General features: G+C 38.0%; 2 protein-coding genes and 1 long non-coding RNA gene across 3 annotated transcripts; 1 reads left to right on the plus strand and 2 right to left on the minus strand.

Moving 5' to 3' along the window:
• The first annotated feature begins 34,286 nt into the window (after positions 1-34,286).
• LOC140820636 (uncharacterized) lies at positions 34,287-36,707 on the plus strand. Its single transcript, XM_073180937.1, has 2 exons — positions 34,287-34,717; positions 35,884-36,707. The coding sequence occupies exons 1-2, from the start codon at positions 34,336-34,338 to the stop codon at positions 36,510-36,512; spliced, it is 1,011 nt and encodes a 336-aa protein (XP_073037038.1). The 5' UTR covers positions 34,287-34,335; the 3' UTR covers positions 36,513-36,707.
• Positions 34,690-36,349, minus strand: LOC140820637 (uncharacterized). The gene is made up of 3 exons (XR_012115548.1): positions 36,212-36,349; positions 35,135-36,077; positions 34,690-34,765 (listed from the first exon to the last, which is right to left on the minus strand). It is a non-coding gene; the product is annotated as an uncharacterized lncRNA (long non-coding RNA).
• On the minus strand, positions 36,347-53,889 carry LOC140820614 (uncharacterized). Its single transcript, XM_073180920.1, has 7 exons — positions 53,872-53,889; positions 53,231-53,318; positions 53,040-53,155; positions 38,062-38,162; positions 37,826-37,885; positions 37,543-37,695; positions 36,347-36,483 (listed from the first exon to the last, which is right to left on the minus strand). Exons 1-6 carry the CDS (start codon positions 53,887-53,889, stop codon positions 37,662-37,664), a joined length of 417 nt encoding a protein of 138 aa, XP_073037021.1. The 3' UTR covers positions 36,347-36,483; positions 37,543-37,661.
• Positions 53,890-61,676: the final 7,787 nt, after the last annotated feature.

The following is a 61,676-nucleotide window of genomic DNA, read 5'->3' on the forward strand; positions in this document are numbered from 1 at the left end:
GTGGTACCCGGCGGCGAGGGACATCAGCGACAGCATTACCCGTCCACTGAGCCCGGGCCTCAGCTCATCATATCTCATATCATCGTATACATATACATCGTCAGTCACAACCAAATCACATCTTTCAAAAATAGCATCATAATCATCACTTAATAAAAACATGCATATACGTAACTTTTTCCTTTAAACCAAGCATGCACCGTATTTATCATAATTGCATAAAAATCATAAACGTGATGCATAAACATTTAAATCATGATAAAATGTGCTCAGGGCGCTGCCAGGACCAAAATCTCACCCTGAGTGCAAAATGACCATTTTGCCCCTGTAAACCCGAAAATTATCGTTTTCACCCTGGACCTCTAAAATTGACCCGAAGCTTACCAAACTCATTAAAATGTCCCAAAACAATGTTATAAGCATTTCTTAGACGTAAACTCGAGCTTATTTCAAAACTTAATCGATTCGTTTTAAAACTTGGACGGGGTCCCGGTTTTAACCCGAATCGACCCAAAACTTAACCAAAATTTCCCCAACTTTTTACCATCCTTAGTGAACATCTAAAAGGCTCTAAAATCACTAATCCAGCCCCCTTAGACCTTCGAACAAGACCCTGAACAGCTGCTGGAATTTCCAGCATTTAACAAGCTTGACCTTAAAGGGACCCATGCTCCATAATTCAATCCTAGCTTGCATCTAACGTGACCGACCACCCATCAGCTTCTCCTAACCCACCTTGACATCTTCCTGGACCCATACAACTCTAATTAACAGCTGCAAAACTTTCTGCTGAAGCATCCAAAAAGAGTCAAAACTCTCGGCCATCCTTATCCCATAATCACATGACAACACATTGCCTCCAACTCATAACCTTTCGGTCCTCTCTAATTCCAACACCTATCTAACCTTTAAGACATACCATTAGGAACCTAATGACCCCTTCTAAACTAAGCCAAACGCAAACAAAAGCTGCTGCACGAAACCATGGCATAAAATGGCCGAGCCTAACCCATTTTCTCTCGGCTAAGATCTATCTCCCATGACCGAACTCCTCTCTCAACCAAAAACCCATGGCTCACGTCCAACCTCTTACCAGACTTTACAAGGACTGAGACATAGCTTGGTTCCAGCCCATGCACGACCGAACCCTTCCTAACACCGATCGAACCATTTCTTCCCCATAACACTCACAATCCCCGATTGGCCCTCAAGAATTCACACCTTGATCGATCTAGCTTAGTATCCAGCTTATACACCTCTTCTTCCTCGATGATTACAGACCAACAGCGTCCCCAAACCAGCAGCCCTTTCGCACAGATTCAGAAAAATCTTGAGCAACAATTATAGGATGCAAGAAAGCACATGAAAACCAAATAACTTTTATGAAAAAGCTTAGATATAAAAGTTTCATGCATGAGCACAATCATCAGCGTATAAAACATGTATGATGCAGAAAAAATGATAAAAAGCGTGCCTTTGATGATTCCTACGCAAGAACGATGAAGAACGGACGTCGGGAGAGCGCCGGAGAATTTCTTTGCAAGGAAAAGCCATGGCCGAAACTTTGCTTGAGTTGCTGCTGGAAAAACCGAGAGAATGGAGAGGGGAGAGGAGGTTTGTGAGTGGAGGAAAGTGGAAAATACAAATGTGCCTCGATGATCTTCTATGCGAGAAGATGGAAGAAAGGGAAAATGGAGAAGATCCGGATGAATCTCTCATGAAAAACAAGCAACAACCGATACTTAAAGCTGGGTAAGGCTCTGGAAAATAATCAAACCAAGAGGAATGATGATGAAAGGGATAGGTGTCGGTTGATGGTGGTTTAAATGGTGTAGGTAGCAAATAGTAAAATCATTAAATAGTTAATAATCAAAATAATGAGCCTTAATTATTAATTAACAAGTTTAAAAGTTTTTTGAGTACAATAAATTTAAAATTAGGCCTATTAAATCCAAACATACTTCCGAAAAATATTTCGTATTCGAAAGTTTTTGAAAATATTAGCCGAACTCTCAAAAAGATTCGCTAAAATTTGCATACCGTTAAAAAACTAAAATCATGCGGGTAAAAATTTCCAATAAATCTCAATTCTTGAAAAATATCTTTAAAACATCTTATATTAATTAATAAAAATTTAATCGTGTAATTAAAATAATTTTCTTGAAAATTCTCCGATCTCGTTCCGCGTTCGAGCGCAAAATGAAACTTAAAAATCATAGTGCATGAACTTTTAAAATTTCATGAAATAAATCCTATCATGCATAAATTATGCATAAAATGCATAAAAATAATTAAACACATATTAACGAAATAAAAATGCATTTAAAATTTTAAAACAAGTTAATAAAATACCAAAGAAATTTAATAACTTGCATGCATGTGGTTTACGTGACCCTTCAAATTTTCGGGACGTTACAATGAGTTAGCGTCCGGGTCCCCACAACAGGTGGTATCAGAGCTGTAGGTCCCTTAGAGTGAAATAGAAGCGAGTGAGCGGGGTACATTGAGTTTTCTTTCTTGCTTCTATGATACTAGAATGAGATTTATTGTAATGTTGATTTGCATACGTTATATGCTAGTATGACAGCATGTTTTACTGCATTAGAAAATACATGTTTACTGATTATCTGATTTGATTGGAAATGTGTATTATTTGAAAATGAATCAGAACCGATTCTTGATCATAGGTATGATGATCAGAGGAGGACTGAGACATATTTGCTAGATTTGATTACTAACTATTTTGATAATCAGATATGCCCCCTCGAAGATTCCTAGAATAGGGTAGTACTTAAAATAATCTGATGGATGTTACAGCGACACCCATGGAAACACTGTTAAAGAGATATCAGTCATTTAAACCACCGACTTTGAGAGTCACTGAGAATTCTATTGACTGCGAGAGTTGGCTTGAATATATTGAGATTTTGTTTGATTCACTTGATTATACATATGAGCGTAGAGTCAGACTGTAGTGACCCGTTCCAGAATCACCTACTAATCAAAAACTAAGCATGCAATTAACCTAATTAACAATAATCAGAGATAACAGCGGAAAAGTCAACAACAATACCGATAAACTAAACCAACCAGCTACTCAACGTCCTCCTCCTGCTCCTCTTGAGCTGTCCAACCTGAGGCCTGCCCCGTGGGAATGGGGTGTCCAAGAATAAACAAAACCGAGGACGTGAGCGATAAGAACGCCCAGTACAAAAGTATGAGTATACAGACCTATATGAAATGCACATGCTATGATCATGATACCGGGGTAGTCAAGAAACAGGAGTCACAAAAGGATCTCAACAATGCTCAGTCTAGAGGCGCCAAGTGGATAGTGCCGCGCGGTCCAACCTCTGGGTCACTGCATCCACTACAAGACAGACGTGGACCTAAAATGTCCCGGACCACCGAAGCCCTCCCGACCCGTCGGCCACTGTGTACTCTCGGTGTCCATGCGTCCACAAGACAGGGCTGAGCGGCCCCAAGATATAGCTTATCTCGAAAGAGATACAGCTCAACAGTAAAGGCTATCTCGAAGAAGATACGGCTCAACATGAAATGCAACGTGCAGTAATAAACGTGACATAATAGCATGCATCATATGACATATATCAATGCAGCAAATAATCATGCAACACATATAAGAATGTATACTCAACCAGGATATCTCGGATAGTACTTTCGTACCTCTATCACAGCAAGCCTAGCCTTACGCAACACCGCTAATCAGGTCTAGAACAAGCCTACGCATCAAAAGCATACTCAATCAATACTACCATGCTCGACTAGCAAAACCAGTACTCCCTAGTACTACCAAAGGTTTAGGGTTTACCTTCGTCCGTCGACAGCCCTTTGATGTCGATTGCCTCGTAACTCAGGCGCCGCTACGCTACTACTCCTGGCAGCTCTTGGCTATCGCTCGACCAACAACTAACCCTAGAAACCTTCCAAACTCTCCAAAATGAGAGAAAACTCAAGAAATTGGCAAGTCAAAAATGAGAAATCCGAGCACTATTTATAGGCCATGTTCGGATCCTAACAACACTTCGGAACGTCCGAACGCTACGTGTCCATTGGCTCTTGACAGCTCATGATCGGATCCTCCGATTATACACTTCGGACCGTCCGAACATGCACGTGTCCAGCTGCTCTTGACACCTCATGATCGGATCCACCGAACCTACACTTCGGAACGTCCGAACTCCCACGTGTCGATCAACTCTTGACACCTAATGATCGGATCCACCGAACTCACTTCGGACCTTCCGAACTCTTCGGTGCTTCCGAACCATCTTCGGTCCGTCCGATCATGACTCGGTCAAAATTACACATTAAACCTTCTTAATCACCAATACTCCGTTAATTACCCAATTTGGAATTCGGGCTACTACATTCTCCCCCCCTTAAAACGATTTCGTCCTCGAAATCAGGCTTAGAGGATGAACAAAACGAAACAACTCTCCATGCGCTCTAACCAATCTTCCGCATCATCGGGAGTCTCACCGCCAACTAAAGGCTTAGGCCCCATCTGCATGAAACGATGCATATCGAAACGCCTAGGACCATCCCGACGATGACGATGCTCACGATGACGTCTATGATCGTCCTGGTCACCCCATCGACCTACACTCCCCTGACTACTCCCGTCACCAAAGTGGTCAGTCATTGCTACAACATAGAATGGGGAAACTAGTAAATTGGTCAACGGAAATCCCAAAACAGAAATCTATATCCCAAAATCGTATGCATGCTCTGATACCATAAATGTAGTGACCCGTTCCAGAATCACCTACTAATCAAAAACTAAGCATGCAATTAACCTAATTAACAATAATCAGAGATAACAGCGGAAAAGTCAACAACAATACCGATAAACTAAACCAACCAGCTACTCAACGTCCTCCTCCTGCTCCTCTTGAGCTGTCCAACCTGAGGCCTGCCCCGTGGGAATGGGGTGTCCAAGAATAAACAAAACCGAGGACGTGAGCGATAAGAATGCCCAGTACAAAAGTATGAGTATACAGACCTATATGAAATGCACATGCTATGATCATGATACCGGGGTAGTCAAGAAACAGGAGTCACAAAAGGATCTCAACAATGCTCAGTCTAGAGGCGCCAAGTGGATAGTGCCGCGCGGTCCAACCTCTGGGTCACTGCATCCACTACAAGACAGACGTGGACCTAAAATGTCCCGGACCACCGAAGCCCTCCCGACCCGTCGGCCACTGTGTACTCTCGGTGTCCATGCGTCCACAAGACAGGGCTGAGCGGCCCCAAGATATAGCTTATCTCGAAAGAGATACAGCTCAACAGTAAAGGCTATCTCGAAGAAGATACGGCTCAACATGAAATGCAACGTGCAGTAATAAACGTGACATAATAGCATGCATCATATGACATATATCAATGCAGCAAATAATCATGCAACACATATAAGAATGTATACTCAACCAGGATATCTCGGATAGTACTTTCGTACCTCTATCACAGCAAGCCTAGCCTTACGCAACACCGCTAATCAGGTCTAGAACAAGCCTACGCATCAAAAGCATACTCAATCAATACTACCATGCTCGACTAGCAAAACCAGTACTCCCTAGTACTACCAAAGGTTTAGGGTTTACCTTCGTCCGTCGACAGCCCTTTGATGTCGATTGCCTCGTAACTCAGGCGCCGCTACGCTACTACTCCTGGCAGCTCTTGGCTATCGCTCGACCAACAACTAACCCTAGAAACCTTCCAAACTCTCCAAAATGAGAGAAAACTCAAGAAATTGGCAAGTCAAAAATGAGAAATCCGAGCACTATTTATAGGCCATGTTCGGATCCTCCGAACAACACTTCGGAACGTCCGAACGCTACGTGTCCATTGGCTCTTGACAGCTCATGATCGGATCCTCCGATTATACACTTCGGACCGTCCGAACATGCACGTGTCCAGCTGCTCTTGACACCTCATGATCGGATCCACCGAACCTACACTTCGGAACGTCCGAACTCCCACGTGTCGATCAACTCTTGACACCTAATGATCGGATCCACCGAACTCACTTCGGACCTTCCGAACTCTTCGGTGCTTCCGAACCATCTTCGGTCCGTCCGATCATGACTCGGTCAAAATTACACATTAAACCTTCTTAATCACCAATACTCCGTTAATTACCCAATTTGGAATTCGGGCTACTACACAGACTGATTGGGCACCAGTTACATGATGTTGCGAAGAGTTGGTGGCTCACAACCAAGAGAGCTTTGGAGCATCGAGGTACGGTTATCACTTGGAACATCTTTAAAGCCAAATTCTATCAACGATTCTTCCCAGTATCGTACAGAAAGGACAAGGGTGCAGAGTTTGCCAATCTGAAACAGGATCATCTGAATATTGAAGAATATGTGGCTAAATTCTCTACCTTGTTACGTTTTGCTCCTCATGTTGCTGATAATGATGAAGTCGTGGCTGATTAGTTCATCAATGGACTGAATCCTGATATTTTTACATTCGTAAACACAGGGCGACCAAATAATTCTGCTGATGTCTTGAACAGCGCAAAGGGAGCTGAAGCGGGCTTGATCAAACAGCGAGGGACTTTGTCTGTTACTCCACCACAGAAACAACAACAACCTTCAACCCAGATCTACCAACCACCTTACAGATTTGATAGTGGCAGTAGTAGCAGTGGGAAGAAAGATAATCTGTAAGCTCGAGGGAAACAATTTAAGAAGTCTGGAAGTATTTCATCTAACTCCAGTGGCTCACGACAGACCGGTTCGGGCCAAAATTATATAGAAGTCTATTGTAGAACATGTGGAGGAAGACATCCAATAGAGCAATGCCAAGGAGTGTTTGGTAGTTGCAACATCTGTCGACAGCCGGGACATTTTGCCAAAGTTTGTCCACAGCGAGGTTCACAACAATCCCAGGGAGCAGGATCATCTGGATCAGTGGCTCAAGCTGATGGACGATCATCTTCTGTTCACTCTTTCCAGCCAGCACCTGCCCAGTCACAGCCGATTCCAGGAGGAAGCCAGACTGTTAGTCAGCCTCCGAGACAGCAGGCCAGAGTGTTTGCATGACTGAAGAACAGGCCCAGGAAGCACCTGATGATGTAGTTGCAGGTAACTGTTCTCTTTGTGGTTATCCTGCTTATGTGTTGACAGATACGAGTGCATCCCATACTTTTATCTCTGAGCGATTTACATTGATGCATGCTTTGCCTTTTGAGTCTTTATCTGCTGTATTGTCTCTCTTCACCTTGGGGGAAAGGTCTTATATCAGCGAATTGTGTTAGACATTGTATGCTGCAGTATAATGGTAATGAGATAGAGTTAGATTGTATTGTACTCGGTTTGTCTGATTTTGACTGCATTATCGGTATTGATATGCTGACCAAGTACAGAGCTACCGTAGATTGTTTCCATAAAATTGTAAGATTCAAACCTAAAATGGTTTATGAATGGAAATTTTACGATAAGGGTTCCAGAGCTCGAATTTCTTTGATATCTGATTTGTCTATGACTCGATTATTATAGAAAGGAGCAGAGGGAATCCTTGTATATTCAGTAGATGTACTGAAGTCGAGCCATTTATTGGCATATTTGCCAGTTTTATGTGAGTTTGCTGATGTCTTTCCAGATGAGATTTCAGGTTAGCCTCCAGTCCGAGAAATAGACTTCAGCATTGAATTGATACCAGGTACAGTACCTATTTCTAAAACTCCATAAAGAATGGCACCAGTTGAATTGAAAGAATTAAAAGATCAGCTAGAGGATTTACTAGCCAAGGGTTACATCAGACTGAGTGTTTCTCCTTGGGGTGCCCCAGTACTATTTGTGTAATGCCCGGTTACTCGTACAAAGGATTAGTAATACGTTTATGTCGTTTACTATGTAGTTATTTAGATGATTAGATTTCATGTGATGATTGAGGTATTAATATTGAGATTGAACATGACTTTTATATTGTTCATGGTGTATTGAGAATGAATATGAGTTAAAATAGTGGTAGTAAGAGGTGTAGGTAGAAGTGGTGTAATGAAAGTTGGTATAGGACGGCAGGAAATGAGACGAAATTGCGGTAGTTGTTACGGGTTTTAGCATAATGATTTGAATATTGATCCAAATTGTGTGAGGCCTTAACCATTAGAAAGCTAAGATATAATGATACAACTTTCACGTTTTGGGTTTTGTCCAAATCATTGTGGAAGACGAGCTAAAAGTGCCCCGAAGTGTGTCGTGTATACCATCATTTCCTCACTGACACATGTTAGGAGAGTGGGCATAACTTTTTACCCAGACCTCCAAATGACCTGAAATTAGCTGGAGATTCAAGCCAAGAAATAGGGCTACAACTTTGTAGTTTACCATTTTTTCAGATTATGAACGGAAGAGCCATTTCGGGAACGATCTTTGAGGTGACAGTGCGCAGAGTGGCGCTCGAGCGGTAATAAATGACCGCCCGAGCGCCACTAGTTCTGGAAATCTGGTCTCGGACAGAATGTTCCGCGCTCGAGCGGTAATTTATGACCGCCCGAGCGCCGCATTTTATATAAGATGATAAGTTTCGAAGTTCTGAACATTTCCATCAGCTTCCTGCATCTCTTCTTCAGCAAAAAACGAAAGAAATCAAGAAAACTTCCTCCCAAAGCTCCCTTCTTCCTTTCCTTCATCATTTTGAAGATAGATCTTAGTTCTCCATCACAAGAACATCATAGAGGTGTAAGTTTTCTTCTCTTTTAGTTGTTCTACATGTAGAGGAATGATTTTCATTTAGTTTATACAATAGTGACTGAATTATTGATGTATTTGACAGTATAAGAGCGAGAAACACCATCTCAAACCAGTGTTCATAAGTTTGGACTTTAAGTTGGCATGTTCTTGAAGTAATACATGAGTAATATTATGATTTCAAATACTTCCCATTGATTATTGCTATATGTACATTGTTAGTATCTTATTGATGAAAACATAGCATCATATTCCATTGTTATGTATTAAATATGTAAGAAACTCATGAATATTGATAATGGGTGCTATGTTATGAACATGAACATGAACATAAAAGGAAAAGGACTGATTTTTACATGATATAGAGCTTGTTGACATCATGGGTGGTTTTAAGTCCACCAAAGCTATTGGCCAATATATGATCATGGGGCGTGGGGTTGCCAAAGGTTGCTCCCTGACGTCCAACACAATAGTAGCTATATAATAAAGCAAGCACAGTAGTACAGGTCAACTAATGAGGCTCAAGTACAAAAATGAACTTGAATATATGCTATGATATGACATGGTTTAAAGTTTCATTGTTGTCACAACTTGATATGTATGTTCCTTCGACGCATATTGATACGTACAAGTGCCAACTTATTGAGTTTTATAAACTCACGTAGCTCATGTATTACAGGATCAGGTAGTGAAGATGCGTAGGATGCCGGTTCGCCAATGGATGCTTGCTACATGGCTCACCTCGACAAGAACCGGGACTTATTATTGTATAGCTTCCGCATATGTATTATAATGAGTGAAATGTTATGGTTTGAAACAAGTATCATATTATGTTTATAATGATACATAATATGCATGTATGTGAGAATATGGACAATATGGTGCATAGTTTTATATGAAAATATGGTTGATATTGTTGTATATATGGTATTGCTTGAGGTTTGGTTTAAACAAAATGTAGGGACATCATGCCAAAAATTTTATAAACCATCAAAGTGATGCCTCTTGTTTGATTTGCTTCATAATATAGTTACATCATTCAAACCTTATTTTAATTATGGTAAATATGCTAAGTATAGAGTAAGGGTGTGACATTTTTATGGTATCAGAGCCCACGGTTCTTCGACAGGGAAGACACTGAACTTCATCCACATGGAGAACTCGGCAAGTAAGTATATTTGTATTCCATAGTTTATGCTAAGTTATGTGTCTCTGTGATCTATATGTAGGATCAAACATGATGCCACCTAAACGTAAAGTACATGAAGGAGAGTCATCTAAGGGCCAGGCCCCAGCAGTCGAAGGTGAGGGCAGTGCGCCACGACCGATAGATGACTTCGCTCAATTACTCCAACAACAAGCAAAAGTCCATGGTGAACAAATACAGCAGCTACTGGAGATTCAACGGACTACTCATGAACAGGAACAAGCACAAGCCATAGTACACACACATGTGCCTGTTCAGACAGACGTATATGATCGTTTTCGACGTTTGAATCCCCCTGAATTCATGGGAAGTACCGATCCGGCAGTAGCAGAAGAATGGATTAAATCATTGGAGTCCATCTTCTCCTGCCTTCATATGGATGATGCTAACCAAGTAACTTATGCTATCTTTCTCTTAACAAAACATGCAAGAATATGGTGGGAAAGTGCAAGAGTTGCATTACCAGTTGGACCATTGACATGGGGAACTTTCAAAACCGTGTTTTACAACAAGTATTTCAGTAAAGATGTACGAGCCAAGAAAGCCAGCGATTTCCTTAATCTGAATCAAGGAACCATGTCAATGAGGGAATACGTACAACAATTCGAGGCCGGAGTCCAATATGTACCATATATTGCACAGGATGACACAAGTAAGGGCGAACACTTCATGAGGGGACTTCGCTCTGAAATTAAAAGAGATGTACGAATGTCGAAAGTTGTACGAATGGGAAGATAGTGGAAAGAGCACTTATGGCTGAATATGACGAACAAGACATTGAGAGAGATAGGCAACAGCGAAGGCAGCAGTACTTTCAAAAGAGCCAAGGAACAGGACAAGGAAAAAACACCGATAGCAAGGGTACTCGACCAGAGGAACCCCGTGGCAAGGGTACCCCTCCACGTAAAGAACAGGACAAGCCGCCTTGTCCTAAATGTGGCAAACTCCATGGTGGGGAGTGTATGCAGGGTTCTAATGTCTGTTATCTTTGCAAGAAGCCAGGACATCTCGCCAAGAATTGTCCAGGAAGTTCTGAGAAAGTACAGGGACGCCTTTTCTCCATGACCAAAGAAGAAGTGGATGCGGATACATCGATGATCACCGGTATGTTTTTGATTTCTGGTATTACTGTTATTGTTTTACTAGATTCAGGAGCCACACATTCTTTTATTTTGGAATCGTTTGTAAGGAGACTGAGCATTACAGCAAGTACAACAGAGACACAACTCGCTATAGCCTTATCTTCAGGGCAAGAATTACAGACAGATCAGATTGTGCGAGGATGTCCAATATATGTCCAAGGTCATCAGATGTATGTTGAATTGATTGTTTTGAAAATGACCGATTTAATGTGATATTGGGAATGGATTGGTTCTCGAAGTATAGAGTTACTATAGACTGTGGTCTAAAGATGATCAAGTTTGCACCAGTAGGAGCTGAACCATTCACAGTAGCAAGTGCAGGTATATCCTTACCTCTTCGGATAATCTCTTGTATGAAGGCTTGTAAATTATTACAGAAGGGGTGTCAAGGATATTTAGCATCTGTTTTAGTTATTGATCCACCAGTTCGTGAACTAAAAGATACAGATGTTGTGTGTGAGTTTTCAGAAGTATTTCCTGATGATGTAACATGCTTACCCCCAGATAGAGAGATCGAATTGGTAATTGATGTTGTGGCAGGAACTCATCCGATCTCAAAAGCTCCTTATCGATTAGCTCCTACAGAAATGAAAGAATTGAAAGAACAGTTACAGGAGTTGCTTGATAAAGGGTTTATTAGACCGAGCTTTTCACCGTGGGGTGCACCTGTTTTGTTTGTGAAAAAGAAAGACGGTACTCTTCGTTTGTGTATTGATTATCGGGAGTTGAACAAAGTGACAATTAAAAACAAATATCCACTCTCCAGAATTGATGATTTGTTTGATCAATTACAAAGAGCTGCTATCTTTTTGAAGATTGATTTACGATCAGGCTATCATCAATTAAAAGTTAAATCAGATGATATCTCAAAGACTGCCTTCCGAACCAGGTACGGGCATTATCAATTTCTTGTAATGCCATTTGGACTAACAAATGGACCAGCAGCTTTTATGGATTTAATGAATAGAATTTTCAAGACATTTCTAGACAAGTTCGTGATTGTGTTTATAGATGATATTATCATCTACTCAAGAACTATAGAGGAGCATCGAGAACATTTGCAATTAGTTTTGCAGACTTTGAAAGATAAACATTTATATGCCAAATGGAAGAAATGTGAATTTTGGCTTGCACAAGTAGCATTCTTGGGTCATATCATTTCAAAAGAAGGCATATCAGTGGATCCAAGTAAGATTGAAGCTGTTAATAACTGGCTACGACCTACCACTATTAACGAGGTACGTAGTTTTCTTGGGCTAGCTGGTTATTACCGTCGGTTTATAGCGGGATTTTCTAAGATAGCATTACCTTTGACTGCATTAACACGAAAGAATGTGAAATTTGTATGGAATGAAGCATGTGATCGCAGTTTCCTAGAATTAAAAACAAAATTGACATCAGCACCGGTCCTTGTGATTCCAGAAGGATCAGGAGATTTTGTGGTATACAGTGATGCTTCGAAACAAGGTTTAGGAGCTGTTTTGATGCAGCACCGGAAGGTGATTGCTTATGCCTCAATACGGTTGAAGGAATATGAAAAGAATTATCCCACACATGCTTTAGAACTGGCACCAGTGGTATTTGCATTGAAAATATGGCGCCATTATCTGTATGGTGAACGGTGTGAAATTTACACGGACCACAAGAGTCTGAAATATTTATTCACGCAAAAGAAACTGAATATGAGACAACGACGTTGGTTGGAATTGGTGAAGGATTACAATTGTGTTATTAAATATCATCCAGGTAAAGCCAATGTTGTTGCAGATGCGTTAAGTCGAAAGTCCAGTTCTATTGTTGCGATTCAAGTACAAGAACAACTTCTATGGGATTTGCAGAACTTGAAGCTTGATGTTATTCCAAAGGGAGCTGCAATTCAGTTATCATCTCTTATGGTTCGACCAACGCTTGCAGACAGAATCAAGGGTGAACAAAATACAGATACTAAATTACAACAACTGAGACAGCGAGATGAAGAAAAAGGAAATTTGAACTTTGAATTGAATGGGGAAGGAATATGGACATATCAAGGGAGATTGTGTGTGCCAAAGCAAGGAACGATCAGAACCGACATTCTTATTGATGCTCATGCTACTCCCTATTCGATCCATCCAGGAGGCACAAAAATGTACAAGGATTTGAAACCATTATTTTGGTGGCCAGGTATGAAAAGGGACATTGCTCAATTTGTTGCACAATGTCTAACTTGTCAACAGGTCAAGACTGAACATCAAAGACCAGCAGGACTTCTGAAACCACTACCCATTCCTGAGTGGAAAAGGGAACACATCACGATAGATTTCATCCTTGGTTTGCCAAGAACACAAAGAGGATTCAATGCTATATGGGTTATTGTGGATCGACTTACAAAATCAGCTCACTTTCTTCCGGTGAAGACCACATACATGATGAATCAATATGCTGAAGAATACATCAAAGAGATAGTGAGGCTTCATGGCATCCCAGTGTCCATTGTATCAGATAGAGATCCCAAATTTACATCTGCATTTTAGAAAAGCTTGCATCATGCTATGGGAACTCGATTTTCATTCAGTACAGCATTCCACCCTCAAACTGATGGACAATTAGAACGAGTGAATCAGATCTTAGAACATATGTTTAGGGCATGTACTATTGACTTCCCAGGTAGTTGGGACAGTAAACTACCGCTGGCTGAGTTTACATATAACAATAGCTATCAGTCAAGCATTGGAATGGCACCATATGCTGCATTATATGGTAGAAAATGTCGATCTCCAGTACATTGGGATGAAATAGGAGAAAGGAAATTATTAGGACCTGAATTGGTACAACAGACAGCTGAATTGGTAACCAAGATCAGAGAAAGAATGCACACTGCCCAGAGTCGACAGAAAAGCTATGCTGATGTGCGACGTCGTCGATTGGAATTTCAGGTTGGTGACCATGTATTTGTAAATGTATCACCATTGAAGGGCATTTGCGTTTTGGTAAGAAGGGAAAATTGAGTCCAAGATATATCGGTCCATTTGAAATCTTGGAAAGAATAGGAGACAGAGCCTACCGAGTTGCTTTACCTCCGAACTTGTCAAATGTTCACAATGTTTTTCACGTTTCCTTGCTACGAAAGTATTTGGCCAATCCTTCTCACGTTCTTCATTACGAACCTTTGGAGATTGCATCGAATCTCTCATATGAAGAACGACCGGTCCAAATCCTCGATAGGAAATCCAAAGTGTTACGAGGCAAGGAAATACCTTTGGTGAAACTACTATGGGGCAACCATGCAATTGAAGAAGCAACTTGGGAGCGAGAAGACGAGATCCAACAGAGATATCCTGAACTATATGGTACGTCAAATTTCGAGGACGAAATTCTTTGAAGGAGGGGAGAATTGTAATGCCCGGTTACTCGTACAAATGATTAGTAATACGTTTATGTCGTTTACTATGTAGTTATTTAGATGATTGGATTTCATGTGATGATTGAGGTATCAATATTGAGATTGAACATGACTTTTATATTGTTCATGGTGTATTGAGAATGAATATGTGTTAAAATAGTGGTTGTAAGAGGTGTAGGTAGAAGTGGTGAAATGAAAGTTGGTATAGGACGGCAGGAAATGAGACGAAATTGTGGTAGTTGTTATGGGTTTTAGCATAATGATTTGAATATTGATCCAAATTGTGTGAGGCCTTAACCATTAGAAAGCTAAGATATAATGCTACAACTTTCACGTTTCGGATTTTGTCCAAATCATTGTGGAAGACGAGCCAAAAGTGCACCGAAGTGTGTCGTGTATACCGTCATTTCCTCACTGACACATGTTAGGAGAATGGGCATACCTTTTTACCCAGAGCTCCAAATGACCTGAAACCAGTTGGAGATTCAAGCCAGGAAATAGGGCTACAACTTTGTAGTTTACCATTTTTTCAGATTATGAACGGAAGAGCCATTTCGGGAACGATCTTTGATGTGACAGTGCGCAGAGTGGTGCCCGAGCGGTAATAAATGACCGCCCGAGCGCCACTAGTTCTGGAAATCTGGTCTTGGACAGAATGTTCCGTGCTCAAGTGGTAATTTATGACCGCCCAAGCGCCGCCTTTTATATAAGATGATAAGTTTCGAAGTTCTGAACATTTCCATCAGCTTCCTTCATCTCTTCTTCAGCAAAACACGAAAGAAATCAAGAAAACTTCCTCCCAAAGCTCCCTTCTTCCTTTCCTTCATCATTTTGAAGATAGATCTTAGTTCTCCATCACAAGAACATCATAGAGGTGTAAGTTTTCTTATCTTTTAGTTGTTCTACATGTAGAGGAACGATTTTCATTTAGTTTATACAATAGTGACTGAATTATTGATGTATTTGACAGTATAGGAACGAGAAACACCATCTCAAACCAGTGTTCTTAAGTTTGGACTGTAAGTTGGCATGTTCTTGAAGTAATACATGAGTAATATTATGATTTCAATTACTTCCCATTGATTATTGCTATATGTACATTGTTAGTATCTTATTGATGAAAACATAGGACCATATTCCATTGTTATGTATTAAATATGTAAGAAACTCATGAATATTGATGCTGGGTGCTATGTTATGAACATGAACATGAACATGAAAATAAAAGGACTGAATTTTACATGATATAGAGCTTGTTGACATCATGGGTGGTTTTAAGTCCACCAAAGCTATTGGCCAATATATGATCATGGGGCGTGGGGTTGCCAAAGGTTGCTCCCTGACGTCCAACACAGTAGTAGCTATATAATAAAGCAAGCACAGTAGTACAGGTCAACTAATGAGGCTCAAGTACAAAAATGAACATGAATATATGCTATGATATGACATGGTTTAAAGTTTCATTGTTGTCACGACTTGATATGTATGTTCCTTCGACTCATATTGATACGTACAAGTGCCAACTTATTGAGTTTTATAAACTCACGTAGCTCATGTATTACAAAATCAGGTAGTGAAGATGCGTAGGATGCCGGTTCGCCAATGGATGCTTGTGACGTGCCTCACCTCGACAAGAACCGGGACTTATTATTGTATAGCTTCCGCATATGTATTATAATAAGTGAAATGTTAGGGTTTGAAACAAGTATCATATTATGTTTTTAATGATACATAATATGCATGTATATGAGAATATGGAAAATATGTTGCATAGTTTTATATGAAAATATAGTTGATATTGTTGTATATATGGTATTGCTTGAGGTTTGGTTTAAACAAAATGTAGGGACATCATGCCAAAAATTTTATAAACCATCAAAGTGATGCCTCTTTTTTGATTTGCTTCATCATATGGTTATATCATTCAAACCTTATTTTAATTATGGTAAATATGCTAAGTATAGAGTAAGGGTGTAACAATTTGTCAGAAAGAAAGATGGTTCAATGAGACTCTGCATTGATTATCGGCAATTGAACAAAGCTACTATAAAGAATAAATGCCCTTTGCCTCGAATTGATGATCTATTTGATTAGTTGCAGGGTTCTTCTGTTTATTCCAAGATCGATCTGAGATCTGGATATCATCAATTGAGAGTCAGAGATTCTGATATACTGAAGACAGTTTTCAGAACCAGGTATGGCCACTATGTGTTTATAGTCATGCCGTTTGGTTTAACGAATGCTCCAGCTGTATTTATGGGTTTGAGGAACCGTATATTTCAGAAATATCTTGATGACTTTGTGATTATTTTTATTGATGAAATTCTGATTTATTCAAAGAATACGATTGATCAGGCTGAGCATTTGAGAATTGTATTGAATACGCTGAGAGCTGAGAAATTATATACAAAGCTATCAAAATGTGAATTTTGGTTAAAACAAGTGTATTTTTGGGACACATTATATTCTTGAAATGGTATTTCTGTTGATCCTAGCAAAGTTGAGGCTGTGATCAATTGGCCTAGACCTCAGTGCCAGAGATACGCAGTTTTATGGGTTTAGCGGGCTATTATCGTCGATTCATCAAAGATTTCTCTAGTATTACTAAGCCAATTACTCAGTTAACCCAGAAAAACACCTCTTTTTTTGGTCAAAGGCGTGTGAATCCAGTTTTCTAGAATTGAAAAAGAGATTAACAGGTGCTGCAGTGTTGACCATTCCGTCAGGTACTGGTGATTTTGTTGTTTATTGTGATGCTTCTCACAGGGAACTAAGTTGTTTTTTGATGCAGCGATGACATGTTATTGCTTATGCCTCAAGACAATTAAAATCACACGAGACTCGCTACCCGATTCATGATCTTGATTTGGCTGCCATTGTATTTGCATTAAAATCTGGCGAGAGACTATCTATATGGTGAGAAGTTTGAAATTTATTCTGATTACAAGAGTTTGAAATATCTATTTTCACAGTGTGAACTGAATATGAGATAACGTAGATGACTTGATTTGCGGAAAGATTTTGATTGTGAAATCAAATATTATCCGGGGAAGTCAAATGCAGCAGCTGATGCGGTGAGTCGAAAGGTATGTTCTTTATCCTTAGCGACGATTGGTATCTCGAATTTGATTGAAGATTGCTGTCTTTCTGGATTAGTATTTGACACAGATTGTAAACCTCTGAGACTTTATGCTATTCAAGTTGAACCAGAGCTGATTTTCAAAATCAAAGAAAATCATAAAGTCAATCAGAATATTCAGAATTCGATTGCGATGGCCAGATCAGGACATCAATCCGAATATCTGGTTCACGATAATGTATTATATGTGAATAATCGTCTTGTTGTTCCAGATGTTTCAGAATTGAGACAACATATTTTGACAGAAGCACATGGTAGTCGTTTTAGTATTCATCCTGGTCGCAGAAAGATGTACAATGATCTGAAGAAACAGTTTTGGTGGAAACAGATGAAATCAGATATTGCAGATTTTGTGTCCAAATTTTTGAATTGCAAACAGGTGAAAGCAGAAAGGAAGAAACCAGGAAGTCTACTGCATAGCTTAGCTATCCCAGAATGGAAATTGGATCACATTTCCATGTATTTTGTTACGAAGCTACCACGATCCTCCCGAGGTTGTGATGCAATTTGGGTCGTTATTTACAGATTGACCAAATCACCGTGTTTTATTCTGTACCGAATGACATATAGACACGATCAGATGGTAGAGATATATGTCAGAGAAGTGGTTAGATTGCATGGAGTGCCAAAGTCCATTGCATCAGATCGTGATCCTAGATTTACTTCACACTTTTGGCATAGTTTGCAACAAACTCTAGGTAAAAAATTACATATGAATATTGCATATCATCCTCAGACTGATGGGCAATCAGAACGGACTATCCAGACATTAGAGGATATGCTTAGAACTGTAGTGCTAGATTTTAGCACTAGCTGGAAAGATTATTTACCACTTTGTGAATTCTCATACAACAACATCTATCAGACAAGATAGAGATGACTCCGTTTGAAGCTTTGTATGGCAAGAAGTGCAGATATCCTCTTTATTGGGATGATATCTCTGAGGTACCTGAAATTGGGCTTGGTATGATACGAGATATAACAGTAAAGATGATTCAGCAGAGAATGAAGACAGCTCAGGATAGACAGGCCAAATATGTGAATATTCGACGTCGAACTTTAGAATTTGAGGCAGGAGACAGAGTCTTTCTGAAGATTTCTCCTTTTAGAGGCATTTTCAGATTTGGCAAGCGAGGAAAATTATCTCCACGTTATATCGGTCCGTATGAGATTCTGGAGAAGATAGGTGATCGTGCCTATCGACCTGCTCTTCTTCTGTCTCTCTCTGGAATACATGATGTCTTTCATGTGTCTATGCTACGGAAATATCTTCCTGATACTTCTCATGTTCTTCAGCCTGATGAGGCCGAACTCGATGAAACTCTGAGTTATTTTGAAAAGCCACTTCAGATTCTTGATCGTAAGGAAAACAGCTCAGAACGAAGACTAGTCCGCTTTTGAAAGTTCAATGGATTCGTCATGGGATTGAAGAATCTACTTGGGAGACTGAATCAAATATGAGACTGAAATTTCCAGTGTTTTTTCACTGATATGCGTTTCTTCTTTAGTTTCTGTTATATTTCTTATCTTGTATGATTTGATTGCATGTGATTTGGAGGACGAAATCATGTCTTAGAGAGGGAGAATTGTAAAGCCTGAGATTTTATCATTGTAACCCGAGATTAATTAATTGATGAATTGCTGTGATTATGGAAGGAAAAGCTCGAAGGAAATAGGAAAAAGCTTATGATTATGTGTGAGGCCAGAAGAACTCGCGCATATGCGTAGTGATGAGGCGCACATATGCGCGAGTAGCCAATGCCGAGGCAGAAGACCTCGCGCATATGCGTGAGACAGGGCGCGCATATGCGCGAGCAGGAGGATTTTCAACGCGCTGAGACAGTAGGTCTCGCGCATATGCGCCAGTGTTGGACGCGCATATGCACAAGAAGTGTAGAATGAAAAAAAATAAAGAAAGGACACATGTCTTGCCATGCAATTAAAGATAAGCTTCTTCATTTCACTCAGCATTTTAGCCAAGAGAAACCGAGGAAGCCCCATGGAAAATTCTCAAGTTCTTCCTTGAATCTTAGAATTGTGATTTTGCAATATCCAGCTGTCAGATTTTCAATCCGAGTTTAGTTCCGTACTCCTCTCGTCAAGAGCTTCAAAGGGATGTAAGTTTTATTACTTTCCTACATGGTTTGAAAGTTAAGTGTTAGAGGAATCATGATATGATTGATATTATGTGTTCTTGAGATAATGATAATCATATAATTGAAACCAGATCGAAGAAGGACACAGTATGTAATTGTTATGATTTTCCAGCTTATGTTTAATTGAGACTATGCAGATTTGAAAATTTTAGCTTGTATTTGTTATTGGTTATGATTTTTGATTGGTATTTATTGATATTGAGTTACCGGGCTATCTCGAGGTTGCGCCGTTATGTCGTCGAAAGTTAATTAGATTAAGTATTGTTCAATCAAATTGTACTTTGGGTTGTATGTGATATGGTACTTTTCGAATTTCATTCCAGATTGGTATTGAAGGCTTCGAACTCGAGAATTCAACTTCATAACCGGTAGAAGAACGAGCTAAAGCCAAACCCCGAGAAAAGAAAGGTATTTAAACCGGGATAGATAACTCGAGTAAGATATAACTTGAGTTTCCCAAAACCAAATACTTACTTGTTATTGTTTTGACATACTTGAACTCCTTAAAAGTATGTGCTTGTTCTATTGATTTATAGAAAAGCATAGAATAGAAGATAGATATCGTGAAAAAGTCTTTGGCAGAGGTGCCAAGTCACTGCCAAGTCACTGGACGTTTTGTTTATATCGATGCGCTTAGGAGAAGATCGACTCCTATTGTAGATACTCGATATAGTGCGCCAAAGTCTGGGAATAAGAACGTACCACCATCTAGCAAGGAAGAGTAGGTGGGAGACTTGTTACGATCTTATTCAAAACAGGATCCCTAGACAAGAATCGAGTCAAAGATTAAGAGTTAAAGGGTTTGATTTACAGTCTTGTATCGATTTATGTTTCTCAGATTATGATGCATGCTATTTGATAAATGTTTTATGCTTTTGTATATGCCTATATGAAATGCATGTATACGTTGTTTATACTGGGAATATATTTCTCACCGGAATTATCCGGCTGTTGTTGTGTTTGTATGTGTGCATGACAACAGGTGGACATGATCAGGGTCGAGAAGAGGATGAAAGATCGAGATTAAAGTGGTGATATAGGCTTAGATATAGAACTGGTTGTTCAACACTGTTATGTGATTGATTAATACTAGTTTGTTATGATTTTATTTTGAACAAATTTGTACCTTGGATCATGTTGTAGATATTGAACTTGATCTTGTAAATTAAATAAAATATGGTATAACTTGTTGTAGTATTTTGTACACTTAATTATGAGATGTTCAACTTTAAAAAAAAAATTCTGCCTAACATATGTAATTGATCCATTTAATCCTAAAGATGATTTAAGAAGATGAGTTAGCGTCCGGGTCCCCACATTTTACTTTATCTTCCTCGAAGATAACATCTCTGCTGATGACAAGCTTGTGAACAGTAGGATCCCACAAGTGAAACCCCTTTACTACATCAGCATAACCCAAGAAGGTACATTTCTGGATTTCGAATCCAACTTCGATCATTCTTGCTCATTTTATAGAACGTACACAGGACTTCCAAATGTATGCATATGAGAATAATCTGTCGGCTTCCCAGTCTATATCTCTATCGGAGTCCTCAACATAGCTCTTATTCTGTCCAACAAGGTCTTGTTCATTCGCTCTGCCACTCCATTCTGTTGAGGTGTGTAAGCCGTCGTAAACTGTCTTTTGATGCCCTCATGTTGACAATATGCATCAAATTTGTCACTGGTATATTCTCCTCGATTGTCAGTCCTCAGACACTTGATTTTCTTTTCAGAATCAAGTTCAACCCTCACTTCGAAATATTTGAAAATATGGAAAACATCTGATTTCTTTTTTATTGGATGCACCCAACATCTCCTAGAGAAATCATCAATGAATAAGACAAAGTATCTCGCTCCTCCTAGTAATACAACCGGTGCTTGCCAAACATCCGAATGAATCAGCTCCAATATGCTTTTACTTTTGGCAGTAAAAGTGCCAAACTTTAATCTGTGTTGTTTACTGGTAACACAATGCTCACAAAAGGTTAGTGACACTTTTGTAAGTCCTGGCAACAGGTTCTGTTCTGAGAGAATTTTCAGCCCTCATTCTGACATATGCCCGAGCTTTCTATGCCATAACACTGTTAATTCTTCTCCTGAACCAATTGATGCAACAGTTAGTTATGTCTCTTTGTGTGTTTCTCCCAAAAGTACATATAGATTTGCCACAACTTTTTCTGCCTTCATAACGACAAGCGCACCCCTCACAATTTTCATGATCCCGTTCTCGATACGAGTTTTGCACCTGATGTTATCCAATTGCCCCAAGGACAAAAGATTCTTCGTCAGTTCTTTCACATGTTGTACCTCCTGTATGGTGCGAACGGTGCCATCAAACATCTTAATTTTGATAGTACCGACCCCAGCAATTTCCAAGGAATGATTATTTCCCATGAATACAGATCCTCCTCATACTGGTTCATAATGGTCAAACTATTCTCTCCGAGATGTCATGTGCCACCTCGCTCCTAAATCCATAATCCATGTGTCACAAAATTTTTGTCTGCCTTTTGCAACTGTTGTTGTTTCGCTGAATAATATTTAACCACTGCCTGAAGTACTGGCCACATTTTCTTGAGAACTTTTCTCGATACTCGTACACTCTTTCTTGAAGTGCCCTTTACCCCCACATTTAAAGCAATAAATATTTTTCTTCTTACTTCTGGACTTTGATCTACCTCGTCTTTGGCTTCCACTGGAGTCACGATCCATAAATCTTCCTCTTATCATCGGTAACGCCTATGCCTGCTTTGATTTTACCAACCTATCTTCCTTATTCTTGCGCCGGCTTTCTTCTTCGAGAACCGCAGTTAAGACATCATCGAATCTTAGAAAGCCCATAAGAATATTGTTGGTAATGTTGATTATAATTTGATCATATGAATATGCTAGACTTTGAAGTAGAAGCTCCGCCCGTTCATTTTCTCCTATTTTATGCCCCATGAAAGTGAGTTGGGCTAATAGGGTATTTAGTGTGTTGATATAGTTGGTCATCGATGAGGATTCCGCCATCCGAAGAGTATAAAGCCTTCTCTTTAGGAAAATCATGTTGTGTAGCCACTTGACTTCGTACATCTTTGTCAGAGTATCCTAGATAACTTTGGTTGTTTTTATCTCAGAGATACTTGACAATACTTCGTCTACTATAGCCAAGTGTAAATTGGCAACAGCATTATCATTCATCTCATTCCATTTTCCAACATCCGTAATTTCCACTGGTCTATCTCCAATAGCTGCCAAAAAATTATCTTATCTTAAAACTGCTTGTATCTTTATTTTCCACAGCATTAAATTGCTTCCGTTGAACTTTGTTATCTCGTACCTTCCCGCCATTATATCTACAACAATTTTAGTAGGCTGGACAAAATAATCTCGCCTTAAATAAAAAATCCCAAAAAAATATTTTCTGATGTGAAAGATCAATCTAGGCTGCAACCACAGAGCATACTCAGAATTTTAAGAAATTTTCAACCAGGCTCTGATACCACATATTGGTCCCACGTGCTGAATTTGAGATAATAAAACCCGAAAATAAAGAATAAACTGGACACCGAATTTTATATGGAAAACCCCTAAAAATTATTAGGGTAAAAATCACGGGCAAGATGAAAAGAATTCCGCTATAATATTTTGTGGTGTACAACTCACTCACTTTGTTTCCAAAGAGAATACAGGACAACAAAACACCTCATAAATATTATAGAACTAAGAACTCAAATGCTTATAAGATGAGAGAAAACTCGAAGAAGGGATAATTTCCAGAATGAAGGGGTAGCTCTATTTATCGAGCTTCCTGTCAGTGTGAAAATGCGTATAAAATGCGTTCCGTCTGAATGCATCCTACCGCATATAAAACGCGTTACTTTCTGTCTGAATAAAAAATGCCAACATTTGTTGACTCATCCATTTAATGCTCATTTAGCATATTGCCGACATTGTTGTCTTTGTGTGTGAATAATGACAAGTACTCCATGTTATCAGGAGACCGATATAATACTTTTGTAGGGAGTCACATCTGAGTTGAAGTTGAATAGTATGTCTCAGTGTATATATGTATCTATATACCGAGATATGTCATGAGTATATGAGTTTTTGTATGTAGTCGATTTCAATCATGTGTGTGCTTGTTTAGTACCAACGACTAGAAGTTAAGGGTCTCACAAATATCTAGGAGATCATGAAGCGAAGTTATTAGACGCTCTTACAATAATCCAATGGGTGCAATCAGACTTCAGTTCTGACGTTCTTGATTAAAGGGTTAATGAAAAAAATGAGATTAATTAGGGTAAGTCTGAATAAAAAAAAATGTTGTTCATCAATAATTTGTACTAAATTATGACATATTGGTATTGTCAACCTCATTTCACTAAAAAAAATGCATTAAATGACCTCTTTATGCTTATCTAGACATTTTAGGAAATATTTCTGTCAATCAGGAGTTGATAGGATACTGTGTTTCATACTTTTTCTAATAGTCTTTGAACAACTTGATTTGTCGTACCCATCTTGATTTGTTAATGTCTGAACGGTTAGAGTTGAACAATCATACTTCAAGCATTTCTTCGATAGAGCGGTCTGGTTAGAAACAGATACAAGTGATTATCTTCTGATGATGTCTATAGCTTGAGCTTTTGATAGAATATGAAATACTTGACTTGTCCAACTACTAGAGTCATGTAATTAAATCAAAATAACTATTGAGCTATTGAGCTAGGAACGACTCGATATTGTTTTTACCAATGCTAAAACTTACGGTATTCTAAAGTTAAGATGGTTGTAGAAAATTTCGATACACTCGCCTACAATTTCTTCTATGCTCTGATGTTCCATTTTCTCTTCCAAATTGGATTGGGATTCCTCAAGAATCAAAGGCGAATCAAGCCAAAATAACAACTATTCTGACTTGTACCAAATTAAGATTTGAATTTCATGCGCGGAATAGACTGAGTAATTTGGTTGTGTTGGGTCGATTTATCTCATGTATATGTATATGTGATATCATCTCACAAGAAATATATCCTATTTGTATATAGATATTCAATTTTGGATAGTAAATTTAAAAATTCAAAATCCGTATGGTAGAATTTAAATATTCAAAGGAACTCTTCGTATTTTTTTATTATCTATACTACATTGGAAAAATTATTATTATGTAAATATATATATATATATATATATATATATATATATATATATATATATATATATATAGTTAAAAAGAAATATATATATATATATATATATATAGTTAAAAAGAAAGAAATATATATATATATATATATATAGTTAAAAAGAAATATATATATATATATATATATATATATATATATATATATATATATATAGTTAAAAAGAAATAAAATAAAATAATACGCCCTTAAAATAAAGGATGAGTTTAAAAATAATAGATCTTTCGGGAGTTAAAAAGTTTTTTTTATAGGATGAAGTTAGAGTATTTTAAGAAACCCATAGTTATTTTCTCACATACTAAAAAATTAGCTCTTTGTTCCAAATAAGAATTTTTTTAAGATAATTTTTTGCTAAAATAAAAACTTACGTAAATTTGAAATTAAATGTTGTGGGGACCCGGACGCTAATCAAGTTCTTAATCATAATTGGGACTAATTAATCAATTATAAAACAGGGTCTAATTTTTTTTTAAAATGCGGAACGTAGTGAAATCAAAATAATATACATATCAGTATAAAATACAATACAAGTCCTGTACTGCATGCATTCAAAATAAACTAAGGTTCAACATCTAAATATCCAGTGTCAAAACCCTATATACATCCAAGTCCGAAGTCTCCACTCTATCACGATCTCTCCTCATCTCCTGGACCCTGATCCTGTCCCACTTGTTGTCATGTACACATACAGACAAGACAACAGCCGGATAATTCCGGTGAGAATATAATCCCAGTATAAATCAAAGAAACATGCAATCATATAAACAAATATAAAGCATGTAATCAGGTAACAAAGATATGTATCAATATCTGAAACATAATCAATATCAAACTGTCGACAATGCTCGTGACTCCACGACTCAGACTAGACTCAATCCTAGCCTAGGGATCCCGGTTTCCAGACATTGGCATTCCATATCGACCAACAGTAATAGAAAAGACTCCAGTTCTATCCACGTCGATATAGTATCGATCACCAGTAATAGAGAAGCTCTGTTTCTATCCACATCAGTATAGTATCGATCACCAGTAATAGAAGAAACTCCGATTCTATCCACATCGATTTAACATCGATCAACAGTAATAGAAGAAGTTATAATTCTATCCACATCGATACAATACTGATCACCAGTAATAGAATGAGCTATAATCCTATCCACATCGATAGCCAATTATCCAGTAGCAGACTATGGCACTTCCGCCAATACAATATCTAATGACATCGTGCAATGTGCCCGTGGTGATCCCACCACTATCAGGCACTTCTGTCATAAGACTACTCGTCTAATACCTGCTATCTATAATTAAGAAAACAAGTATATCAATCAAATCAATGCAATATCTATGCAATAAAGTAAAGTATGTGATTTAGGGAAACTCAAGTCTAAACCGACTCAAGTCGATCTCCCAATACCACATTGACTTATACATTTCTTTCGTCGGTTTCTGGCTCAATCGAAGTCCTGAATTCACAGTCTGTCTGGCAACGACAATATCAACAATCTCATGTCAATATACCTTTCAAATCAATAACAATCTGATCAATCTTGATTTAATTCAAAATCAACGACATAACGGTACAATTTCAGTATCCCCGTCAATACAATATCCTCATATCACAGTTACAATCCATAACCCATATCCAATACAATCCGTAATCCAATCACAATTCAAATCTGTCTGGTATAAATCAATATACCCTAAAAATTCATAACAATTCCATAATCAGTCTGTTTCTTAATCTGACTTCGATTCTATGATGTCTAATATGTCAAGAACAACATATATGAGTTCCATTCAATTCTGACAATATCATAATTCTAAAACATGTCAAAACGTAGTAAAACTTACGTCCAGTTGTAGCCTACGTTGCTAGGAACTCAATACCGAAGTCGGATTTGAAATCAGACGGACGGATTTCTCGCAGAAGGCGTAAGGATTTCCAGCACAATTCCTCGGACCCTTTTCTCGATTTTGGCTGAATAATTCTGAAGGATTTCGTTTATATATATCCATGCATGAATTCGACGAGGTGGCACAATTTTAGCAAAACATGCTGCACCGCGGGTGCGGTAACCGCTAGACCGCGGGTGCGCTCCTGCACCGCGGGTGCGGTCCTGTTTCTCACCGCGGGTGCGGTCTCAGTTTTTCCAAAAATTGCTACCCTACTGGAATTGCACCGCGGGTGCGGTGTTGCTTCGGCAACACCTGCTGAAATTCAAAATAAATAGCCGCACATTCTCTTAAATCGTGTCTCAGTTGGCCCTTTCGTAATCACGTTAAATTATAAGTCAATAATCTTTGATTAACCGTGATTAATTCTCGGGCATTACAAATGTAAATTTGAAATTAAAAGTGTAGCATTTACTTCTTCTTTTTTTTTTTGAAAAAATGACGGCACTTTTAATTTTAAATATCTGATATTAAAATTCTGGATTTTAACAAAACAAATTATAAAAAATTTGAAAGAAACAATGGTTTGGTGGATGGTTATAACATTTATAACAAGAAAATGTAAATTCTTCTTATCATGATGTATTTTTTTGTGGATGATTATAAGAAATGACATGGTTAAAACTAAGAGATATTAATAAAATAGGAAAGAAAATAAAAAGGAAATAATGAAATGAGTCGTAAAAAAAACATATGATAATTCAAGATTAAGGAAAAATACGAAAAAAAGAGTGTGGGAAATGAAGAAAGATAAACAAAAAGTTCAAGTACGGATTTTTTTTAAGAAAAAGACAAGTGTCAATTTATGGAATGGGAAGTACAGCTTTAAGACGAGCTGTGTAAGGTTCAAGAAATTTAATTCATCTAACATAAATACATGTAATTTAGGGTTTTATTTAAGTTATGTGTTTAATTATTTTTATTGCATTTTATGCATAATTATTGTATAATATGATTTAATTCATGATATTTTAAAAGTTCATGCCTTAAGATTTTTAAGTTTCATTTCGCGCTCGAATGAGGAACGGAGACCAGAGCATTTTCAGAAAAATTATTTTTATTGCATGATTAATTTTTATTAATTAAAATAAGGTGTTTTAAATGTATTTTTCAAGAAATGGGCTTTGCTGGGTATTTTTACCCGCCGGAGCATATTTTTATTCAGTACGCAAATTTTAACGAAACAAAGGACTTTTTGAGAGCTCAAACAATATTTTCAAAAACTTACCAAAACGAACATTTTTCGGGAGTGTGTTTGGACTTGATGGACCTATTTTATTACTTATTGGACTTGAAAGCCTTTTAATTCTTTTAAAAGCCCCATTAAGACCCATTTGCACCTTAATTAGAACTTAAATATTATACTAATCTATCCTTAACCCTAATCCTCACTCAACAGCCGACACCTCTCCCTCAGCAACACCTCCCTTCGTGAATTGAAGCTGAAAGTCTCGGCCATAGCCATTTCTTCTCTTGAGCATCATACACGCTGTTAATATGTGTAAAGTTTGTGTAAAAACATGTAAAGCTTTTGATCTATGCATATGTGTTCCTCCGTGAAGGTTTCTGATAGACTCAGGTGCCACCCATTCTTTCTTACCACAGACGTTTGCTAGTCACTTGGATATCAATTCAATTGGTCTCGACGTGAATTACTCAGTCCCATCAGGGGAAGAATTATCAGCTACTAGTGTAGTCAGGGACATCGATCTGGAATTGCACGGCCACCTAGTGTATGCCGACTTGATTGTCTTACCAATTCCAGAGTTCGACATTATCTTTGGGATGGACTGGTTGACGAGGAACATAGTGTTGATCGATTTCCAGAAGAGATCAGTGCTAGTAAGACCTTTGGGTATGAAGCAATTTCTTTTCGAGCCAGCTAGATGGAGGAGTTTTCCTCGCATGATTTCTTGCATGCAGGCGCGGAGACTTATTTCTAGGTGGTGTCAGGCTTTCTTGGTCAGCATCATTTCAACAACTGATGTACCCACTCCATCACTATCAGAGGTGCCAGTAGTCAGAGACTTCCCAGACGTATTTCCTGACGACGTCACAGGTCTTCCACCAGAGAGAGAAGTGGAGTTTGCAATCGATCTTATGCCAGGAACTGTGCCAGTCTCTAAGGCACCATACAGGTTAGCTCCAACTGAAATGTTAGAGCTCAAACAGCAGATTCAGGAGCTTCTAGACAAGGAATTCATTCGTCCTAGTTTCTCATCGTGGGGAGCACCAGTGCTTTTTGTGAAAAAAAAAGATGGGGGGAGTATGAGACTTTGCATCGATTACCGAGAATTGAACAAGGTAACGATTAAGAATAAATACCCACTTCCTAGGATCGAGGACTTGTTTGATCAATTGCAGGGAGCTACAGTGTTCTCTAAAATAGATATTCGATCAGGGTATCACCAGCTAAAGGTGAAGGATGCAGATGTCCACTAGACAGCTTTCAGGACCCGGTATGGCCATTACGAGTTCTTAGTGATTCCATTTGGACTGACGAATGCTCCAGCAATTTTCATGGACCTCATGAACCGAGTATTTCAGCCGTACTTAGATCAGTTCGTCATAGTATTTATTGAAGACATTCTCATTTACTCGAAGAGTCAGGAGGAGCACAGGCAGCACTTGAAGACAGTTTTGCAGAGTTTGCAGAGTCGCAAGCTATTTGCGAAATTCAGTAAGTGTGAATTTTGGTTGGAGAAAGTAGCGTTTTTGGGACGTATAATATCTAGCAGTGGAATTGAATTGGATCCATCCAAGGTGGCATCGGTTAGAGATTGGGTTGAACCGAAGAATGCCTCTGAGATCCGCAGTTTTCTGGGTTTAGCCGGTTACTACCGTAAGTTTATTCAAGGGTTTTTGTCCATAACAGTGACACTCACTTCAGTGACCAAGAAGAATGCTAAGTTCGTGTGGATGGCGAGTGTCAGAAGAGCTTCGATACTTTGAAGCAAGCTCTTATTTCAGCACCAGTGTTAGCCATGCCAACAGGACAAGGAGAATTTGTGCTATACACCGATGCATCTAAGCTCGGGTTAGGCGCAGTTCTGATGCAGCAGAGTCGGGTTATAGCCTATGCCTCCAGGAAGTTGAAGGTGCACGAGAAGAATTACCCGACGCATGACTTAGAATTAGCCGCCGTTGTCTTTGCATTGAAAATTTGGAGACATTACTTGTACGACGAGAAATATCAGATATTTACCGATCACAAGAGTCTCAAGTATTTCTTCACGCAGAAGGAACTAAACATGAGACAGAGACGGTGGTTAGAGTTGTGAAAGACTACGACTGTGAGATTAGCTACCATCTGGGAAAGGCTAATGTCGTCACAGACGCCTTGAGCAGGAAAGTGGCAGTTGTAGCACAGTTGTCAGCACAGAGACCTCTTCAGTCTGAGATTCAGAAGTTTGATTTAGAAGTTTATCGCAAGGGCAGACCTCCAAGGCTGTCTAATCTGACACTCCAATCTTCCTTGCTAGACCGTATTCGTACGGGCCAGCCTTCAGACGAGCAGTTGCAGAAGTGGAGGCTGAAGGATGAAGCCAAGGGCAGGGTACTCTACACAGTGTCAGATGATATTGTGAGATACAGAGGTAGAATGTGGGTGCCTAGTGTTGATTCGATCAGAGAAGATATTCTGACAGAGGCACACGTATCTCCGTATTCTATTCACCCAGAAGGTACCAAGATGTACAAGGACCTAAAGATTTTGTATTGGTGGCCAGGGATGAAGAGAGACATCCGCAGATTTGTGTCTGAATGCCTCACTTGTCAGCAGGTGAAGGTAGAGCATCAGAGGCCAGCCGGATTGGTTAAGCCACTCCCCATCCCAGAGTGGAAATGGGAGAATGTTACAAAGGACTTTGTGGTTGATTTGCCAAGGTCAGTCAGGGGATCCAATTCTATTTGGGTTATAGTGGATCGACTCACGAAGTCGGCACACTTCTTGCCAGTGAAGACGACTTTCTCCGCGACGCGGTATGCGGAGCTCTATATCGAGGAGATAGTTCGGTTGCATGGAATCCCTGTATCTATTGTGTCCGACAGGGACCCGAGGTTTACATCGTCCTTTTGGAAGAGCTTACATGCATCCATGGGGACGAAATTTCTTTTCAGTACAGCTTTTCACCCGCAGACAGATGGCCAGTCTATGCGAGTGATTCAGATTTTGGAGGATTTATTGCGTGCCTATATGATCGTTTCCAGGGGACATGTGAATCAAATTTACCTCTAGTGGAGTTTACCTACAACAACAGTTTCCAAGCATCTATAGGTATGGCTCCCTGCGAGGCGTTGTATGGAAGGAAGTGCAGATCACCAGTTCATTGGGATGAGGTTGGTGAAAGAGCAGAACTTGGCCCAGAGATAGTTCAGCAGACTGCAGATGTGGTGGTCAAGATTCGAGACAGAATGAAGACTGCGCAGAGTCGCCAAAAGAGCTATAGCGATAAGAGAAGGAGAGATATCGAGTTTGCCGTATGCGACCACGTTTTTGTCAAGATAGCACCCATGAAGGGTGTTATGAGATTTGGGAAGAGAGGCAAGCTGAGTCCGAGGTTTATTGGACCGTTTGAGATTCTTGACAGAGTTGGGACACTAGCCTATCGTGTTGCCCTTCCACCGAATCTGGCCGGCGTACACAATGTGTTCCACGTCTCGATGCTGAGAAAGTATCTAGCTAATCCTTCACATGTTCTGAGCTACGAGCCGTTGCAGTGGGGACTTTTGTTTGAGTTGAATATCTGTTATAGCGGCCTAGGATGAGTCTCGATAGATTGGTTCATGATTCATATAATTTAGTAGGAGTTTTAAGCTTCGTGTCGCGGAGTCCAGAAGACTCGGCGCCCGAGCGGTAATATTTTACCGCTCGAGCGCCACTCTTTACGTACGAGTATTTTCCCCAAAAGGCTCGCCGCTCGAGCGGTAATTTATTACCGCCCGAGCGTGGACCCTGGCGCGAGAGCGGTAAGGTTTTACCGCCCGAGCGCGGCCCCATCTGTAAAAATATTTTGTTCTTTTTTCTTTTCAAGTTCTATAGTGAGTTCATGTATTGTATTTATTTTGGGAAATGTTCACACATCATTTTAGAGATTGTTCGGGGTGCGATGTCATGGGTTAGTACGACGATTTAACGAGGTCAAGTCCCGAGTGATCTAAAATGTCATAAGCTATCTATTTAATTCGGTGGTGAGCAAGAATACCTACGTCTAAGTATGCAAGTTAAGTGTTGAAATTCATGTTAGTATGTGCAGCAGTGGCCCCAAGCGAGATCCAACGAATCCCTCAACGCCAAGTAAGTATGTTTCACGTGCAAAAAAAATATTTTTGAGGTATGCTAAATGTCTTGTGACCAAATTATGTTTAGGATTGGAAAGCGTTAAATTATGAACGGGGACCAATCCGCCCGTTAAATTATGAACGGGTTTAGATCGAGATTGGAAAGCGTTAAATTATGAACGGGGATCAATCAGGCCGTTAAATTATGAACGAGAATCTCATGAATGTGGCAGTGGATTCGTCCCTATCAGCCCAGTACTGTGGTTTAGTCTTATCAGGCGAATTATGTTATGGGTCACTCGCTTTGAAACATGCCTCTACACAAAGAAAATTATGAAGTTATGTATGTTTAAGTATGTTCAAGTATGCAAGCATGTTTATAAAAGTTTCACGTTATGGCACGTCTAAGATATGTACGTATGTTCAAGTTTAAGTATGTACGCTCCATTTTGAAATTGCATGTGATTTTATTATGTAGTACTTGTTACTACAAGTTTATACGTGTTGAGTCTTTAGACTCACTAGACTTGATCGATGCAGGTGAGGATGGTTATGAGGAGACTGACGGTGGGGACTCAGGAACAGACTTTGGCTGAGCGGGAGGCTAACCCGAGGACCGTCATGTTTTACGTTTTATGCAAACATTTAATACTTTTGACAAACTTTAACTTTCAAATATTTTGTTGCAACAACTCGTGAGACATACAGATTACTTCTTTTAGCGAATCTTAAACGTTCATGTTTATTTAAGAAAATTTTTAAATTTTCCGCAAATTTTGATTAGTAAAAGTACGGTACGTTACAGTTTTGAATTATGAGAATTAGTCGTGGCTATCGAAATATATGTAAATTCTTAAGACGTATATGTAAATGCTGATGATGAGGCTCAGGCACAGTGGATGTGTTATATTGTCCCTGATGTCCGACCGGGTACCGCAGTTCTATGCATGATGGATCCATCGTAAATGAAGAATGATGTAAAATAGTCAGCACTAATGAACTGAAGTCACTAAATGAACGATGAATGATAAATGATGAATGTTGAACGATGAATGATGATGAGCTGTTTTGACATGTAACGATTTCATACGGCACGTTTATATTACACTTCTAAATTTCACGAAAGGTATCATGAATATGGTATTTTTCTCTATTGTGTGCTATATATATATACTTGTTATTTTTGGTACAGGCATGTTGAATCTTTAGACTCACTAGGTGTGTGTGATGCAGATGAACATGATATCGAGAGGAATGGAGGTACCGAATTCTGAGTAGGCAGACCTGGTGGGGCGACACGACCCGAGGACCGCATGTTTTCTGCACATTTATGATTTTATGATGTTGAAAGGATATGAGTATTTTTATACGCTGATTTATTTTACTGTTGGATGTTAGGATTTTTACTTGTTTATGTCCGTTATATTTTTATTGGAAAATGCTAATGATATTTTTAAGAAGGACCGCATGCATACACAAATATCCAAATTCTTATTTTCAAAATGCGAGCTCTTTTCTTTAAAAATAAATATATATATATATATATATATATATATATTTTTTTTTTATATATATATATATTTCCGCATTTTTAAATAAGTACACATTACAAACATAGACTTCTCCGGTGGATTCTCTCTTTTTCCCCTCAACCTACAACAGGGATTTAGCAACATTTCAGCAGTTATCACTCCCCAACGCCAGGTTGTTATTGTAGTAAATTTGGCAAGAAAATGGGGACAGCGGGAGTAGCTAGTATATGATAAATATATGAAATGGTAAGAAAGGGAGCAATTGGCTCTATGCAACACCTTAGCTAGAAGGATGCAAGTGGGAACCACCACAGACAGGACATGTTCTGCAACTTGCCAAAAGAGAGGTACGAAAGGGAAAAAGGGCCTTTAAAGCAACAAAGATATGAATTGGAAGCAACTCGTGGTTCTTTCTTCACCTTCTCTTGCCCTTCAAAAACAAGTTCGGATATCACACTCGAGCACCTTTCTGAGACGTTGGTTTTGTGTGTGGCTCTCTTTTCTTATCCCTCTACCTACAATGTCCTCCCTTCTTCATTATATAAATTTTGCGGGTATATCTCTTTCTTTCTTCCCTTTCATCTATTCATTTGAATGAAAGATAACACTAGTCACATAATAATAGTATGACGAGTCAAGGAAATGGATTACCGGAAGACAATTCTTGGCCAGAGCTTGAGTTACCTGAATTGCTAAGTATTGGCACCGTTAAAACTCTTCATGCAGCTATTGAAACTGATTGGGACTCCCTTCGTCGATCAGGATGCCAGACGGCAGCCGGAAGAGCGTCTTGGAAACACATGATACATGATCCGGTAGCAGAGCTGCTAGCCGGCGAGACGTACCTGAGAAGCATTTATGAAAAGATTAAGAAAGACAGGCTTAATAATGCCAGGGAGATTTCGGGGGTGATTCTTGCTGTTCGAACCCTCTGGATTGATTCGAAACTCGAGGCGGCACTCGATTCCTTACATTGTGCCGGAGCTCAGGTGGTGCTGCTGGGTGCAGGTAATGTGTCCACGCTTCTTGAATTTTATCCTACAGATAGTTTTGGTTCTGCATTTTACTAAAATGAAATGACATTGAGATGATTGTCTATTATATTATAGAAAATTGAACTGGGATTACCATTGCTAAACTATTAATATTTCACATAAAAATCAGCTTCTGTTTCCCATATTTGATGGCGTATCAGTGTTTCCCATGTATGAATATTGTTAATGGGAAAAGGAAAAATTGACAATTGAGAATGAAACAACTGGACAATTCAGAATAAATATAATTTCGGAGTTGCTTTTCAAAATTGACAATTGACAAATTAACTATACAAAATTCGCATTATGATAATTCACCCCTGCACACCATAGGAACAGGAAAATTAGTTAACACCGTAAAGTAAGTCTTAAGCCAAAATGCTATACTTACAAATGTCAGCTGTGTTCGTCAATTTCACCGGTGATCCATAAAATAACATCTTCCCATTGTAAAATATGTACCTGGATTCCAACTGCAACAGTCCTAATCCCACCTTCTTACGGGCATTATTTAATGTGACCAAGAAATATATGGCAAAGTCAAAAACAAAAATGGGTTTCAATAAATTTCAGCATCAACATAAAGACCAATATTCATTAAATTTTAGAAATTTTGAGCCGCTGGAAAAAAGCAACCATTTTAGTGGTAACATTTTGGTTTTACTTATACGGAAAATATTGGTTAATTTGTCTAACACAAAGTACATTTTTTTAATGATCACCCATATATGATATTGAAGCCCAAAAGTTTTAAATGCTCATAATCTTGCCGAAAATAAAGAGCACAAAAGTAGAGTCCATCTCAAACTTCGTTGCAGTTCAGTGAAAACCAGAAACTCTCCTCATCTCCTGTTTTCCCTGTATCAGAGAAACAATTAAAACTATTAGAACATGCATAAATCTTTGAAATGTAGTTAGATTTGACCCCCTAATCTGTTTGCAAACTGCCAGTCAAATGATGAAGCGAAGTCCAAATGTAGTGAATGTATAAACTTCATCCTTCCTAGAGACACTATCATTACACAATAATTCAAGACTTAATTATAATGAGTAAAGTTAATAAAAATGGAAGAAACACAAGAAACAAATATCAAAATTTTCAATAAATAAGATGAAAGAAGTTCTTTCTTACCTGCACAGGAATGGATGCAAGGGCATATCGCCTCAGCTGCTTGAAAGAAAGCAGTATGTTCGAGGTTGATTTTCCAGAAGTTTTGAAAGCAAAAACTGATATTCTTGAGGCAGCTGTGAATGCAATGGATGAGAAACAACAACCCATTTTGAAAGCCAAATCATTGAGTAGAGTGGCAGCTGACTTGACTGAAGATGACTGGCTTCAAAAGCTTCAAATATCAGGATTCGAGCCGAAGAAGAGTACAGTATGGATTTTGGAGGGTATCTTGTACTATCTATCACATTGTCAGGCTATGAAAGTACTTAAAATCATTGCCGAAAAGTGCCAGCTTACCCATACAGTTCTCTTAGCAGACTTCATGAACAAACAGGCAACAACACTATCTAGCTCCACTTTTCATTTCTACTGTGATTGGCCTGATGAATTACTCCCATCTCTAGGGTTTTCCGATGTTACTCTTTCTCAGATTGGTGACCCAGATGCTAATTTCGGATTATTGGAAGATCCACTAAATTTGTTCAATAAGTTACGCAGCTTTCCTAGATCTATTCAAAATCACCCAGATGACGGTGCACCATGTGGCCGCTTGTATTTGTTGCAGGCCTCTGGTTCACCCAATCAAACAATTTCATGAGGCGAAGTTTCAGTAGAATACTTGATATACATATTAAACTTGCACTTCCACATTATAGAGGTAGGTGATAAATCGTATGAGTGTCATTTACATGTTATCATAGACTTGATCATATTAAATGAGAGCAAATCATCCAGTTTGCAACTCTAAAAGACTATGAAGCATTAATAAAGAACAAAAATGGTTCACTTTATAGTTACAAATGTCCTTTAACTTTAAGCAGTCATAATTGAACTGGTAGATTTCAACGAGAATGGGAGGAGCAGAACTTTTTTTGAGGCATAATTCTGCAACAATTCTAGTGTCTGGCAATCTTCAACTTGATTTAAAGGCATTAGCATAAAATGTGCGCCTATGTTACATGGTACTACCATGAAGAACTATAAGAAAACTAGCATGCTCTTTGTATTTCCAAAAAGATTCGACCAATGCAATTATAATGGATGATTGGATGATTTCCATATGTATGTTACCAACGCAAGAAGATAGAATAGTTCCATCCATTGCAAATACACATAAACCATTAAACTCTTCCATTTGCAATCCACAAATGCAAAACGATATTTACAAATTACAGAGAGTTCTTGACAAATGGAATGTGCTTCACAGCCTATTGTCTTTTCATTTTGTTATTTCATATCAATCAAAAAATGTCGAAGGAAGTTGATGTGGATGGTGGCTACTTATAAAAAAAGGTGCACTCTCTCCGATCTGGTGCACCTAAATATCTGGACTCCCACTGTAACATACATTTGTCAAGTTTTAGAAGATTGGCCAAAAATGAGAGGCTAAATGACCTGTCACCTAGAAACTTGGAACCACGTACATCAATTTTTTTTATATATAAATCAAAATTTTCAAGCTTCAATCGGACAACTTTGATATCATGTGATAGTGATGTATGCCAAAAAAACAAACAAAAAGCCTACAAACACGCAAACATGACATTGCATTACCGAGTGAACTATGCAAGGTCTCCATAGAAGCCGTTATAAACAGCGCCTAAAATTGGTGATAAACAATAATGCACCTGTTTCACAATTCATTTGAGTTCATGTCCAAGAAGTGGTGGTTTAGGCCTTGCCAAAACTTAGTGCGATCAAAATTCAAGACAATTCTTGATACCCTGCTCAAAGTTGTTCAGAGAAGTTATTGCATCCTTAAGTCCAACACAACTCTTTGCCTGCTTGACAGTAAAATATGATACATAACATGTTATGATTCCGAATCAATAAATTTTCAAAAGTTTCTCAAATTTGAAGATTGATTTAGAAGAGCGTGATGTATGTTAATAAAACACTTGCCGTACATACCTGATAGAAGTTAGAGCAACATCCCCTTCTCTAGTCATGCCACTAAGAGATGTAAACGATCTGCATAAGAGAGGAAAAATTTATTGAATGAATCTGCCGAAATAAATTTTAAAATCTCTCAGGTCATTATCTCTCAGTTCCAGTCTTTTGATGTGTGTGCAGTTAAATGATTCCGAGATAATGGAGATATAAAAGAAACAACAGGCTAAGGATCAATCAACCAAATGAAAACATACTGTATAAGATCACTTAGTTTGGTGCCGGCTTCCAACTTGATTGGATCTCTATCATCAAGTAAAGAAGATGCATTTTTCAGAATGAACTGGAATGTGCACACCTAAAACAAGAGTATGGAGATTGCATTTAATTTTCCTTTAAAAATGAAAAATATAAAATATCATCTATTAAATTGTTGGGACACCGTTTTGTCGCACGCAAAACGCAACGGAATTTTAAAATTTTAGTTTCAACGCTCGAAATTTTCCTTGGGCGTCGTATGCATTTAAACGTCCTTAGGGTGTTTAGTATTGTTACCTTCGCGTAAATTATATTGGACATAGATAACCCTTCTTGTATCTCTCTTCGAACGGTTCTCTCGTCTTTGATCGTCAAATCAAGCCAACTATCAGAGACTATGTTCCTTGTTTGCTGCAATAGAAACCACAAACAATTTCTTCGTTGAGAATAAGACACACAAATTTCATAAATACGGAGTCTATACGGCGACATAACGAAGAAATCTCGGCTGAATTTTTTTTCTTCAAAACTTGGGATGTCAGAAACTTGTTGGGAAGGGAAGAAGGAATTATGTGTTGTGTTTTTAATGTTGCGTGTTATCCACCTTTGATAACCTATTTATTAAAATATACAAGTTGTAAACCACTAGAATTCTTAATCCTAGTTTCACCAGGACTCTTAATTTCATTAATTAAAATTCTCATATCATTATTATATCATTTTTATCAATTTTTAACCATATATGATATATTTATAATATATATATCATACACTTCTTTAATTCACCATATAAAGTATATACAAATATTAATATATTTCAACATGCACTTTTATTACATGCATAGACATATTGATTAAATTAAATAACAATTATTTATTTTATTAATTAACTCATTAGTTAATTAATTCTAGAATCTTTTAGAATATTTCTTGAGAATTTTGTAAATGTTAGTAATAATTGCTACTAGTACTATTATTTAATTAGTAATTTCAAGGATATACCAAGGATACAAATTTTGTTGATGTAATGAAAATTAAAGATATCAAAATTTTCAATGTCCATGTAAGGTCCGAGAATTTGATTACCGTAATCTAAAATGATTTGGTGATAATTGATATGATAATAGACAGAACGGATCAGACCGAGAAAGCCGGAAAGAAGTTGGAAATATGTGCGAGGAAAAGACCTCGCGCATATCCGTGACCCCGCCGGGGCGCATATGCGCGAGGCAGGCAGATGCCTCGCGCATATGCGCGACATGGTTCCGCGCATGTGCGTGAGGGTGGCAGAAACTTGTGAAGAATGGAAAAAGGGTCTCGCGCATATGCGCCGCCGGCGCATATGCGCGAGTCACCGTGAAGATACGCACCGAGGCTTTGTGTCTCGCGTATATGCGCCGATGGTAGCCGCGCATATGTGCGAGACGTGCAGTATGCACAACGAGCCACTTGCTTCACATGCATGTATAGGTATATATATATATATATATATATATATACAAACGTAGTTTCAGTAGTTTGAAGAAAGAGAGAAACGAGAAAAGGCAGAGGAAAGTTTGCCAGAAATCCTTACACCTTTTATTTTAGAAATTTGAAGTTTGTGAAAAATCCGCCCGTTCGATTTTGAATCAGACTTTAGTACGGTGTTCCTATCGACGCAGGCTACAACTGGACGTAAGTTTTACTACGTTTTGATATGTCTTGAAATTATGGTATTGCCAGAATCAGATAGAATTCATATATGTTGTTCTTGCAATATCAGACATTGTATAATCGAAACTAGATTGAAGAACAGACTGTGTATGTAATTGTTATGAATTTCAAAACCGATATGATCGAGATTATACAGATTTGAGATTACTGTCTGTTATTGTTGAGATTATGACTCGTACCCATATTGATTACGAGTTCGGTTATTATATCTGTGATATTGAGTTTGACGGGGTTACTGAGACTGTACTGTTGTACCGTCGAAACATCAATGGGTTGATATCGATCAGATTCAGTAGTGACTTCGATTATATCGTGATATCGTCGATATGGATTAGATTGTATCTTGATTCGATATTATCAGATTATGTCTTGATTTGCGTATTGATCATAACAGGCTTTGAATTGAGCTGTATATTGACACGGTCTATTCGATATTGTCATTTCAGATTTGATATGGACAGACTTGACTTCGATACTTCGACTTCGTCAGATCGAGAAGAGAAAGGTATAAATTTATGTTGATGCGGGATTGCACAACTCGAGTCCGATTGACTTGAGTTTCCCAAAATCACATACTTTACTTTATTGCATTAAATGAGATTGGTATCTTTGATTTATTGATTTATGTATTGAGTCATAAGCGGATACGCATAAATGTAAATGAATGATCTTGTGACAGTAGTGCCGGATAGTGATGGAATCGTCACTGGCACATTGCACATTCACAGGATAGGATATTGGTGAAAATGCCAAAGTCTGTGACGGATAGGTCAAGACACCGGATGTTTGGCTATATCGGAGTGGATAGAATTGGAGTTTTTCTATTACTGGTGTCCGATATGGAAAGAGCCAAAGTCCGTGAATAAGAACATACCACCACCCCGATCGGGAGTGTAGGTGGGTGTATGTTCTTATTCCGATCGGGATCCCTAGATTAGGACGAGTTGAGTCAGAGTCCAAGAATCACGGAGTGTGATTCAGAGTCTATGTTGATTCATGTGTCTTATTTGATACATGTTATATTTAGAATTTGTATGGATTCATGTTTATGACTTTGATACATATTATGATTATCTGTTCATGCTTTTATACTTGTTTATATGAAATGCATGTATACATGATTTATACTGGGAATGTAATTCTCACCGGAGTTATCCGACTATTGTCTTGTTTGTATGTGTGCATTACAACAGGTGGGACAGGATCAGGGTCAAGGAATGGATAGAGATCGTGATTAGAGTAGAGATTACAGACTTTGATTAAAGATAGGGTATAAACACTTGATATTTAGTTGTTTAACCTTAGTCTGAATAAATGTATGTTGTACAGGACTTGTACTTTATTTTATACTGATATGTATTTTAGAATGAATGTCATTACGCTCCGCATTAGTTACTGTATTTAAAAAAAATTTAGACCCTGTTTATTGTAATTGATTAAATTAGTCCCAATGACGATTAAGAAGTGAATTAGCGTCCGGGTCCCAACAGTCCATGTTTGGCAGTTGTAAGTTTTGTGAACTCTTTCACCAAAACAGGCAATCCCACTTTCCTTGCTCAACTAAAAATTAAGTCACCTTCAATTTCTTTCATCTTATGGAATCAACTTATAAACTCTTTAATAGGCTTTCTATTTGATCTCCATCAAACTTTAGTTGTCAACTTCATCTCCTTGAATTTCTCAACAAGAACACATAATCCGATACTTGTGCGACCTTCAATGGTTCAGGGATACAACTAGTTGTGTGTTCACATCTCTATGAGATTAGAATAACATTTATTTTTATTCGAGCTTAGTCTAATTAGCTCCATTCTCTTCATCAACACCTTGATCAAGAATCTCAAAGCTCGTTTCTAATTGCACCAATGAGATCATTAAAAGAGCGTCTAGTAGCATCGCCATGATCCCTAGATATCACTGATAATGTCTACAAGAACTTTAAGTTATGATTAGCGTCAGTACGGTCCATTCAACTCATATATCCCGATCGAATCTGCAACCATTGGTATATCGAGAGTTGCATATGAATTCGATAACGATGTAATGTATCTTTGAGTAATAATAGTGACATAGTATGTGTAACTAGGAAAACATCTTTCCCAAAAACACATTTCTTGCTTCGGCCAGAGACAACTTACGCTATTAACTCATCATATCACATATAATATCTAATTGTAAGCAAACGGTGAATCTCCGAGTACATGCAATTGATCCTATGTATTTCAAAACTACACTCATCATCGTCACTCGATGACCCTCATCTCGGTAAACGAGTCAAAGTACAGTGCTAGTATGCAAAGCCTCTATATTTTCCCATGTCAAAGGACTAATGATATACAACCATAACCGCCGACTATTCCACTCGATAAGTGATAACCACTTGGACAGTCCGAAGAGGGGTTGTTCAGTAAATCATAAAATAATCACTCATCTGTATGAACGGACATATTCATGTCCATACCAATGAAACATGATGTTGACATCACAGATACTAGTCTCAAACTCAAACGACCTTGATCTTTATTTTAGGCGGCTGATTCGACTAGGAACCTATTTACAATTATATGGTACACTTCCTAATGAGTTTTATGGTCTTAAGTTGAGAGACAGACCTCATGGTACCTATTATGTATTCAAAGACTTTATCTATGCTGATTGGATGGGAGTACAAATAAAGTAAATGTTATAATTAGATAAAACAGTAAAATATTATTAAAATAAATATTGTTTTTACATCAGAGTCAATAAATCTCAAGCCACAAGTTGTCTTGTTGAGCACCTACTCTAACAATCTCTCACTTACCCTGATATTTCTCAAACAATGGTCCTAGTAGGGGCTTCGTCAATGGATCAACAGTGTTATCTGCAGAGGCGACTATCTCTACTTAAATGTCTCATCTTCCCACAATCTCTCGGATTATGTGGAACTTCCTCCATATATGTTTGGATAACCAATGAGACATCTGTTCCAATGATTGGGCAACTGCACCGGTGTTATCGCAGTAGACCAAGACTTGATAACCATTTAAGGAATGACACCAAACTCTTGAACGAAAATCATCATCCAAACCCATTTATTTGCTACAGCCGATGCAGCTATGTATTCGGTCTCAGTGGTTGAATTCGTTGTGATGTCTTGCTTGGAACTCTTTCCAAAGACAGTACCACCATTGAGCTTGAATACAAATCCAGAGGTTGATTTCGAATCATTAATATCTGATTGGAAGCCAGAATCATTATGGCCTTCCAATTTTAATTCTCCACTCTTGTAGACCAAGAACAAATTCTTATTTCTTCTCAAGTACTTAAGAATGTCCTTCACGGCCTTTCAATGCAATGGACCAGGATTCGATTAATTTCTGCTTGCAACACTTAATGCAAATGCAATATAAAGTCGAGTAGATATCATTTCGTATATTATACTGCCTATAGTAGACGCATATAGAATGTGGCTCATGGTTTCTATCTCTTCATCAGTCTTAGGGCACATAGACTTGGATAGAATCACACCATAAACATTGGGAAATATCCACTCTTCGAATTTTGCATAGAGAATCTCCTCAGTATGTTATCGATATATGTGGATTGAGTGAGCCTTAGCACCCTCTTTAATCTATCCCTATAGATCTGTATTCTCAATACATAAGATGTTTCGGTCATACCGTTCATAGAGAATTTACAAGCTAACCATACTTTAGTTGACTTCAACATCCCTACATCATTCTCAATCAGTAGTATGTCATCAACATAAAGTACTAAGAATGTCATCGCACTCCCGTTAACTTTCTTTTATACACAAGGTTCCTCAATTTTTGGCAAAATCAAACTCTTTGATAGTGTTGTCAAATCTGAGGTTACAGCTCCTCGATGAATGTTTGAGTCCATAGATGGATATATGAAGTTTGCAAACTTTATGCTTACTTCCTACTGATTTGAATCTTTCAGACTCAGACATGTAAATCTCTTCTTGAATGTTGTCATTAAGGAACAATGTCTTCACATACATTTGTCATATTTCATAGTGATAACATGCTTTTATGGCTAGCAATATCCTAATGGACTTGAACATCGCGACTAGAGAAAAGGTTTCCTCATAGTCAACACCTTCCATTTGAGTATGTCATTTTGCTACCAATCTTGCTTTGAAGGTCACTACCTCTCATCCGCCCCAAGTTTTTTTTGTAAATTCATTTGCATCCTATGAGAACAATTCCCTCAGGTGGATATATTAAGTTTCGTACTTGGTTCGAATACACGGAGTCCATCTCGGACTGCATGGCTTCAAGCCATTTAGATGAATCGACATCAAACAATGCTTCTTTGAAGTTTCATGGATCACATCCAGGAACAGGCTCATCTTGGTCTTCTACAAGAAACAGCTCATCCTCTTAGGTGACCTCGGGACCCACTCGGATCTCCTAGGAGCTTGTATTTGTTCAAATGGTTATTGGGATGTGAGTTCTACAGTCTCTGAAGTGGGTGGATCTCGAATTTCTTTGAGTTTTACCATCTTGCCTTTTATATTCAATAGAAACTCTCTCGTTAAGAAGGTGTCATTCCTTGAAACAAACACATTTGTTTCATTACGCTCATAGAAGTAATATTCAACTGAATTCTTTAGATATCCCACAAAGTATTACAAATTGGCTCTACTATTCAATTTGTCTCTCACTGCCTACTTCACGTAAGCAAGACATCCTCATATTCCCCATATTTTTAAGAAAGAATATTTGGATGGCTTTCCCATCCATATCTCATATAGAGTTTTATCCACTGTTTTTGTATGAACTTGTTTCAACAACTTTGCCGTTGTTTCAAGCGCAAATCCCCAAAAGAATGACGAAAATTCAGTGAATCCCATCTGTAACGTACCGTACTTTTTATTACTTGAAATTTGCGGAAAAATTAAAAAAATTCTTTAATAAAAGGCGAACCTTCAGAATTGGATAAAATAGACTGTTCACCTCCAAATATTGTTGCAACAAAATGTCTTAAATGAAGTTACTAAAAGCACTTGTTAAAACTCATAATCGATAACATGAAATCAGAGTATTTTAAAACATTCATAAAACTTAAAACATGGCGGTCCTCGGGTCTAGCCTCCTGCTCAGTCCAAGCCAGGTCCTTGGTCCCCACCTCTCGTCTCCTCAAATGCATCCTCACCTGCATCGATCAAGCCTATTGAGTCTAAAGACTCAACACGTATAAACTGGAAGTAACGAATAATACGTAATAAAGCCACATGCAACTTCAAAATAGCGTATACATACTTGAAACTTGAACTTGCCATAAATTAAAACATACATACGTAACATAGACGTGCCAAAGCTTGAAAAATTTTCTCAACATACTTGCATACTTGTACGTACTTGAACATACATAAACTTCGTAATTTTTGCGTAGAGACATATTTCAAAGCAAGTGACCCATACATAAATCGCCTGATCAAACTAAACCACAGTACTGGGTTGACAGGGAAGAATCCACTGCCACATACATGAGATCTCCGTTCATGCTTTAACGGGTGGATTGGTCTCCGTTCATGCTTTAACGCTTTCCAATCCTGATCTAAACTCGTTCATGATTTAACGGGGTGGATTTGTCCCTGGTCATGCTTTACCACTTTCCAATCCCATACATAAATTTGATCACAAGACATTTAGTATACCTCAAAAACTTAAAAGTATTTTCTTTCGCACGTCAACATACTTACTTGGCGTTGAGGGATTCGTTGCATCTCGATTGGGGCCACTGCTGCACATTCTATTATGAGTTTAAACACTTATCTTGCATAACTTATACGTAGGTAACTCGTGCTCGGCATCGAAGTAAATAAATATTTTATGACATTCTAGATCACTCGTGACTTGGCCTCGTTTAATTATCGTACTAAACCATAGCATAGAACCCAAAAATAAATCATATGTTCTATATTCATAACCACAAAACGAATCCTATATTTTATATTCAAATATTAAATTTATTTTTTATTTTAAAGATCCCCGTGTAGGGATCCGTGTACGGGTCTGGTAGGCACTGAATTTTGTATTTTTGAAGGAAAAAGGACACGAACTCCGTGCCGGGGTCCGGTACACTCTGTATTTGGAAATTCACAAAAATTCACTAAATTAATCATTCACCCTTTAAATCCAAGCCTAAGGACCATGAACTAACACCCCGAGACTCATCCTATGATGTTATTACATTGATTCAAACCCTTACAAACACCCCAAACGTCCCCAAGCATCGACAAGCAACTAAAATAAAACAATAACCCGTAATTCGACATCGTTTAGCTTCCTACGACTTCTATTACGTCTCAAGCCAATCCCGACCCAAACGAACAACCAAATAACACCTAAATACCTCCCATAACATATCTAAATACAGCAACGATCACTCGTCGATTCCCAACGAAACCTGGAACAATAAAACTTTAAGAACACGTCAATGTCATAATTTTTCAGAAACGCAGTTTGAGCAGTCCCACGAAAACAATCATAACTCACTCAATTGTTATCCAAATAATTCGAATTTATTGTCAAATCGAAGCTATCAAAAAGTTATACGTTTTATGTGTTGAAAGTTTTCCCAGAAAATTGACCGAAAAGTCGCAGTATTTAATTTGACAGCAAAATTCGAGTTTTAGATCTAAAAATGGTTTCAAAACCGATCCAACCATGTTTGCTCAAACTTTTTCATAACATCCACATGTTTTTCACACAATAAACATAAAAATCATCACTACGACAAGATCGATGCAGAAACGAAAGTGTATACGTGCCTTTAAATCTTTAAAGTTACCGGAACGACGACTTCGACGCGGAAAGGAAGCAAGGGTTGAACCGGGACGAACGTGGCTCTATTTTCTTGCAATAAAAATCACTGAAAACTTGCTAGAAATTCAAAAGGGAGGGGCGGCTGCTCTAAGGTGGATGAACCCTAGGTTGTTTGCTCTCCAAAATATAAAAGATCTGAAAAATAAATGTGTAGGTGTGTGTTGTGTGTTTTGGTGTGTGTAAAAACATGTTAGTGTGTGTGAGTGTGTGAAACGTGTGTGTGTGTGTGTTTTTAATTAGGAGAATTTATTGCTAAAATAACTAATTTAAATGTTGATAAAAGGTTAACTCACACTAATTTTAAACAAACTCCTCAATTAAAATAAATACACCATAATTTTATAAAATTCTCATTTTTAACAAAATAAATTGCACAAGGCCAACTTTAAAAGTTTCAAAATTCTAAACTCACTAAATACCTAATTTAGGCTTTAAAATGCTGAAACTTATTAAATTAATTAATATGCCCCAACCTTAACTTAAAAATAAAATACAACATTTTAAAATTACCAAAAATCGTCCCTGGTCTCTTTTCCTCGATCATGCATCGCATAGTCGCCTGAAACATGAAAGGCATTTTAACTTGCATCACATAAACATACATAATTTAAAATAATGCAATTTAAATAGGTCATGCATCACTAAAAATCATTTTAAATTTAAATAAATGATTTTACAATTAAATAATGCATGGGTTCTACGTGTACTGATTTTGGGCTCTACAGTTCCTCCCCCACTTATATAAATTTCGTCCTCGAAATTAAATCTTACCAAAAAGTTCTGGGTAGCAGTTCCTCATATCTGACTCGGTCTCCGAAGTGGCTTCCTCCACTGCTTGATTCAGCCACCGGACTTTGACCAACTTGGTCACCTTGTTCCGAAGTCTACGCTCCTGTCTGTCTAGGATTTGAACAGGTCTTTCCTCATATGACAGATCTAGAGCCATCTGTAACGGTTCATAGCTCAACACGTACGAAGGATTAGCTAGGTACTTCCTCAGCATCGAGACATGGAACACATTGTGTACCCCAGCCAGATTCGGCGGAAGGGCAACACAATAGGGTGTCCCAACTCTGTCCAGAATCTCGAAAGGTCCAATAAACCTCGGACTCAGCTTGCCTCTTTTCCCAAATCTCATAACACCCTTCATGGGTGCTATCTTTACAAAAACGTGATCACCTAAGGCAAACTCGAGATCTCTCCTTCTCTTATCAGCCTAACTTTTCTGACGACTCTGGGCAGTCTTCATCCTGTCTCGGATCTTGACCACCACATCTGCAGTATGCTGAACTATCTTTGGATCAAGTTCTGCTCTCTCTCCGACTTCGTCCCAATGAATTTGCGTTCTGCACTTCCTTCCATACGATGCTCTCATTATATTAATATCATCATAATCCCGACCGACGATCCAACATCATCGATGTGACATTTTCAACTTATTTGTTATTATGATGCACAGTTTAATTTCGAGATCACCAATGTCTAAATAAGGCAGGTGTACTCCTTTTGACTGTTTTAGCAGTCATGCTCTCAAAATTTCTATAAGCTTTTATAAACATTATTTATAAGCTTATCGATTGATCATATCAAACTTATTTCTTATGAATTCAACTCATTGAATTTATTATCTCAACGGGAACAAGTAAACCAGTGCTTGTGTGACCCTCAATGGTCAGAGATACAACTTGTCGTGGGTTCACAACTCTTTGTGATTCAGGACATAATCCTTTATTCAGGCTTACCCTAATTTGCCCCATTCCATGCACCAGCATTTGATCATGAGAATCTCAAAAACTATTTTCAGATTAAACCAATCGAATCATGGTAAGAGCTTCTAGTAGCATCGCCCCATTACTCCCTAGATATCACTGATAGTGCATGCAAGAACCAGTCGGTTATGATTAACGTACAGTACAGTCCCTTCATCTAATATATCCTCGATCGAATCTGCAACCATTTCATCGAGGGTTGCATTATAATTCGATAACTCTGTCACACATATGAATAGTGGCATCGCATATACTATTGGAGAACTTCTTCTCCAATGTACATCTCATACTCTGGCCAAAGATTCCATGAACTATTATTTCATCATATCACGTAGGATATCCACACCCGTAGGTGAGCGGTGAATCCCTGACTACAATGCACTGGATCCTATATGTGTCGCAACTGTACCCAACCTCGCCACCTGATGACTCTCCTGGAGCCGGTAAACGAGTCAAAGCACAACCCTAGCATATAGAGCCTCAGTGTTGTCCCGGGTCGTAAGAAATAATGATGTACAATCATAACCACGAACTTATCCTCTCGATGAATGAGAACCACTTGGAAAGTCCGAGGGAGGGTTGTTCGGTATAATCATCATATGACTACCCTTCTGCATATTTGGATATCTCTATGCCCTTACCAAAAATGCGGTACACAACATCACAGATGTTAGTCTCGAGCTCAAGTGGCCTTTATCCATGTTTCTGAATCGACTAGGAATGAATTTAGATCATTCAGTGTTTACAAATGAGTTTCAACATCGAATTACAATTCATTTGTATTAAAGTATAATCAAAGTCTTTATCTATGTTGTCCACATGGGTATACAGATAAAAAAATAACAAACCATGTAATAATGAAATATATTAAAACAAAGATTGTTTATCACACTTGAGTCAATAAATAGCCTAGCCAACCGTTGGCTTGCAGGTATCTACTCTAACAGGAAGTTGATGTGGATGGTGACTACTTATAAAAAAAGGTGCACTCTCTCTGATCTGGTGCACCTAAATATCTGGACTCACACTGTAACATACATTTATCAAGATTTAGAAGATTGGCAAAAAATGAGAGGCTAAATGACCTGTCACCTAGAAACTTGAAACCATGTACATAAAAAAATCTTTAAATATATCGAAATTTTCAAACTTCAATCGGACAACTTTGATATCATGTGATAGTGATAAATGCCAAAAGATTAAACAAAAAGCCTACAAACACACAAACATGACATTGAATTACCGAGTGAACTATACAAGGTCTCCATAGAAGCCGTTATAAACAGCGCCTAAAATTGGTGATAAACAATAATGCACCTGTTTCACAATTCATTTGAGTTCATGTCCAAGAAGTGGTGGTTTAGGCCTTGCCAAAACTTAGTGCGATCAAAATTCAAGACAATTCTTGATACCCTGCTCAAAGTTGTTAAGAGAAGTTATTGCATCCTTAAGTCCAACACAACTCTTTGCCTGCTTGACAGTAAAACATGATACATAACATGTTATGATTCCGAATCAATAAATTTTCAAAAGTTTCTCAAATTTGAAGATTGATTTAGAAGAGCGTGATGTATGTTAATAAAACACTTGCCGTACATACCTGATAGAAGTTAGAGCAACATCCCCTTCTCTAGTCATGCCACTAAGAGATGTAAACGATCTGCATAAGAGAGGAAAAATTTATTGAATGAATCTGCCGAAATAAATTTTAAAATCTCTCAGGTCATTATCTCTCAGTTCCAGTCTTTTGATGTGTGCGCAGTTAAATGATTCCGAGATAATGGAGATATAAAAGAAACAACAGGCTAAGGATCAATCAACCAAATGAAAACATACTGTATAAGATCACTTATTTTGGTACCGGCTTCCAACTTGATTGGATCTTTAATTATCATCAAGTAAAGAAGATGCATTTTTCAGAATCAACTGGAATGTGCACACCTAAAAGCAAGAGTCTGGAGATTGCATTTAAGACGCAACAGAATTTTAAAATTTTAGTTTCAACGCTCGAAACTTTCCTTGGGCGTCGTATGCATTTAAACGTCCATAGGGTGTTTAGTATTGTTACCTTCGCGTAAATTACGTTGGACAGAGATAACCCTTCTTGTATCTCTCTTCGAACGGTTCTTTCGTCTTTGATTGTCAAACCAAGCCAACTATCAGAGACTTTGTTTCTTGTTTGAATTGCAATAAAAATCACAAACAATTTCTTTGTTGAGAATAGGACACCCAAATTTCATTAATCCAGAGTCTATACAGCGACACAAGGAAGAAATCTCGGCCGATTTTTTTTTCTTCAAAACTTGGGATGGCAGAAACTTGTTGGGAAGGGAAGAAGGAATTTTGTGTTGTGTTTTTAATGTTACATGTTATCCACCTTTGATAACCTATTTATTAAAATATACAAGTTGTAAACCACTAGAATTCCTAATCTTAGTCTCACCGGGACTCTTAATTTCATTAATTAAAATTCTCATATCATTATTATATCATTTTTTATCAACTTTTGACAATATATGATATATTTATAATTTATATACATACACTTCTTTAAATCACCATATAAAGTATATACAAATATTAATATATTTCAACATGCACTTTTAATACATGCATAGACATATTGATTTAAATTAAATAAAAATTATTTTTCATTAATTAACTCATTAGTTAATTAATTCTAGAACCCTCTAAAATAATTTATGAGAATTTTGTACATGTTAGTAACCATTGCTACTAGTACTATAATTTAATTAGTAATTTCAAAATTCAATAAATAAATAATTGTGAACTCATTATAACTCCGACCGACGATCCGACATTATCGATATACCAAGTATACAAATTTTGTTCGTATAATGAAAATTAAAATTTCGAATATCAAAATTTTCAATGTCCATGTTTGGCAGTTGTAAGTTTTGTGAACTCCTTCACCAAAATAGGTAGTCCCACTTTCCTTACTCAATTAAAAATTAAGTAAACTTCAATTTCTTTCATCTTATGAAATCAACTTATAAACTCTTTTATAGGCTTTCTATTGGATTTCCATCAAACTTTAGTTGGCAACTTCATTTCCTTGAATTTCTCAACAATAACACAGAATCCAATACTTGTGCGACATTCAATGCTTCAGGGATACAACTAGCTGCGGGTTCACATCTCCATGGGATTAGAATAACATTTATTTTTATTCGCGCTTACTCTAATTAGATTCATTCTCTTCATCAACACATTGATCAAGAATGTCAGAGCTCATTTCTAATTTCACCAATCAGATCATGGAAAAAGCGTCTAGTAGCATCCCCTACTACAATGTATTTGCTCCTACGTATTTCGAAACTATACTCAATCTCACCACTTGATTGCCCTCAATGAAGTCGGTAAACGAATCAAAGTGCATGCTAGTACGCAGAGCCTCTACATTGTCTCGGGTCTAAGGACTAATGGTGTACAATTATAACAGCGGACTATTCCACTCGATAAGTAATAACCACTTGGATAGTATGATAGAGAGTTGTTCGGTAAATTATCAAATGATCACTCATTTGTATGAATGGATATCTTTCATACACTTATCGATGAAACATGACGTTTTCTTCACAGATACTAGTCTCAAGTTCGAGACAAATTTATCCTTATTTTATGCGGTTAATTCGACTAGGAACCTATTTAGAATATATGTTACACTTCCTAATGAGTTTCATGGTCTTACGTTGAGAGAAACACTTCCTAATGAGTTTCATTGTCTTACGTTGAGAGGAAGATTTCATGGTACCTATTATATATTCAAGAACTTTATCTGTGATGTTTTCATGGGTATACAAATAAAGTAAATGTCATAATTAGATACAATCGTAAAATATTATTAAAATAAAAATCGTTTTTAGATCATTGTCAATAAACCCAAGCCACAAGTTGAGTTGACGGAAACCTACTCTAAAATAAACTTCGTCAACCTACGTTTTCTCCTCACTTACAAGTTACCAGCAATCATCTTTTTCCAGCACTAAAGGATGTTTGTCCTTTCAATTAGTGAGCGCTGTTATAAAATAGATCCACATATAATGGATAAAATCACATATTAAATCATATGAGAGTTGAAAACTAAGATTATCGAAGCCCTGGAGCCCAGATAACTGGGTTTTCTCAATAGTAAGCCAGCTCATATGCATACTGAAATTCTACTTCGCAATCAAAACATGGATAGTGGTCCTTGACCAGTTCCTGTTTTTTCGTGTTTTACTGAGTTGCATGAGTCTTCAACCACTGAGTCAGACGGCTCTTACAACATGTATGACATCTTATGCCACGAGCATAAATTATAAATAATCATCCAGCAGTTTAACAAAGCTAAGCATCCTAATTCAGCGATCAACGCAAGAACATTTGCACCGACACTGGACAACACAAAAAATGTATTATCCGTATCAGTTTCTTAACGCAATATGAGCTTTGCAGTACAACAAACCAAATCGGAAACAAAAATTAATATCATAGTTCTGTAAATTTTAGAAAACAGCATACACACGATCCAAGATTGACTTCAAAACACAGAAATGATCTTTCAAAACCGAGGGTACAATAAACCATTTGGACAGGGAGAAAACAATATCTAATGACTTTCAAGGTTTAAATAACTGAAAAAAAGGAAGTTACCTCAACTCCAGTTTTGGATTGGAGTACAACAAAAGAATTCCTGTCCGGAGGGACACAATCTGCAGCGGCAGAGACAAGCAGCTTCTGAACCTCCTCCAAATCATTTTTGCTGAACTCTGCTTCACGCCCCGACAATATCAAATGCCAAAGTAAAATAAAACAAACAAACAAATGCATGAAAACAAAGTTACTTGATAAGAGGTAAGCAAATTGAAGGAAGTTGCGCGACGCGTCAACAAAAACTTGTAAGATTTTTTCTTTTGCGCGATTCCTTTGGCCCTGCTAATCATTTATTTTAAAAAAAAAAGCAATAATCAAACTGGTAGAGTAGATGTCATGCAAGTGAACGGTTGGCTAGGGAATTTATTGACTTAAGTGAAATAAACAATCTTTATTTTAATATAATTTAACTTTTTATGGTCTTGTTATACTTTATCTGTATACCAATGCATACAGCATAGATAAAGTCCTTGATTATGCTTTAATACAAATGAATCGTAATTCGATATTGAAACTCATTTGTAAACACTGCATATTCTAAATTCGTTCCTAGTCGATTCAGCCGCCTAAAACATGGATAAAGGTCGCTTGAGCTCGAGACTAGTATCTGTGATGTTGTGTACTGTGTTTCTAGGTAAGGGTATAGAGATGTCAAAACATGCAGATGGGTAGTCATATGATGATTATACCGAACAACCCTCCCTCGGACTTTCCAAGTGGTTATCATTCATCGAGAGGATAAGTCCGTGGTTATGATTGTACACCATTAGTCCTTACGACCCGGGACAACACTGAGGCTCTATATGCTAGGGCTGTGCTTTGACTTGTTTACCGGCTGCAGGAGAGTCATCAAGTGGCGAGGTTAGGTATAGTTACGACACATATAGGAGCCAGTGCATTGTAGTCGGGATTCACCGCTCACCTACGGGTGTGGATATCCTGTGTGATCTGATGAAATAATAGTGTATGGAATCTCTGGCCAGAGTATGAAATGTATGTTAGAGAAGGAGTTCTCAAATAGTACACGCGATGCCACTATTATAGTTATCACATAGTTATCGAATGAATATGCAACCCTCGATGAACCAATGGTTGCAGATTCGATCGAGATATATGAGATGAAGAGACGGTTACTGTACGTTAATCATAATCGACTGGTTCTTGCAGGCACTATCAGTAATACATAGGGGATCATGGGGCGATGCTACTAGACGCTCTTACCATGATCCGATGGGTGCAATCAGAAATGAGTTCTGACATTCTTGATCAAGGTGTTGATGAAAAGAATGGGGCTAACTAGGGTAAGCTCGAATAAAGGATTATGTCCTGAATCACAAAGAGTTGTGAACCCTCGGCTAGCTGTATCCCTGAACCATTGAGGGTCACACAAGCACTGGATCGTTTGTTTCCGTTGAGAGAATAAATTCAAGAAGTTGAATTTATATTATTTAGTAAATTCAAGGAGTTGAATTTATTATAATTAAATTTTGAGAGAATAAATTCAAGGAGTTGAATTTATAAAATTTGAAAATTTAATTTATTAAATTCAATGTTGGGTTTATTAAATCTTAAATTTTGGAGGTGATACAATTCACGGAGTTGAATATAAAATTTAAATAATAAATTCAAATGTTGAATTTATAATGGATTTAATTTATTAAACTCAAACGTTGGGTTTATTAAATATTAAATTTTGGAGGTGATATAAATTCAAGGAGTTAAATTTACAATTTAAATAATAAATTCAAATGTTGAATTTATAATGTATTTAATTTATTAAACTCAAGAGTTGAGTTGATTAATTAATAAATTAAATATGGTGGATAATATGTTTAATGGGCTTGTAGGGAGTACAAGTCCAACATATTAAATAATTAAAGTTATTAATGGGCCTTGATTAATGGATTAAACTAGTGTGATTAGTTCAATTAATTAATCAAGTCAATTAATGTTAATTAAATGGCCCAATTATTATACTATGATGATTAGATCATGGGTTACTTATAAATAAGAGTTGAGAAGAAAAACCCTAGCCATCACCATAAGATTTTTCGAAAATCAGCCTCCATCCTCCAAGCAAAAATGGGCCAACTTCTCTTGAGAAAGAATTTTGAGCCGTCTCTCAAATAATTTTCTCCTACATTAAATATCTTCTAGTATTCTTACTGCAATTTGGAAGAGGATCAAACAATCTAATCGTGGACATGATTAGAAGAAAAAGAAAGGAGTCTCTTGAAGAAAGATCGTAGGGATTCATCAAGAGCTAGATCCGTCATACCGGATCAGTTGGTGCCAAGTGATTTAATCACCAAAGGTATAACAATTCTAACATCCTATGTATGTTTTGTTAAATCATACGAGCGCCCAAACAAATCATATTTTGATTGTCAAAATAAATAAAAATTTTAAAACTTCCGCTGCGTTTGACCGTGTAGAAAACCGAGATCCAACACAAACAGAGAACAATCGTGGCAATTTTATACTTAATATATGAAATATAATGATAGAGAATGAGTACAGATGCCAAATATAACGAAAGAAGTGTTTAGGGTCGAATCCCGTGTCTCTCTCATGCGAAGCGCGAAATCTACCATTTGACCCACAGCCCTTTTCCCTAACAAGCTCATTTGTTAAGTAATTATCACAATGCTACAAATTATCTACAATAAAAAAACTTACGACGGGAAGATGATCTCTTCTTCTAACAGAGCCAGGTTTCGAGCCGGGACCATGTTGGTTATGGACCCACCACGCTTCTGCTACGCCACTCTGGTATGTTTAAACAGAGGTTTCAGAAATATTTATAAATGCTAAACTAAAATACTTTAACCAATTTATGTATTAACACAAAATAAAATGTTTTGAATCCATTTTGGCTTAATATAGTAACGATAACAATTTTTAAATACCATTTAAATTTTTTATTCCAAACCTTAGTTTTACTTTTGAAGTTTTCTTTGTATATTTCATGTTGATGATTTAGTATTTCATTTTTTTTATAATAGAATATATATTTGGAGTCAAAAAATTTCATTATATAATTAATAACTTTTTATAATTAGATTAGATAGGAAGAGCTCTCTAAAACTAATCAAATCAATCCCTGGACTGTTTTTTTTTTTCCTTCAAAATTTAATTTGGAAATGATATTAAAATAATAATTCGTGACACGGGATTGACCTAATCTATATTGAGCAAAATGTAATATTTTTTGACATAAAAATAATATGGTAGTTCATGAATCGGTTTCGGATAGAAATCTGTATTGTAAAATTAACCCGCGAGATGATTTAACAAAACATTTGTACAATAATAACTAGTGAACACATCAACGCAGTGCTTAAAACCAAGTCTGTAACAAATTTTTTGGCTATCAGTCCATTTATCAGGCTCCAACCATTTCATAAAAAATTTGCACTAATGTTACAATATATAGTAGATAGAATAATTTTTTAGATCATTGAAAAATAAATTCTAATACAGTGCCTAAAAAAACTTACCCCCTCAACAAGATTGTGCCGAAAACTCAACAGACACCCTACTTTATTAAATGATCAATATAAATATCAACTCCTATATGCTAAAAATGATTCAATTGCATCCAGAATTTATTTTAGCTAGCAAGTAAGTTCATTTAAGTTAATCGAGAACACGCAAGGTAGAAGATACAGCGCATCCACCTCCTCTGCCGCCGGATTGTCTTGTTCTTTCGTTTTCTTTCAAACGAAACCAGGCATACATATATTCTTCCTTGACTCTTCAATCAAGTCCTAATATCATTTATTTTCATTACATGATCATGTATTATTAAGCAAAAAACCGAAATACATCAAGGATTTTCAGAAAATAAGAATGCAGAATTTTTCTATTTCATGATGCTCTTCACGGGTTCTCTTGTTTGATGTTTCAGGTGGATGGCTCGACTCCAGGCTCACTAGGCTACATCTAGACACATACTAGGGTGTGTCAAGACCATGTTGGTCCATTCAAACAAGCCCCATGCATGATTTAATTCGAATTTGACAAGCAACTCTTCAATCTTGGCCCCTTTTAGTTTCGAAAATCTGTTGTGTGCTGTCAAGGGGATGGATCTGATCTGGGCTGCCACAAGTCATATAGCCATGGTTAGATCACTTCCCTAGCATGTACAAGACGTGACTAAGTCGCCCTTTTGGTGGCTTGGCCCATGGTGAATCGGTTTTTCAAATAAAACAACAAGAACAACCCTTCCCCATTTCGGCCCTACTTTGGTACAGCATATGGTTTTCGAACTTTGGTGGATTGATGTGGATCTTGGTTGGCCTATGTCCCTTAGCCACGGTTCATACCATACCCCAAGATGTCTAGATCATGCCATGGTCAACCAAATGGCCACTTGAAAGGTCCATGACAGCAAACGAAGCAAAACTCCCCAAGCACGCAGATTACGTTCTCGGCTAGGAGTGTGGTCTTGTTTCTGGTTGTGGTTCGAATTGTGGCTGGCCTATAGCCCTTAGCCATGGTTCAAATCATTCCTTAGGATGTTGGTAAGAGGTTCCTGGTTGGTGGTTCAAGCCCCCAATGGCCATTAGCCTCGCAAACGGCGCAAGGAAACCAAAGCACAGCTGCTGTATTTTTGGACATCAACTTGCTGTGGCGGTTCAGTGGCTTGTTCTAGTTCTCGGTTGGCTTTTAGCCTATGTCCTTGGACTGGACAGTGCCTCATTGAGTTAGGAAGGTTCATGTTTTTGACCGTTCGTAATTCGGTTCATTTTTGAGGTCGTAAGAGAATTTATGGTGCGATCTCTCGAAAAGAGCGTTCATGTTTTGGCCTCCATCCACCTAGATTTCGGCCCTAACTATTTTAGGAGCATCAATTCATCATTTTAAGCGTATTTCAATCATGACTATATGATGTTTCAGTGGTTGGTTCGGTGTGGTTCGGAGTCATGATTAAATACGAAGTCATTAGGCGCATTTGTCTCAGTTTTTGGATTTAATTGCATAGTTTGGTCAAGTAAAAGCTATTGCATATTTTCATGGCATATTTAGGTACAAGCGAGCCTGGGAGCGATCCAATACATCAGTAAAATATTACAGGATATTTAATTGTGGGAATAAATTAATTACGTGCAAAAATATTCATTTTGAGATTTATGCGATATTGCTTGTGGTCACTTTACTATCATGATTAAATCTGGTTCCCAGCTACCGGTCTGGTCACCAGTTACCGGTCAGTTCAGTTTTTTCACCCAGTATACTGTGGCAGTAGTCTGATCAGACGTAAATCCGGTCACCAGTTACCGGTCGGTCCCCAGTATCGGTCAGCTCAGCTCAGTTCAGTTCAGTTCACGAACCACTTGCGTAGACCATAATCTCACCAGAAAATTATTACAAGCTATTTCAATACAGGCTCCAAGGAGCAAACATTTTACTAAGATTTTTCAGTTCATTTATGCACGTATTATAATTTCTCATGACAAGTTATTTTCACGTATGCCTCATGACATGATATTTTTATACCATGCAAATTTTACTATATTATTTACTCGTTATTTACGATATATGCATGTTGAGTCTTTAGACTCACTAAACTTGATTGTTGTAGGTACTGATGATGTCGGGATCGAGGGCGGGGGACCAGTGAGCTAGCTTGGGTCGGTAATAGTGGCACCCGAGGACCTCAATTTCAGCACTTGCCATTTATTTTTGATGCTCAAATATTTTATCAGTTGTTGAATACTTTAACTTGTTATGTTGGCAAGTAATAATTTCTTCCGCTGCTATGGAACGTTAAACATTTTATCAGTTTTGGTAGAATGAGGCACTCCATTTATTTTAAAAGAAAAATTTTAAATTTCTCGCAAATTTTCAAAGTAAGGATTTTTAGGCCTTTATAGTGGTATCAAAGCAATGGTTCTGTAAAAGGTTGCACAACTACTGACCGGAGAAGCTCATGAAGTCACGTCTCGGTCTGTAAGTTTACATTTACGCATTTTCTTTAAAGCATGAATATTTTTTTACGGCATGATTTCATGAAGCATTTTATGTCCAGATTCATTCTACTTGTTCAGTATTTAAATTTAAATAAATTATGGAATTATGCATGTTAGTTACATATGGGTTATGTATGGAACAGTATGCCCCCTAGACGCATTTTAGAGCGCACTAGAAATGAGGAGCCCGCCAGGAGGACAGGGAGGAGCAGGACAGGAGAGAGATTACCACCTCCACCCCCACCGGACATGAATGCCCAGATGCTGGCTGGGATGACCAGTTCTTCGCACAGTTTGCGGGGAACAATGTTGTGGGCGATCAGGCCGACAGGGCCCGAGGCTGTATATGAGAGATTCTTGAAGATGCTCCAAAGAGTTTTCAAGGACGCGGACCCCATGATTGTCGAGGGCTGGATCAAGTCCCCGAGGTATCTTCGAGTTTATGGAACTTGAGGATGCAGATCGAGTTCGTTGTGCCTCTACTGTTGGAGGAGATGCCCGCTTATTAAGAAGGAGCTTCAGTAGCCCTTAATTTGGCTACACTGTCTTGGGTGCGCTTCACGGAGGTATTCACTCCAAATATTTTACTGAGGAAGTGCGCACCAGGTTGACTACTGAGTTCATGAGCCTGAGACAAGGAGATCTGACAGTTACGGAGTTCATCCGTAAGTTTGAGAGGGGTTGTCATTCGTGCCCCTGATCGCGAATGATGCTAAAGCCAGTTGAGTGCATTTCTTGGTGGGTCTACGGCCGATCTTGCGCCGTGATGTTAGGGGGTTTGACCTACTTCTTATGAGGTCGCTGTCCCAAAGCTCTAGCCGTAGAGCAGGATCAGCGTGATATAGAGAGAGACCGCCAGGGCAAGCGCCCAATCCAGGTACACACCGCCCTCCTCCTCAGCAGCATCAGCATCAGCACAAGAGGCCGTATCACGGCCCGCACAGAAATAGAGGAGGACCTCAGCAGCAGCAGCAGCACGGACGTGTCGTCCCGAGGACCTTTGAGCACCCAGTCGGTCCCAAGTGCTCACACCCGTCATCCTGGAACATGCATGTATGGCTAAGGGAACTATTTTAAGTGTGGCAGCACGGACCACGTGCTGCGGCAGTGCCCTCGGAAGAATCTGCCTACCAAGGCAGGGTTTTTGCTCTCAATGCTGCGGAGACGAACCCCGATTCCATGTTGATGACATGTACTTTCAACTTTAAGTTTACATTTGCATTCCAATGTTTTGGGAATCGAGATTAATATTTTGAACTTAGAATTGCGATAGGATTGCATGCTCTACCCATTATATTTTTCGGGATTTAGTTAGGAGAACTGTGACCTTTGCATGTCTATAAGCTTAGCTCTTGTGATTATTGGGCTCAGCTAGTGTTCCGAACTTTCAGGAAGAATTTTCATAGTTGGCTCAGCTACCAAAGCCTTTATAGATTAGGGGCTACTCACTCATTTATTTCGGAGGTCTTTGCCAATTTGCTCAAAGTCAAGACCATCGGGCTAGATATAGCCTATCAGTAGTGTTTCCTTCAGGCGAAGAGATGGCAGCCACCAATGTGATCGCGAGACATAGACCTTGAGTTGCAGGGAAATCTTGTTTATGCGGATCTTATCTTATTGCCGATGCCAGAGTTTGACATCATTCTGGGGATGGACTGGCTTTGCGGACAGAGCTTTGATCGACTTTCAGTGGAGATCTATTTAGTCCGACCGCCTGGAATGACTCAGTTCTTATTCGAGCCGGACAGGTACTTCCCTTTATCGCGCATTATTCCTTATGTCCAGGCTCGGAAGCTCATGCATAGAGGGTGTCGGGCATTTTTAGCCACTTTTATATGTTCCTGAGGCACCCAGTCAGTCGCTTCAGATGTTCCGATTGTTAGAGACTTCTTAGACGTTTTTCCTGAGAGACGTCTCTTGTATGCACCTGAGAGAGAAGTGGAGTTTTATCAAGCTTATGCCAGGTACGGCTCCGATCCAAAAGCACCGTACCGACTTGCACCGACAGAGATGGCAGAGCTTAAGAAGCAGATTCAGGAACTTCTTGACAAGGAGTTCATTCGCCCTAGTTTCTCACCTTGAGGCGGCGCCACTTGTTTGTTAAGAAGAAGGATGGCTCGATGTTGCGACTTTGATTGTTGCACTCCAAGAGCAGGTTGTCCACAAGTAGTATAATTCGGTGAGTCCGAATATCGTATCCACAGGGAAGCTAAGGTAATTACAAGTCCACTACAATGTCTTTTTGTTTTTGTTTTTGTTTCTTTTTAATTTTAATTGAATCTTTAATGGATAAATTTTAATTGTTCAAATTTAAATTTAAGTAGTTGAGATTAAAGGACCACTCTTGGTATTTTAAAAAGTTAACATACGAACAATATTGAAATCCACTAATAAAATGGTTCCATATATTAAATAATCATATTTATATTATGTTATAAATTATAATCTTATAAGTACATAATATAACCAAAACTTATAAATCATGTGGTCAAGTATTTATTGTGCTATATATATTTGAAAACACTAAATCAAGGTTCCCACTTTAAATGGTTGGTAAAACCAAACAAACATTTAAATGGTACCAATAAATTAATACTATAATAATTCATATATAATAAATCAAGGAATCCAAGTTAAATGGTTGGTAAAAAAAGGGGGCAGA

This window comes from Primulina eburnea, unplaced genomic scaffold (genome assembly GCF_022965805.1).
Source record: "Primulina eburnea isolate SZY01 unplaced genomic scaffold, ASM2296580v1 ctg128_ERROPOS2300000, whole genome shotgun sequence".
Taxonomy (NCBI): Eukaryota; Viridiplantae; Streptophyta; class Magnoliopsida; order Lamiales; family Gesneriaceae; genus Primulina; species Primulina eburnea.

Bases quoted from the DNA above. Each gene is read 5' to 3' on its own strand.
- LOC140820636 (XM_073180937.1), top strand. From the start codon at position 34,336: ATGACGAGTCAAGGAAATGGATTACCGGAAGACAATTCTTGGCCAGAG. The intron at 34,718-35,883 runs GTAATGTGTCCA...TTACCTGCACAG, and splicing joins GGTGGTGCTGCTGGGTGCAG to GAATGGATGCAAGGGCATAT.
- LOC140820614 (XM_073180920.1), bottom strand. The intron at 53,156-53,230 runs GTAACTTTGTTT...GGCGTGAAGCAG, and splicing joins ATTTGCTTACCTCTTATCAA to AGTTCAGCAAAAATGATTTG. The intron at 37,886-38,061 runs GTATGTTTTCAT...TCTCTTATGCAG, and splicing joins AAACTAAGTGATCTTATACA to ATCGTTTACATCTCTTAGTG.